At 38.2% G+C, this 72,089-nt stretch overlaps 4 protein-coding genes across 4 annotated transcripts; 1 reads left to right on the forward strand and 3 right to left on the reverse strand.

Moving 5' to 3' along the window:
• Positions 1-4,734: 4,734 nt before the first annotated feature.
• Positions 4,735-5,682, reverse strand: LOC101826803 (olfactory receptor 2AG1-like). Its single transcript, XM_005075778.1, has one exon. It carries the CDS (start codon positions 5,680-5,682, stop codon positions 4,735-4,737), a length of 948 nt encoding a protein of 315 aa, XP_005075835.1.
• A 21,336-nt stretch (positions 5,683-27,018) lies between these two features.
• LOC101834026 (olfactory receptor 2AG1-like) lies at positions 27,019-34,842 on the reverse strand. The gene is made up of 2 exons (XM_005075739.2): positions 34,478-34,842; positions 27,019-27,604 (listed from the first exon to the last, which is right to left on the reverse strand). The coding sequence occupies exons 1-2, from the start codon at positions 34,840-34,842 to the stop codon at positions 27,019-27,021; spliced, it is 951 nt and encodes a 316-aa protein (XP_005075796.2).
• A 17,301-nt stretch (positions 34,843-52,143) lies between these two features.
• Positions 52,144-53,094, forward strand: LOC101834558 (olfactory receptor 2AG2-like). The gene has a single exon (XM_005075740.2). The coding sequence runs from the start codon at positions 52,144-52,146 to the stop codon at positions 53,092-53,094; it is 951 nt and encodes a 316-aa protein (XP_005075797.1).
• Positions 53,095-56,841: 3,747 nt separating this feature from the next.
• LOC101834820 (olfactory receptor 2D3-like) lies at positions 56,842-57,804 on the reverse strand. The gene has a single exon (XM_005075741.2). It carries the CDS (start codon positions 57,802-57,804, stop codon positions 56,842-56,844), a length of 963 nt encoding a protein of 320 aa, XP_005075798.1.
• Between the last annotated feature and the right edge of the window lie 14,285 nt (positions 57,805-72,089).

Consider the following 72,089-nt stretch of genomic DNA (forward strand, 5'->3'; position numbering starts at 1 on the left):
CTGCCTGTCTGAATCCCTGCCTGGTCTGTAACTCATTATGCAGAGCAGGCTGACCCAGAACCCACCGAGATCCACCTGCCTCTTCCTTCCAAGTGCTGGGATATCAGGTATGTGCCACCACGCTGGGATGTTGTGCCTACCACAGGTGGCAGGTTTAAGGTAGGGGACAGCTTTTCCTTGCCCTCTACATCACATGGCAGACAAGGTGGTTGTAACCAGCAATCCCACTGTCAAACCCTCAGGGCTATTTCACCTGACCTTCTGCCAACAGGGTCAGCTCTACTGTGCTGCCTAGGAGAGGATCAAGTCCTGCTTTCCTGAGTGCTGCAGTTGGGGAGTGTTGCATCTGGTGCGGGGCCAGAGGGCCAGAGGCAGCTCTCCCACTCTTAGACCTCAGGATGAACTCTCCCATCTGCCACAGTCAATGTGGGGGAAAGGGCATCTCTCCCCCACTGATTCCATCTTATGTCTGATGAGGGGTGGGGCTAGGTCTACCTAGTTCATGTTCTCAGAGTTTGGCTCACCTGTGTCCTCATCAAAGGGTCATCTCTGCTGTGCTGCCCAGACAATGTGCAGAGCCCATTTTCCTGAATGTTACAGCTAGTAATGGAATCAGTTCCCTTTCCAGGTGGATGTGGTAGGAGAGACAGGGGAGGGCATCTTTCCCTTGCTCCTACCAGCATTCATAGGTGAGGGAAGAAGTACCAGCTATGTCTCTATCATGCCTTCAGGACTAGTTCACAAATGACCCTGTCTGCAGGGTCAACTCTACTGAGGCACATTCTCCTTAGTGTTGCAGCTGTGCAGGGGTTGGGTCAGGTGGGGCGTGGGTCAGGTCCTCAACCAGTGCAGGTGGCTAGGGTTGACGGGAGAAGAGAATCTTTCCCTTACTCATGCCACCACATGGCATATGAGAGAGCAGTGACCTACTCCCCCATTCTCAGGCCCTCAAGGCTGGTTTGCCCATGTAACTAACCTTAGCCAATTCCTCATCTCCTTCACCTCTTCAGATATGCCTCTGTCCACAGGGCATGAACCATTCTCTCTCTCTCTCTCTCTCTCTCTCTCTCTCTCTCTCTCTCTCTCTCTCTCTCTCTCTCTCTCATACAACACCTTACATTTGCTCACCAAATTATGGTCTGATGCCACAAGAGCCTGTTTGGTCAGCATTTTCTCCTACCAGCCCATAGAAGACCATCCAGGACCACCCTGGGTCTCCTTGTTCTGTTTAGACCATCTTGGTGCTAGGTAGGACCGTGCTCCACCATTGCTTCTGGTTACTACTGAGGTGTTGCTGGAGTCCTCTTGTAGCCTGGGCTAGAAAGCCTTGGTTGCCATCCCTGGAGTTCCACATACCCTGGCTGCATGGTGTGGGGTGGGTGTGTTGCTGGGGTCCTCTCTGGAGACTGGGCTCAGGAATTAAGTCGTGATGGTTGCTTTGGAGACTCCCATTACAGAGACAATGAGGTAGAGACAAACTAACATGGACTTTGTACTTATATTTCAACCCAAGTATTTGTAATAGTGTGACCACAGACAAGCAATTGAATTCAATTGCGATCCAATTTTTAATTTCAAAACTGAAGTTTATTGTGCCTATCATAGATTTGTATGAAGTAAAATATTTTTGTGCCACAGTGCCTAGCATTTGCCTGGCAAATAAAAAGTACTTGGTGCCTGGTACTTCCTTCTATTAATCTTATGGGGCATCACACTGATTCTTACTCATCTTCAGCTGAAACTATCATGGAAAAAAGTCTTTCTAATCTCAGAACTCAGATTAAGAAAGTCAAATAATGTTCTTATAGCTGATTTCAAAGGCTACCCATGAGATGTCTATTCAAAGACTCTGGACTGTGCACATTCTATTGATGGAGAAGCATTTGTGTATTTTTCCACTGATAAAGGTTTACATGTATCTGATGAAAGACAGAAACTAAGAGTATAGTGTAAATAAAACAAACACAGGTCCTACTGTCCTGGAGTTTACCCAATATAAAATAAACATTGATGTTACTTAAGATAGTGACAAAGGCTTTGAGGACTATAAAGTGAGTGAAAAATATGCAGTTGATTTTAACATTAATTTCTGTAAATATATTCATAAGAAATTTCCCAAGGAAAATATTAGTTACATTCTTAAGAGATTGACATATTTTATTAATATGAGCACATAAACACACATGAAACATCATTACATATTTAATACAATAATAGAACCAGTTGCATTACAAAACATTTGAGTGATGCCATATAGTACAATATCCATGGCAATTTTGTCTTACAACTGTTTAAATTGATGATGAATCATTACATTACAGATGTTTCACTGAAAACATTTATGCCTGTTGTCTTAGTCCTTACAACAATGGCTTGAAATAGGTTTATTTTTTAAACTGGGGAATTTATAGCTTTCAGACCTTGATTCAGAAAGGCTACATTCACATTCAGGGTTAAAGAGGAAATTGATATGCACTGAATTCCAACGCTTGTGTTCTGTCATCAGACCTGAGTCTTTTCACCATTTCTCTGTAAGGCCACCCTACATACATTAGGGAAGAACATATTACTGTACACCAACAAATGAAGCAAACTTCTACAATGAACACATCAACTAAATACAATGAGTGCCTATGACAAAACAGAAGAATATCTACTCAACATACATAGTTATCTCTGGGATTTTACAGGAATTTTATTATTTCTAGTACATTTACTTCTATTGACTTTAGAAAGAAAATTTTACTTATTTTATCTACTACATAAAATGCATAATAGTGTATGAGTTAATGTCATCCTGTGTTATCCTTTACATAGGTATTCTTTTGATTAAAATCAGATTAAATATATATCATCTCAATTATTTATAGTGATTTATGGTGAAAACTTTCAAAATCTTGTCTTTTGTGTTTTAGAAAACACTTTGCATTGTTTTGTAAATCACAACTCATGTGGAAAATCACATTGCTTCTACCTAACTATAACTGTATATGAATCAATATTCAACTTTTCCCTGTTCCTACTGACAACCATCAACGTTCCTCAGCCTCTGGTGAGCATTGTTCTATTTTTAAGAATGCAACTGAAAATAACTTCATTTACTGTTATAAAGTACCTATAAGACTACCTTTGAGTTAAAAATAAGCATGAAACAATTGCCCAATTTTCACACATACAACACAACTTTTCATAGTATGAATATTAAATTAGCAAAAAGCAAGTTATACTCTTCCTTTCTGCCATTCTTCAAATTTCAACTTATTTTTTCATTCAAAATCTTTTATAAATTATGTTTTTAATTGAATTACAAGATATTATGTTTCCATGTGGTTCTTTTCATATACCTTAATCTTCCCTACCTGCCCCCATTTCACCATCCTGTCTCTACTTAATCCTTCCTCCTTCCAATATTCTATCTCTCTTCTTTCATATCACCATGTTTTGCAACACCCATCCTCAAAGCATGTTTTCCAATGTCTCCTTTTTAGTTTTCTGGATCTAGCTTAAATATATGACCTAAGGATTTAGAACTAGGATTCACATATAAGAAAGATCATACAGTCTTTGTCTTTCTGTGTCTGAGTTATGTCACTTGCTTTAATTTCATTTCACAATCCATCAATTTAACTGAAATTTTCATTATCTTTTTCTTTATAGTTGAACAAAATTCTGTGGTGTATATGTACCAAAATTCCATTATCTATTAATCCATTAATGGATATCTACAGTGATTCCATTTTCTAGTTATTGTTAATAAAGCATCAATGAACACAAAATTACAAGAGTCTTTGTGGTAGGATATAGAGTTCATTATGTTTGAGCCTAGAGGTGTCATAACTGTGTCATATGTTAGTTTTATGCTTAGTTTTTGAAGAAGCACCTAGATTGATTTCCATAGAGGGTACATCCATTAACGATTTCTATCTCACTGTGTAAATGTTCCTCACCCTACATGTATGGCAGTATTTTTGTCATTTATTTTTCAAAGACGGTAATCCTAATTATGGGTTTAACTGATACAAAAATTACAGAAGTCATGCCTTATTTATGAGCAAGCAGGTGATGCTTACACACATAAACATTGTGTAAGTTTAAGACAGATACATATACCAAGCATCTGGACCCTAAACGGTTGTTGAGATATTTCAAGATACATTAGTAAAAACTGGGAAAGCACTGGTTTACTTATCTTATGATATTGTATTATTCACAGGATAGAAGTGAAAATGTTCAGTTTAGTTTCCATCACTGGAAATAAAATGTATAAATGAAAAAATGTAGCATGCGCTCACACACACACACACACACACACAACTATAAGCCATAGATGCCATCTGCTTTGTCAAATTATGCAGAAGACTGATGCAAATTGAACACTCAACAAACTCTGACTTTTTACTGAAAATTTATGCAAAATTCAAAAATCTTCTCCCAGTGATACTCACTTATTATAATTGCTATTCAGTGTCTTTAGACGTGAATTCCAATTTTTGTATGTAAATTTATTTTAGAGCCTCCAAATGGCATTACCACCATGAGATGAACCTGGTCTTTGTGTCCAGATTCTCTAATAGCCCCTGAAAAGAAGATTCACAGGTCCTTTGCAAGAATCCCATTCTTCCTCCCCATCCATACTTCTCTGTCAAGTAACACACCTTTTACTCTAGAATTTGCAAGGGATATTTCATTCACACCAAAATTCTGACTTTGTGTAGAGGTTACTATTAGAACTACCTAGAGATTGGCTTGTGTTGATGGCCGTTTTCCCAGGACTCTTTTCAAAGCCCCAGTGACTTCCTTATTCCTCAGACTGTAGATGAGAGGGTTCAAAGCTGGAGTGACAATAGTGTAGAAAACTGAGCTGATAATGTCCTGTTTGGGGCTGTGGAAGGGGCTGGGCAGGACATACATGAAGGAAGCACCCCCATACCACATCCCAACTACAGTCAGGTGGGAAGAGCAGGTGACAAGGGCTTTCTTCCTACCCTCATTTGAGGGCATATTGAGTACAGTGAACAGAATTAGTGAGTATGAGGCCAGGATAGCAGCAAGAGGGAGAATTAGCACCATCACACCCATCAAATAAACCATGAGTTCATATCTGGAGGTGCCTGCACAGGCTAGCTTCAGTAAGGGAGGGATCTCACAGAACAAGTGATTGACCTGCCGAGATTTACAAAAGGAATACTGCATGGTGTAGATGCTATATCCCAGAGCACTGAAGGAAGCCAGGCTCCATGATGTGGCTATCATGAGCCAGCAGACTTTGTGACTCATTAAGATTGTGTAGTTCAGAGGTTGACAAATGGCCACATACCTGTCATAGGCCATGAAGGCCAGAAGGAGGTCCTCTGCACTGCCCAGTACCAGTTCTAGGAACATCTGAAGGGCACATCCCCCAAAGGAAATGGTGTTGTCTTTGAGTAGAAAATCAATTACTGCCTTGAGAGTGATAACTGATGTGAGGAGAAGGTCCATGAGAGACAGTTGTCCAAGTAAGAGATACATGGGCACATGGAGCCGGGTATCCATGGTTATGACGAGGAGCAGCAGTCCATTGCTTGTCAGAGCCAAAAAGTACAGGGCTGTGATTGCAGCACAGAGCAGTTCAGGAAATCCACTGTCATCCAGAATCCCCACCAAGATGAAGCCACTTTCCGTGGTGGAGTTCCAGAATTCCATTTTGTGTGATCTCCTTAGCTGCTTAGAAACAGATGGCTCAGTGAACGTGTGCTAATATGTGCCCAAATTTGTGACATTTGAAGCCTCTTAGGATGCCAAACATGACTTCATAATACAATATCTTTTACACTAGTTTATAGATTTGCTTCTTGATTTTCAAATTTCTCATTCTATTTTAATCTATATCCTTTGAAAATTTCATGTGTGAGACTTGTATTTACTTCTACTACGTGCCTCTTTTCCAACTCCTCCTATGCCCCCTTCTCCCTTTCAATCTCATGACCTGTTACTGTTTAATTGTTATTGTTACATATGTATTTGTGTTTGTGTATGTATATGTGCATGCCAATGTTCAAACATGTGTATACTCAGTCTACTTAGTGTTTGTCATATGTACAATCTCAGTTTCTACATTTCACTATTACAAATTCATTTGTAATTGGAAATTACAATTTTCCACATTAGTTATCTCTCTTCAGTCCCCACAATTCTCCCACAATCCTCAAAAATAAGTACCAACTCTCTAAAATTATGCAGTATTGTGTTTAAGAAAGTGTTTCTATTAGAGTTAAAACTTGGGAATTATTTCAACATCTTTGTTCTTATCAAATGATGTGTCAGACTTTTATGACCCCTCATTGGAGGCCTCATCCTCCCTGGGGAGTTGCTGGGGGGCATGGGAGGATGGAGAAAGAGGGAACTAGGGTTGGTATGTAAAATTAAATAGTTTTTAATTTAAATAAAAATTACTTTAAAAATTTAGATTATAATACTTATGAAGCATTAACATTTGAAAATGTCTATATTTTTAAGATGCTCTTGTAGAGAATATCAATAGAGAATAACTTCATATATTGTAATCAAACTCTGTATCTTTCAGTTATGTCCACTCTGTACTTTCTTAATTGGATTATGGCATGTTACAATGAGAATTTCATAACAAAATATCAATTCCCTCATTGCAAATAAAAATAGTTTTAATTAAAGTGAGTCCATAATGAAGATATAAGACAAACAGGACATTTTTACTAGAAATTGAAGAATGTGTTAGCATTTAACAATTGTCAGAAAAGAAATTATAACACTAATATATTTATTTAATTAAACAACAACTTATTTATTTGCACATACTTAATGTATACAACATTATATTTTTGATAAACATAGTGAAATAAATACTACATTCCAGCAGGGAAAGATATCAGTCACTCAATAGTTATATGTTAAAATAAGTTTACTTATAATGTTTCATTAACAAATGAATCATTTACATTTATATAGTATCATGTGTTTATCAATCACATATTATGAGTCTACTAAAATACCTTTACATGTCTATAACCTTATAGACATGCTTGTTTTATGAAGAGCATATTTGAAATCTATTCTTTTGACTAATTATAAAACACAATACAGTATTATATACTTCTTGTAATTTCATAATAACCCGTTCATAATGACCAGTATCAAGAAACAAATGACCAATTTGATGAAGAATTGATCAATACTGGTAAGAACGCAAACTGATGAAGCTATTATGGAAAACAGTGTGTGGGTTTCTTAAACTTGAAGTACATCTACTTCACGATCTAATGAAATCACTGTTGGGCACTACCAAAGACACTGTATTCTCCTACAGAGACTCTTGTTGATCCATGTCTATGGTTGCTTTGAGTAAGGTAACCCAGAGCCAGGAAGTTTAAATTCTCTATCATGTAAATATGTGTAATGTTATTTCACTCCTCGATGCTTTACTATCTAATCATATTTCATTTTTATTATTAAAAGTGGTTTATTTTTCTCATATAATATATCCTGACCACAGTTTTCCCTTCCTCAAAAGCTCCAGGTACCCCTCCAGTTGCCCTCTCCCCCAGATATATTTTCCCTCCATTTTCCTTCAGAAAAGAGCAGGCCTTCAGACAACAACCTAGCATTACAAAACAAGATGCAATAAGACAAGGCAAAAGCCCTTAGTTTGATGCTGGGCAAGGCAATTCAACAGGAGTAAAAGAGTAGAATAGTTGGATCTTGAGGTGGGTATATTTCCAATTTTCTAAGGAGCTGCTATATTGATTTCCATAGTGGCTGTACAAGTTTGTACTCCCACCAGCAATGAAGGAGTGGTCCCCTTGCTCCATATCCTCAACAACATGAGCTGTCCTTATATTACTGATCTTAGCCATTCTGACAGGTGTAAGAGGCAATTGCAAAGGCATTTAGATTTGCATTTCCCTGATGACTAAGGTCTTTGAATATTTCTTTGTTTCTTAGCCATTTGAGATTCCTCTAATAAGAATTCTCTTTTTGGATTTGTACCCCATTTTTTGGATTGGATTATTTGTTGTTTTTTTAATATTCATTTTCTTGAGTTATTTGTATATTTTAGATATTAGTCCTCTGCCAGATGTAGAGTTGGTGAGAGTCTTTTCTCATTCTATAGGATAACACTTTGTCTGACTGGCAGTGTCCTTTGACTTACAGCAGCTTCTCAGTTTCTTGAAGTCCCATTTATTAATTGTTGTTCTTATTGCCTGTACTATATGTACTCTATTCAGAAGCTTGTCTCCTGTGCCTATGCATTCAAGGCTATTTCCCACTTTTTCCATATAGTGAGTTCAGTGTGCCATGATGTATTTTGAGGTTTTTGATCCACTCAGACTTAAGTTTTATGCTGGGTGATAATGATGGGATACATTTTCATTCTTCCATGTGCAGATATCCAGTTAGACCAGCACCATTTATTGAAGATGCTTTCTTTTTCCATTTAGTATTTCTGGTTATTTATAAAGATTTAGGTGCTCATAGGTGTGTGGATTAATGCTTGGGTATTCAATTTTAGTTTATTGATCAATGTGTCTGTTTTTATGTCACTACCAGGTAGTGTTTATTGCTATAGTTGTGTAGTACAAACTGAAATTAGAGATGGTGATAACCTCCAGAGGTTCTTTTATTGTACAGGATTGTTTTAGCTATCTGGTTTTTTGGTTTTGTTTTTGTTTTTCCAAATGAAGTTGAGAATTCTCCTTTAAATGTCTGTAAATAAAACTGTTTTGGCATTTTAATGGGGACTGAGTTGAATCTGTAGATTTCTTTTGGTAGGATGCCCAATTTTTACTATGTTAATTTTACTGATCTATGAACATAGGAGATCTTTCCATCTTCCAGTATCTTTCTCAATTTCTTTCCTGAAATATTTGAAAATGTTATCATATATGTCTTTCACTTCATTGGTTAGTTAACTAAAGATATTTTATATTATTTGAGGGTGTTGTTTCCAGATTTCTTCCTCTGTCAGTTTGTTATTGGAGGGCTACTAACATTTGTGAGTTAATTTTGTATTCAGGTACTTTACTGAAAGTGTTTATCAGCTGTAGGAGTTTTCCAGTGGCAAAGTTAGGGTTATTTATGCATAGTGTCATATCATTTGCAAATAAAGATCCTTTATCTTCTTCAGAATTGATTTGTATTCTCTTGGTATCTTTCAGTTGTCTAGATAAAACTTCAAGGATAATATTGAACAGATAGAGAGATAGTTAACGACATTGTATTGTGCCTGATTTTAGTGGAATTGCTTTGAGTTTCTCTCCATTTTATTTTGTGTTGGATATAGACTTGCTGTAAATTGCTTTTATTTTTTGATATGTCCCTTATCTCTCTAAGACTTTTGTGATGAAAGGGTATTGGATTTTGTCAAAACCATTTTTTGCATCTAAGTTTGTTTATATAGTTACATTTTTTATATGTTGTACCATCTCTAATCTTAGGATGAATCCTCCTTGATCATGGTGGATGATCTTTTTGATGTGTTCTTGTATTTGGTTTGCAACTATTTTATTAAATGTTTTGCATCTATGTCAAAAGAAAAATTGGTTTTTAATTTCCTTTCTTTGTTGGGTCTTTGTGTTTTTTGGGTATCAATGTAACTGTAGCCTCATAAAATGAATTGGACAATATTCATTCTGTTTCTATTTTGTGAAATAATTTGAGGAGTATTGGCATTAGCTCTTCTTTGATATCTGGTAGAATACTGCATTAAAACCATCTTGACCTGGGCTCTTTTTGGTTGGGGGAATTTTAAGGATGGCTTCTATTTCTTTAGGCATCATAGATCTATTTAAATTGTTTATCTGATTTTGATTTAATTTTGGAAAGAGGTACCTTTTGAGAAAACTATTCATTTCTTTTAGATTTTCCAATTGTGAAATACAGGTTTTTAAAATATATCCTTATGACTCTGAATTTCCTCAGTGTCTATTGTTATGTACCAAATATCATTTCTTGCTTTGTTAATTAGGATAATCTCTCTCAGCGCTTTAATTGTTTGGATAGGAGTTTGTCTCTCTTGTTGGTTTTCTCAAAGAATCAACTCTTTGTTTCATTGATTCTTTGTATTATATTCTTTGTTTTCATTCCATCACTTCATGTTTGCTTCTTGAGTCATTTGCTTGGAATATCTTTTTCAAAGCCTTTGCCATGAGGTAATTAATGTCTTATCTTTGAAGTTGAGGTGTGTTTCTTATTGCAGCAGAAGAATGGATCAAGTTTCACATCTATTCTGGTAGTGTGTCTTTTATTGGACAATCGAGTGCTATGGGATTATCCTATACACTATGAAAATGTGTTGTTCTCATTATTAATAAAATGCTGATTGACCAGTAACAAGACAGGAAATATAGGTGGGACACCCAAACTAAGGATGCTGGAATAAAGAAGGGCAGAGTCAGAGGAGATGCCAGGAGATGCCTAGGAAGCGATATGGAAAAAATAAGGTAACAAACCATGAGCACATAACAAAGCATAGATAAATATGTATTCACTTAAGTAGCTGGTAACAGGTCTGAGCTATTGGTCAAGTATTTATAATTGATAGTGTTTCTGAGTGGTTATTTGTGAAGCAGCTGTTAGAACAGAAAAACTATACCTCCAATTGAGACCATTGATATTGACAGATTTTGATAACCAATAATCGATAATTTCTTTTATTTTGTTGTTGTTGCTTTTGGTAGTGGTGGTGGTGGTGATATGTGTGTTTACCTTCTTTTTTCTGTTTTGAGATAATTTGCTTCCTGTATTTTCATAGGTATGGTTAATCTCCTTGCTCTTCAGTTTTGTTTCTAGCACCTCTGTAAAATTGGATTTATAGATATATATTGTTTAAACTTGACTTTCTCATGGAATATCTTGTTTTCTCTATCTATGGTAATAGAAAGTTTAACTGAGTATAGGAGAGTTGGTTACATCTGTGGTCTCTTATACTCTAAGCACATCTACCCAGATCATTCTGCCTTTTAGAGTCTCCATTGAGAATTTGGGTATAATTCTTTTTTTATTTTTTTATTTTAATTTTAAATAGCTTGTTTTACATGTCAATCCCAGTTCCCTCTCCCTCCCCTCCAGCCTCCCACCCTATTGCCAATTCCTTCCACATAGGGGATGTCTAGAGTCTGTCATTTCATTCAGGGTAGGGTCCAGGCTGAGAGAGCATCCCTCTTTGTGCTATGGGCACACGATGGCTGTTTGTATTCCAAGGATAGACACTGATCCATTGCTCAGGACCCAATAGGTTGCCCAGGCCTTCTCACTGACACTCACATTTGGTGGGGGTCCGGATCATTCCCATACCGGCCTCCCCGCTATCGGTCTGTGGTCAAAGAGCTCTCCCCTGTTCAGATCAGCTGTCTCTGCTGGTTTTGCTAGCCCATTCTTTGCCAGTGTGCTCATCACTCCTCTCTGTCACTGGGTTCCCTGGGTTCTGTTCAGTGCTTAATTGTGGGTGTTTGCTTCTGCTTCCATCATTCACTGGATGAAGGCTCCCGGATGGTTATAGACATCAAGCTCATTATCAGGAATGGGCATTCAAGGTGGTCTCTCCACTATTGCTTAGCTTGCCAATTGTTGTCATCCCTTTAGATCACTAGAGATCACTCTGCTGCCTGATCTGTCTTCTAACCTATGATTCCCTCTTCCCCCTATTCTATCCCCCCACTCGACCTTCCCCTTCTCCCCCCTCTCTTCTTCCCAGCTCCCACTCCCTTCCACCCCTCGCTGTGTGCCCCATCCATGCAGAGGATCTTGTTTCAATCCTCTTTGCTTGGGTACTATGCATATATGCATATCTTTTAGGGTCTTTCCTGTTTCCCAGACTCTATCAGTGGAAGTGCAGACTGGCACTCTCCTGATCCATGTCTAAAATCGACATATGAGTGAGTACATACCATGTTTGTCTTTTTGAAACTGGGTTACCTCACTCAGGATGGTTTCTTCCAGTGCTATCCATTTCCCTGTGAATTTCAAGATTCCATTGTTTTTTTTTCTGCTGAGTAATACTCCATTGTGTAAATGTACCACATTTTCTCTACCCACTCTTCAGTTGAGGGGCATCTAGGTTGCTTCCAGGTTCTGGCTATTACAAATAATGCTGCTATGAACATAGTGGAGCAGATGCCCATGTATGAATTTGCCTCATTTGCATATATGCCTAAGAGTGGAATTGCTGGGTCTTGTGGTAGATTAATTCCCATTTTCCTGAGGAATCTCCATACTGATTTCCAAAGTGGCTGTACGAGTTGGCACTCCCACCAGCTGTGGAGGAGTATTCCCCTCTCTCCACATCCTCTCCAGCATAAATTGTCTTCGGTGTTTTTGATTCTAGCCATTCTGACAGGAGTAAGATGGTATCTCAGAGTTGTTTTGATTTGCATTTCCCTGATGGCTAAGGATGTTGAGCACTTTCTTAAGTGTCTCTTGGCCATTTTAGCCTCCTCTACTGAGAATTCTCTATTTAGCTCTGTACCCCACCTTTCAAGTGGATCCTTTGGTGTTTTGGAGACTTGCTTCTTGAGTTCTTTGTAAATTTTGGAGATTAGCCCTCTGTCAGATGTAGGGTTAGTGAATATCTTTTCCCATTCTGTGGCCTGCCTTTTTGTCTTTTTGACTGTGTCCTTTGCCTTACAGAAGCTTTTTAGTTTCAGAAGGTCCCATTTGTTAATTGTCAATCTCAGTGCCTGTGCCACTGGTGTTATGTTTAGGAAGTGGTCTCCTGTACCAACTCGTTGAAGAGTATCTCCCACTTTCTCTTCTAAAAGTTTCAGTGTGGCTGGATGTATGTTGAGATCATTGATCCATTTGGACTTAAGTTTTGTACAAGGCGATAAACCTGGATCTATCTGCAGTCTTCTGCATACCAGTACCCAGTTATGCCAGCACCATTTGTTGAAGATGCTTTCTTTTTTCCACTGTACAGTTTTAGCTTCTTTGTCAAAAATCAGGTGTTCATAGGTGTGTGGGTTAAAATTAGGGCTTTCGATTCGGTTCCATTGGTCTACCTGCCTATTTTTGTGCCAATACCAAGCTGTTTTCAGGACTATAGCTCTATAATAGAGCTTGAAGTCAGGGATGGTGATGCCTCCTGAAGTTCCTCTATTGTATAGGGATGTTTTGGCTATCCTGGGCCTTTTGTTTTTCCATATAAAGCTGATTAATGTTCTTTCCAGGTCCTTGAAGAATTGTGATGGAATTTTGATAGGGATTGCATTGAATCTATAGACTGCTTTTGGCAAGATTGCCATTTTTATTATGTTGATCCTACCAATCCAAGAGCATGGGAGATCTTTCCATTTTCTGGTATCTTCTTTGATTTCTTTCTTTAAAGACACAAAGTTCTTGATATACAGGTCTTTCACTTCCTTGGTTAACATTATCCCCAGATATTTGATGCTGTTTTTGGCTATTGTAAAAGGTGATGTTTCTCTGATTTCTTTCTCAGTCACTTCATCATCTGTATATAATAGGGCCACTGATTTTTTTGAGTTTACCTTGTATCATGCCACGTTGCTGAAGGTGTTTATCAGCTCTAGGAGTAACCTTGCGGAGTTTTTTGGGTCACTTATGTAAACTATCATCTGCAAATAGTGAAAGTTTGACTTCTTCTTTTCCTATTTGTATCCCCTTTATCTCCTTTTGTTGTCTTATTGCTGTAGCTAGAACTTCAAGTACAATATTGAAGAGATATGGAGAGAGTGGACAGCCTTCTCTTGTTCCTGATTTTAGAGGAATTGCTTTGAGTTTCTCTCCATTTAGTTTGATGTTAGCTGTTGGATTACTGTATATTGCTTTTATTATATTCAGGTACGTTCCTGTTATCCCTGATCTCTCTAGGACCTTTATCATGAAGGGGTGCTGGATTTTGTCAAAGGCTTTTTCAGCATCTAGTGAGATGATCATGTGGTTTTTCTTTCGCAGATTGTTAATATGGTGGATTACATTGATAGATTTTCTAACGTTGAACCATCCCTGCATTCCTGGGATGAAGCCTATTTGATCATGGTGGATGATTTTTCTGATGTGTTCTTGAATCCGGTTTGCGAGTATTTTATTGAGTATTTTTGCATCGATGTTCATGAGGGAAATTGGTCTATAGCTCTCTTTCTTAGTTGTGTCTTTGTGTGGCTTGGGTATCAAGGTAATGGTAGCCTCGTAAAAAGAGTTTGGCAGTGAGCCTCCTGCTTCTATTGTGTGGAATACTTTGAGGAGTATTGGAATTAGATCTTCTTTGAATTTCTGGTAGAATTCTGCACTGAAGCCATCTGGGCCTGGGCTTTTTTTGTTTGGGAGACTTTTGATGATTGCTTCTATTTCATTAGGGGTTATAGGTCTTTTTAGATTGTTTATCTGCTCTTGATTTAGTTTTGACAAGTGATATCTGTCCAGGAAATTGTCCATTTCCTTTAAATTTTCGAATTTTGTAGACTACAGATTTTCAAAGTATGCCCTGATGATTCTCTGGATTTCCTCAGAGTCCATTGTTATGTCCCCCTTTCCATTTCTGATTTAGTTAATTAGCATGCTCTCTCTCTGTCTTTTGGTTAGTTTGGACAGAGGTTTGTCTATTTGGTTGATTTTCTCAAAGAACCAACTCTTTGTTTCATTGATTCTTCTCAGTGTTTTCCTAGTTTCTACTTGATTGATTTCAGCCCTCAATTTGATTATTTCCTGGCATCTGCTCCTCCTGGGTGAGTTTGCTTCTGTTTGTTCTAGAATGTTCAGCTGTGCTATTAATTCTCTAGTATGACAGGTCTCCAGTTTCTTCATGTGGGCACTTAGTGCTATGAACTCTCAGCACTGCTTTCAATGTGTCCCATAAGTTTGTGTATGTTGTGTTTTCATTCTCATTGAATTCCAGGAAGTCTTTAATTTCTTTTTTTATTACTTCCTTTACCCAGGGATGGTGCAATTGTGCATTGTTCAATTTCCATGAGTTTGTAGGGTTTCTGCGATTTGTGTTATTGTTGAATTCTAATTTTAATGCATGGTGGTCTGAGAGGATACAGGGGGTTATTCCAATTTTTTTGTATCTGTGGATATTTGCTATGTTTCCTGTTATGCGGTCAATTTTAGAGAAGGTTCCATGTGGTGCCGAGAAGAAGGTATATCCCTTTGTATTTGGGTGGAATGGTCTATAGATGTCTGTTAAACCCAGTTGGGTCATAACTTCTATTAATTCTTTTGTTTCTTTGTTAAGTTTCTGTCTGGAGGTCCTGTCTAGCGGTGAGAGCGGAGTGTTGAAGTCTCCTACTATTAATGTGTGAGATTTTATGTGCAATTTGAGCTTTAGTAATGTTTCTTTCACGAATGTAGGTGCCTTTGTATTTGGGGTGTAGATGTTTAAAATTGAGACTTCGTCTTGATGTATTTTTCCTTTGATGAATATGAAGTGCCCTTCTTCATCTCTTTTGATTGATTTTAATTTGAAGTCTAATTTGTTAGATATTAGGATTGCTACGCCCGCTTGTTTCTTGGGGCCCCTTGGATTCTATTGGTGATACTTACATCTGTAGTTCCTGATTGCCTACCCAGCTTTTCTATTTCCAGCATCCTCTCGTTCTGTGTTTTCTTTATCATTTCTATTTCAGCTTTCAATCCTTCAACTGTTTTAGTTCTTTACTTAATTTTTTGGTTGTTTTTTCTTGGTGTTCTTTAGATTCTTTGAGAAATTTGTTTATTTCTTGAATTTTTCCCCATTTCATGGATTTTTTGTTTGTTTTTTCTTCTATTTCTTTAAGGGATTTCCTCGTTTCTTCTTTGAGGGTCTCTATCATCTTCATGAAATAATTTTTAAGGTCTGTCTCCTCTGCTTTGTCTATGTAGTGCTTTTCGGGTCTTGCTGGTGTTGGTTCCCTAGATTCTGGTGGTGTCATGTTGGTCTTTCTATTGCTGAGTGAGCTCTTATTCTGTCTTCTTCCCATCTCTTCTTCCAGTGAGTGCTGGTGGGGTCTTTCCGTCTCCACTGGTCTCCTTCCTTCCTGAAGCTGAAGCTGAAGCTGGGCTCTCTGGGGTTTGGGGCCTGGAAGGGCTGATCAAATTTGGGTATAGTTCTAATGGTTTTGCCTTTATATTTTACGTGACGTTTCCCATTGCAGTTTTTAATTTCTTGTTTCTTTGTTCAATATGTTTAGTGCTTTTTATGTGGCAAGGGTATTTGGTGGTCTTTATTCTTCTTGTACCATGTATTCACCATCTTCTTTAGGTTAGAAATTTTTTTTCTAACATTTGATTAAAAATATTTTCTGGGCCTTTAAGGTGGGTTTTTCTCCTTCCTCCATTCCTATTATTCTTAGGTTGGGTCTTTTCATAGTGTCCCAGATTTCCTGGATATTTTGGGCCAGGAATTTTTTATGATTTAACATTTTGACTGATGCTTCTATTTCTTATATCCTATTTCCAGAACCTGAGATTCTGTCTTCCATTATTTGTATTCTGTTGGTAAGCTTTGCCTGTGTAATTCCTGCTCTCATTCCTAGATATTTTCATTTTCAGAATTGCCTCATTTTGTGTGTGTGTGTGTGTGTGTGTGTGTGTGTGTGTGTGTGTGTGTGTGTGTGTGTGTTTAATTGCTTTGATTTCTGTTTTCAGGTCTTGAACAGTTGTTTTTTTTCCATTTACTCAACTGTTTGTTTTGTCTTGGCTCTTCTTTAATAGATTTATTCATTTATTCTGGTTGTCTGTGTTTTCTTGGCTTTCTTTGATGTCTTTTTAATTTATTCCAGTTGTCTATGATTTTCTGGATTTACTCAAGGAATATATTCATTTTTAAGGACTTCTATCTTCTTCATATGGTTGGTTTTTAGGCCTTTTGCTTGTACTTCAACTATGTTGCAATATTCAGGACCTCCTGTGGTAGAAGAGCTGGGTTCTGGTGGAAATATACTGCCTGGCTGTTATTGGTTGTGTTCTCAAAATGTCATCTAGGCATCTGGGTTTGGGTTTATTATAGGTCTTGATGCTGATTTCTGGATTTGTCTTTGTTTGGTGGATCTTTTAGTCCATGGTTCCTATTTCTTGTCTGGATTTTCAGAGAGTGTATTTTCTGTGTGTTGCCTGTTTTACTGGTGTGTTCAGAGGGAATGCTTATTTGTGTTGGAGATTGAGAGGAAAGGACACAGGATTAGAATGCTCTGTGAAATCCACAGGGGACATGGACAAGGGGAAGGAGGCCTGGAGCTGGTATTCTGTTAAAGCACTAGGGTTCCCTGATAATTGGATCTGGGGTACCTGGAGTGTAGAGAAGGTGCTTGGGCAGACTACATGGTTTTCTGGCAGGAATAGCCTATGGTTAAGTAGAAAGTATCTGCTGGGACACAACAATGAGGGTTTGAATACAAGTAGGGTGTGGTATGATCTGTGGGCTTCACAGAGGGGATGGATGGGACTGAGCAGAGGCTGTCACTGGTGTTTTTTTTGCAGTGCCATGGATGGCTCTGAGAATTAAGAGTGTGGGGAAGCTAATTGGACAGCCTACATGGTCTTCTGGCTTCAAGATAGTTTTAATTTGCATTTTTCTGATAACTAAAAATGTTGAAAATTTTAGGAATTATTTGTTAGTCATTTGCACTTATTTGTTTGAGAGCTCTGTATTTATTTCCATGCCTTAACTATAATTAAATTGTTTGCTTTCTTAGTGTTATTTTTCTATTTTCTATTTTTTGCATTCTTTGCATTTACTAGATATTAACCCTCTGTCAGAGGTGCAGCTAGTAAAGATGTTTTCTGATTTTGTAGGCTGCTGCTTCACTCTAATGATGCTGTGTCTTTAGTCACACAGGTTTGTAGTTTCATGAGGTCCCATTTATTAATTGTTCACCTTAATAAAATTCCTGTTCAAAAAGGCCTTTCTGCGTTTATAAATTGATATCTACAAAGTGAGTTCCAGGACAGCCTCCAAAACAATACAGAGAAACCCTGTCTCAAAAACCAAAAATAAATAAATAAATACATAAATAAAAAATAAATTGATGTGTATTTCTAAATTTCCTAAGATGCAGGGAATTGTTTTAATTTGAAGTCCTTCATCCATTTGGAGTTGACTTTTACATAGGATGAGAAAAACATCTAATTTCACTCTTCCATATGACACTAACTAGTTTGATCAGGATCATTTGATGAAGACACTGTAATATAGCTAAAGCATGTAGTTGGCCTCTTTGTCATAATTAGTTCACTGTAGGTGTATGGGTTTATATGTGGATCTTCACCTCTGCTCCTCTCATAATTGTGTTTTTATGCCAGTATGATGCTTTTTTTTATTACTGTAGCTTTATTTCATGTAATTGGAAGCCAGGAATGGTGATACCTTTTACACTATGTTTATTATTAGGGATGTTTGTATTATCATAATATTTTTGTTTCCATATCAATTTTAAGATTATTTTTCAATCTTCATGAATAATTCCATTAGAATTACTGTGGAGATTGTGTTGACTCTGAATAATGTTTTTGTGGGATTATATATTTTTATTTTAAGATGGTATCTATCCTTGATGGTAAAGTGTGTTTCTTGGAGACAGTGGAATGATTAATCTTATTTTCTAATCTAATCCACTAGTCTGTGTCTTTTTTATTGGGGAATTAAGACCATTAATAGTGAGCTATTATTGAATAGTGTTTATAAGTTCCTATTATTTGATGATTTTTTTCATATCTCTTTTTCTTAACTGTCCTGTTATTTATTCATTGTGTTCCTTGGGTATGGCTAACCTCTTTAGACCGGAATATTCCTTCTATTCTCTGTATAGCTAGCTGTCTTGGTGAACATAAATTTCTTAAATTTCCTATTATTATGAATTTTTTCTTTCTCTTTCTATTGGAATTGATAGTTTTACTGCATATAGCAATCAGGCTACACTATATAGCCTTTCAGAGATTTTAGAACATCATTCTAGGCCCTTTCAGAGTCTACACTGAAATCTCAGGTCTTATTCTTATGGGCCTGCCTTAGTGTGTGACTTGCTCATTTTTTTCTTGCTGTTTTTAAGATTCATTTTCTTGTTGTTTTGTATATTTAGTGTCTTGACTATGTGTTGCAAGGAGTTTTTTACCTACCGAAATACAGGTACAACTATAGCAGACAACTTTATGTGGCTATATTCTCAGTTCTGGTATCTCTATCTTCTTTATTGTTTATGAAGTTATTAATCTTTATTTCCTACATCATAAAAAACCCATTGTACACATGATCATGAGTATATTCAAGGCACAAGTTATTTTGTAATTCAGGCATTTTTACCGTGCTCAGCCTATAGCACAGAGTATACTGTCATGTTTCCCAAATACACTCTTGTTTCCTTTATATTAGATGTTTGACACCTTTGGTCTCAGTCAATATCCTTGTTCCATACTTCATTTAGAACAGAGTATTCAGCCAGTTTCCCTTCTCTTTTCTTCTTCAAATCTCCCATCCACCTGCATCTATACTTAGACAGTTTATACTGGTGTTCCTCAATATAATTCTGTCTCAACTGATGACTTTTGTCCAAATTCACCGGCCTCTCCAAATTTTGTTACTGAACAAGATTTTTAAAAACCTGTTTTCCGCATCTTCAACAAATGGGGCTAGCATAACTGGATGCTGGCATGTAGAAGACTGCAGATATATCCATGTCTATTGCCATGCACAAAACTTAAGTCCAAATGAATCAAAGACCTCAACATAAATCCAGCCACACTGAACCTGTTAGAAGAGAAAGTGGGAGGCACCCTTGAATGAATTGGTACAGGAGTCTGCTTCCTGAACATAACTCCAGTAGCACAGATGCTAAGATCAAAAATTAATAAGTGGAACCTCTTGAAACTGAGAAACTTCTGTAAGGCAAAAGACATAGTCAGCAAGACAAAAGGCACCCCACAGATTGGGAAAAGATATTCACTAACCCCACATCTGACAGAGGGCTGACCTCCAAAATTTACAAAGAACTCAAGAAGCAAGTCTCCAAAACACCAAAGGATACAATCAAAAAGGGGTACAGAACTAAATAGAGAAATCACAATAGAGGAAACTAAAATGGCTGAGAGATACTTGAGAAAGTGCTCAACATCCCTAGCCATCCAGAAAATGCAAATCAAAACAACTCTGAGATACCATCTCACTCCTGTCAGAATGGCTAAAATCAAAAACTCCAAGGACAGTTTATGCTGGAGAGGAGAATGGGGAACACTCCTACACTGCTGGTAGGAGTGCAAACTAGTACAGCCACTTTGGCAATCATTATGGAGACTCCTCAGGAAAATGGGAATTAGTCTACCACAAGATCCAGCAATTCCACTCTTAGGCATTTACCCAAAGATGCACATTCATACAACAAGGATGTCTGTTCCACTGTGTTCATAGCAACATTATTTGTAATAGCCAAAACCTGGAAGCAACCTAGATGCCCCTCAACTGAAGAGTGGATAGAGAAAATGTGGTACATTTACACAATGGAGTACTATTCAGCGGGAAAAAACAATGGAATCTTGAAATTTGCAGGCAAATGGAAGGCACTAAAAGAAACCATACTGAGTGAGGTAACCCAGGCACAAAAATAGAAACATGGTATGTACTCACACATTTATGGATTTTAGACATGAATCAGGGGGAGTGCCAGCCCACAATCCCATGGCCAGAGATTCTGGGTAACAGAACCTTCATCCAGTGACTGATGAAAGTATAGGCAGATATCCACAGACAAACACTGAACTGAACTCCTGGAATCCAGTGTCAGAAAGAGAGAACTGATGGGTAAAGGAGTTAAGAGTGGGCTGGTTTAACCCACAGAAACAGCTGACCTCAAAAAAGGGGGAGCTCTTCGACTCCAGATTGATGGCTGTGTGGAAAGCATGGGACTGACCCAGACCCCCTAAATGTGGGTGTCAGTGAGGAGGCCTAGGTAATCTATGGGGCCTTGGGTATTATTTATCCCTAGCATACAAACAGACTTTGAGTGCCCATGCCACAATATGGGAGGCTCTCTCAGCCAGGACTCTTGGGGGACCTAGGCCCTGCCCTGGATGAAATAACAGTTACTCCACCATGGAGTGCCTCACCCTCCTTGGGGATTGGACTGGAGATTGTGCGGGGGACTGGGAGACCTGGTGGGGAGGGTGGGGGGAGTAGGGGAGGGAGAAGGAGCTGGGATTGACATGTGAAACAAGATTGTTTCTAACCTAAATAAAAATAAAAATAAAAAAACCTGTTTTCCTCCACTGTACTGATAGGCAACCAAAAAATACAAATGATTCTGATTATCCCTTCATAGACACTGTCCCCCACAACGCCATTCCTTTAAATGATCACTTCATTCCTTCAGCTTCTCTACATAAAGAAAAAAACAAAAGGAATTTCCATATCCATTTTATCCTCTGATGGTGACCTGTTCATAGCAATTCAATCCAAATTAAGTTATTTTCTCATTTCATTTGCCCATTATTGCTAACTCATCATTATGTGCTACATAGAACCCTTCCTTTTCTTCCTCTCCCACCTTTTCAGACACAATTTCCTATTCTCCTTTCCGTTGAAAGCTCTTCTTCTTTCAGCTTCCAGACATACAGAAACACTGGCTTACCTCTTCCTTTTCTCCACTCTCTTACCTTAACCCCTATCTCTTTCTAGTTATGCAACTTTCTCAAGCTTTTTTTCCAGGAAGGGGAAATTAATGCATTGACTCAAATGTGGCAAGAGTACTGAGCGTAAGTTACTGTGAGTGCTTAGCCTTATATGGAATAATTTTATCAAGCCCATTCTCAATACCACCAAGGCTGACAGAACATGGCAGAAAAGGAAGCAGAAGTAATGTAAGAGTCAAGAATAAGGAGAAGGGCAGTGAAATGTCATTCTAAGTGTATGCACTGAGGGAGGGAACGGTAGAATGCAGGTAAAATGAAAGTGGGAGAGCTTGAACATGGGGGGGGACAGAAGGCTCGAGCATGTAGTAGAATGACGAGGATGGGGAAATGAGGTAACCAGGTAAAGGCTAAATGAAGGAAAGTGTGTATGAGGATAGTGTACTGGGACCCATAATGTTGCAACTCAAATAAGAAATATAGTAAGTGTGGATATTATAGCACAGAGATGTGAAAGAACACTGTGTGAAGGGGAGTACTGGGAGCCAAAGGTTTAAGAAGGTATGTGGGCAAGGGTGGGCATGTAAGATAGAAGTTTAGTTAAAAACTAGGATGTATGAATACGTTTTTATAACCGCCCCAACTAGTTTCTGAGCCAATTAAAACATTTTTTTAAAACGGAGACTAAACAGAGGTACTCCACATGGGTGAACACTACTGATTGCAGGAGATAGGGGTTATTAAATGAAAAATATAAATTCAACAATCTAGAGTCATGGAGGCATCCAGGCACTGGCTACTGCCTATGGCCATTTCTGGGTATGCAGCTCTGCAGATGTTGTGCTCTGGTGTGGTATCTGTAGCCCCCAAGAATTCTGTGAATTCCTGAGGTCTGTTTAGCTACCTGGGGCCCTGTTGGTGTCTGGGGGCCATGCTGCCACAGGGAGCCTGATGATCTGAGTGGTCTGTGGCTGTGGTGGTATCCAGGCCTCGTTGCTGCTGAGAGCCAGGTCTTGTTTTATAGTCCTGTTACAGGTGGGTTCTGTGATGAAGTTCATGGCCTGTGTTAGCATGGGGACCATTCAAACTATGTTATGCTATGAGCTGGACCCTATGATGGCTGATCCTATCCCTCACTGGATATTGAAGCAGGGAAGCTAGCCCTACCTCTCAGGGGAGAACTCACTCTCATATGCTGGAAAGATGATCCCTCCACTCACCATAGAGGGGCACCTCTCCTGGAGAGCATACTAGTGCAGATTCTGTGGTCATGGATGAAGGTGAGCTGACCCTGAGGGCATGAGAGCAGGAGAGCTGACACAGCCACCCCCTTTTTGGCCATGTGCTGGCATGGGCAAGAGTTCGATTCCCGATTCCCTTCACCCATACTACCTGTGGAAGGTGAGAGAGCTGATCTGAGGGCCATGTGAGTGAGAGAACTAGCCCTGCCGTCAACCAGCTGCAGCACACAGAAGAGCAGGCCCTGTAGCCCACCTGGGCATCACATTAGCGATGACCCTGTTGTTGGGGTTGCAGGTGAACCAGCCCAGAGCACATAAGAGCAGAAGAGCTGACCCTACCCTACCCCTGTATGCCCCCCACAGCAATTGGGAGAGAGGGCTCTACACTTTGCCTGGGAAAAATAATAGAGTTGGCCCCAGTGATATGAGTGAGGAGGATCCTGATCAGAGGGTCAGAGAGAGGAGATCTGGCCCCACTCTTGCTGTAGATTGCATTGGGTGATCTAGCCAAGGTACTAGAGAGCTCATCTAGGAAGTGATGATGAGGGTAAACTATCAAACTGACCAACCCAGCTACCACCTGGGCCAAGAACAAAGGCTATGAGTTGATCCTCCCCAATAGCCACTGAATCTATGAACTGCTAGCACATGTGAAAGGGATGACACTACAGATTCAAAAAAGGACACAGGATAACAACAGAATATCCAACAGGAGTCCCAGTGAGACCCCATTATTGATGGTGTAGCAGAAAACAGGTCTCAAGCCAGACCAATGATTCGAGGCAATGAACACTTGCAAGTAAAGATGAATGGATTAAAGGGTAAACTATGTGTCTCCGTGGGCCACTACAGCTTCCATGAAAAGATTTTTCTTTTTGTTTTTGTTTTGTTTCTTTATTTTTATTTGCCTTGGATTTTTCCTTTAAATTTGGTTTTGATTTTGGGGGTAGGTTGCAAGGGCAGAGGGCAGATGCTAGGAAATGGGGAGATAATTGGGATCAGAAAGCATAATGTAAAATATACAAAGAACGAATAAAAGTTAAAAAAAAGAGAAAGAGAAAGAAAAATCTAAGTTCCAGCTGTAAGTTACATCCTGGTGCGTTATTGGTCAGGAAGAACCCAAGGCATGCAATACAAGATAAACGATTGTTACAGCTCTTGTTTGCAAATGATAACTAAGTATAAGTTTCTACTGCTGCAGACAGAGTACACTTTGGTTGTATAGTTCTACTTTCAACTTCTGTGGCATCAATGTAAAAGAAGAAGAAAAGAGAAATCATTTCATTTTTATAAATTAAGCAGTTCTAACACTATTTACTTCAGATTTAAAACAAAACTAAGGATTAAAACATTTCTCAAAAAGTAATATACCATTATAGTTCAACATATTTAAAATGGCTAGAAAATCAGTCACATTATCTCTTTCTTATAATTTTCCAAATTTCAATTTATTTATTTTCAAACAAATTTTAAATTTATTCTTAATCAAGTTACAAGATAGTAGGTTTCCATGTGGCTTTTCCATACAGATTTTATTTTTATCAGCCCTTCCCCAAAATACATCTTCTGACTTTTCATCCCTCTGCTTTTAAACTTTTCCACCACCAATATTCCCAGCTCTGCTTTTATATCCCTTATGTTCTACTACCATCTCTTTTAAGTTCCCCCAGTATAGTCTCCCCTGTAAATTTACATTGCTTCTGCAGATATATTAGGCTACAGAAAACAAAACTAAATACTCAAAGTTACGATCTACATGTGAGCGAGTACATGTGGTACTTGTATTTGAGTTAATCAGTCAATATTACTTTATCAGTTGCATTAATTTACCTACCAATTTCATAACTTCATTTTTAATTTTACCTGAGTAATATTTATTGTGATTCTATTCCTAGCTATTGTGAACAGACCAGAAATGGAGTTAGACAAGCAAGTATCTCTGTAGCATTATATAGATTCTTTTCAGCACATTCCTACGAGAGGTATAGATGGGACATATGGTAGTTTGAGTTTAGCTTTTTGAAAAATCTCCTGCTTATGGTATACATGTAAACTTACCCATATCCATGCCAGAATATGCTGTCATTTACATTTTTAATAGTAATTATGACTAGGGTTTTAACTGATTTTAAAAAGCCATTAAAAATTAGGCATATACATGAGGTGCCATTGGCTATTCTGACACATATTCATTCAGATGGTGAGTTGTTTAAAATAAACATACCAAACATTGTTAAGATATTTAAAAACATTACTAGGAAAAATATAAACCACTATTGTATTCTTCTTGATTTAATATATTATTCACAAGTTAGAAGTAAAACTTATTATTTAAGTTCTAATAACTTCAAGAAGGAAAAAAGCAGAGGAGTGAGAAGAGAAGAAAGGATAAGGAAGATGAGACAAAAGAAAAGGTGAAGAAAAGAGGGAGAGGAAAAGAAGGAGGATGAGAAAGGTAGACTATTCTACAAACATACAGAGGGAGAAGGAGAGAGAGGGAGAGAGACAGAGGGAGACAGAGAGAGACAGACAGACAGACAGAGATACAGAGACAGAGAGAGAGAGGGAGAGAGATAGAGAGAGACAGACAGAGACAGACAGACAGACAGAAAGAGAGAGAGAGACTAAGCAAAAGTATTATCGAGGTCTTTTGGGTACTAGACCCTTAGACCTCTTCAGGGTCCAGCCAAGATGCTACAGTAAGCAGGAGAACTAGCTAAGGGAATCTGAGTATGAAGGAAATGAATCAGCTCATACACATCTCTTTCTCGTCATGTGTCTTTATTCTTCCGATCTTGCTATCCCACACGGTTTCCAGTTTATATAGGCACACCATTCACAATTCTCAGGCAAGGCAAAATTATAGAAATTTCATTTCTCAAGGTCACACAGAGCAGTAACTTATCAGTTTCCTTTATGGCTCAGGGAAGGCATGGCGGAGAGACTCCCCAGCAGATACTGGGAGGATCAATTAAGGAGGGAGGTTTAAATCAGTATAGAATTCTAAAAAGAGAAAAAGGGGGTTTTCCGTGTGGCATTTGTTCCATGTTAGTACATTTGCCAAATATTAGAGACCTCTCAGCTCTAGAGATTACATCTAAAGTGGCTAGATCAAAGGAAAAACTATGGCTATGTAGTGTGAAATTCAGAGTCTGACACTTTCAGCCTCTGGGCCAAGCAGCAGGGCTGGTCAAGTGATCAATAGCCTTTTCCTGTATCTCTCAGAGTTAAGACACACTCAGTTAATTTCCTAGACTAAGACCTTGTATCAATAAAACCATGGTGAAGGTAAGTATAGAATATTGATGGTTTGTTCAGTTTGAGCAAGAATAAACCGAGCTTGCTCTCTCATGTTGGTTGTGGTAGAATTCAAGGCACCCAGTATTTATTCTATATAGCAAAATTACACAAACAAATGAAAAGTAATCTTCCTGACTACACATAGATATATGTACCCAGTAGATGGAATATCTTCATGAGATAAACACACAAGCAGTATGGGAATAACCCAAAGTTATTCTTAGGGAAGAAATGAAGTGACTCATGAGAGAAATTACAGACAGGAGCAACTGATTTCCACAGTCAGTAATTCCTTGGCCTTGCCAGATGGGGCTCCCTAACAAAGTATCACTCATTTGGTAGGTTAGCCTGTTGAACACTAGTTATCTTGCTGTATCTCTCATGACCCTCGATAAGTCATCTTTCAAACCATCCATAGAAGCCAATCCTTCCAGGGAGATAAAAGTAAACCTGATGCATACCTCTGTAAATTGGACATCAGACTAAACTATCTGTACTGATTTATATCTTACCAAGAGTAGTTGATTGAAAATTTGCTCAAGCCTCAAAAATATTCTCCCCTTGGTCTCTGAAAAACCCATGTAAGATTACCTTCTCTGTTTTGTAGGTTTGATATGTATATAGGATCTGAGTGCTCTTGCCTGAGTAATGTCCTTTTCACTCTCATAAGCAGCTTCACTGGTGAACAGACATTAACTTTTAGAGATAAAGCATAATTTTAAACAGTGTAACCCTCTTCTTGTAAAAAGTCACATGAAGACTCAAAGAACTTTTACCAAGGGCATTTATAGTCACTTCTTCTCTAGCAAAATAAACAGTATTTACTACCTTGGTTTCACTGGGAGAATTTCATTTATAGCAGAAATCTGCTGATGTTGTACAATGATTAAGCATAGAAAATACCTATCAGAAGCCCCTAAAAAGTAGACTGTGTGGACAGCAACCACTTCCCCAGGACTCTCCTCAAGGCCCCAGTGACCTCCTTATTTCTCAGGCTGTAGATTAAAGGGTTCAAAGTTGGGGTGACAACAGTGTAGAAAACAGAGAGGATGTTTTCTTGTTTGGGACTTAGACAGGAACTGGGTAGGATATACATGACTGTGAGAGCCCCATAGTACAGCCCAACCACAGTCAAGTGGGAAGAGCAGGTGACAAGGGCTTTCTTCCTTCCTTCATTTGAGGGCTTGCTGAGCACTGTGAAAAGAATTAATGTGTAGGAAGCCAGGATGGCAGCAAGAGGGGGTAATAGGAAGGCCACACCCATCACATAAACCATGAGCTCATATGTGGAGGTGTCTGCACAGGCCAGTTTCAGCAGTGGAGGGATCTCACAAAATAGGTGTCTGATCTTCCGGGATTTGCAGAAGGGATACTGCATGGTGTGGATGGTATATCCTAGAGCACTCAGGAATCCCAGAATCCATGATGTCGCTACTCCAAGCCAGCAGATGCTTGGCCTCATGAAGATCATGTAGTTTAGAGGATGACAAATGGCTACATACCTGTCATAGGCCATGAAGGCCAGAAGGAGGTCCTCTGCACCACCCAGTGTCAGTGCCAGGAACATCTGAAGGGCACAGCCCCCTAAAGAAATAGTGTTGTCTTTGAGCAGAAAATCCATGACAGCCTTGGGAATGATAATCGATGTGAGAAAGAAGTCTATGAGAGAGAGCTGCCCAAGCAAAATGTACATGGGTACATGGAGCTGTGCATCCATGGTGATGACCAGGAGCAGCAGTCCATTGCTGGTCAGAGCCAATGTGTACAGGGCTGTGATCATGGCACAGAGCAGTTCAGGATAGCCACTGTCATCCAGAATCCCCACCAAAATGAAGGCACCTCCCAGAGTGGAGTTCCAGGGTTCCATTTTGTGTCATTTCTTTAGCTGCCAAAATAAGTTGGTTCAGTTCAGTTTTGCTAATATACATCTTGGTTTTGTAAACTCAGAATTCACTCAAGATGCTCAGCATGACTCCAGTAAGATGACATTTTTCCTACTAGTATATAGTTTTGTTTTTTGGTTTCCAAATTTCTAATTGGTAATTGTATCTTGAAGAAAGGTTGAAGAAAGATTCATCTAAGTGGAAATCACATATCATAGCAATAATTTAAAAATAGGTTGTAATCTGATGAAAATATTATACAAGATAGTAAACCTGAAGAAATATCTTTCTAGGAGGACCAAACTTTGTCTTTTTAAGATTAACAAAATACCCCAGTAAATTTGCTTAGTGCTTTTAGTATTCCAGTTTGCTTTCTGCCTAGACATATGAATTTAAATTAATTTAAATATGAAATTCTCAGCTGATATAGAGATGCGATTTTAATAAATGATTTCTGTTGTTTGTCCTCTTTTCTGTTTTTTTTTTGTTGTTGTTGCTTTGTTTTGTTTTGTTTGCAAGATAGGGTTTCTCTGTGTAGCCCTAGCTATCCTGGAACTCACTCTGTGAGACCAAGCTGGCTTCTAACTCACAGAGATATGCCTACCTCTGTCTCCTGAGTGCTGTGACTAAAGGCATGAGCCACCACCACCCAGCTTGCATGTTCTTACGAAAGGTCTTTCTATGTAGTCCAACAAGAACCTTTTTGCTTCAACCTTTGCTTTTGTTTGTGATTTAATAAAGCTTGTCTGAAGGATCAGAATGCAAACCTAGCCACAGTCATAGAAGCTGGATAGTGATGGCATAGTCCTTTAATACCAGGACTCAGGAGACAGATACAGATGTATCTCTGTGAGTTCAAGGCCATCCTGGGCTACATGGGAATGAATCAATCTAAAAGAGTAGCAGAATTCATGCCTTTAATCCCAGAACTAGGGAGAGGTATATAAGGAAGAAACAAAGGGTCTCACGTAAGATTTAGCTCCCAGTCACAGGGAAGACAAGATCTCCATTTCAGACTTGGTAGAGATAAGAGTTACAGTTGTTTTACTTCTCTGACCTTCAGCTTGAATCCCAATATCTGCCTGTATTTTTTTCATTATTCATGCTACACTTTGCAGTGCTGGCATTTTAAATATGCACCAAACTGTTCATATCATTTTCTACATTTTGTAAGTCCATATTTGTAAGACATCTCATTTCAAGAATACAAGGTTTTCCACATTAATTACCTATTACAGATCCCCACATTCTCCATGAACCTGAAAGAAGAGCCTATATAAAACTAGGGGAAATTAAGTGTGAAAAGGTATTGGGGATTTATAGTTAAACCTTTAGGATCAGTGTGAAGATTTTTTATTTTAACATTATTACACAATGTGTATCTGCAAAAACATGGAAAGTTCTGTTTATGCTTAAGGGATATGACAGAATTTCACAAAGGAACAAGTACTTTGTGATATAATCTGCCCAAATAATCCTATCCTAAGATAGCCATTGATTCCAATGCCGATACTCTCTCCTATAAGTACACATCATTTTCACTAGATAGAAAGGGAACAGGAATGGGGGACCTTCCTATCTGGGAAGCTGCTATTGGAGCTGGGTGCCAACAGCCATGAAGAAGCCAACAGGAGGAGTGGTCTAAGATTGACAACAATATTGCTATACATCACAGAACTGGGCAGATGAAGCCAACTCAGAGCATGAAGTTAAAATGAATGTGAAAGTGAAACTTTTTTGAAAGCCAAGTAGCCTCATCTTGATATGTTTACATTAACATTTCATTAGTCTATATTGGATTCTCTGGGGGCCAATACTATGTCGAGAATTAAAAGATATGAGAATGTGAAACAAGCATCTCATTTTCAAGAGGTCCTTTGAAGGCATTCATCTATCTGCTAGATATTATCAGAAGCCTGGGACATCTATGGGGTCTGAAGGTCTGTTCTGAGATTCCTACCAGGAAGGAGTTACTCAGGTTGTAACAATTACATGGAGTATATCATAATGATACTTTCTTATTCAAAAAAATCAAATAGATATACCAAAAAAACATGTATTCAATTCACTAGAAAACAACAGATGTCAGGTTATGTCTTTAGGTTTGCTTGAGACTCTAATTCTTGACTCAAAATGTCTAAAAGCTACATATGTCTTTAAAAGAAATAGACAGGCATTGGTGGCACATGCCTTTAATCCCAGCACTTGGGAGACAGAGGCAGGCAGGTCTCTGTGAGTGCAAGGCCAGCCTGGTCTAAAGAGCAAGTTACAGGACAACCTCCAAAACAATGCAGAGAAACCTTTCTCAAAAAAACAAAAAATAAAAAATAATAAAACAGATGAAAATTCCTTACCTTAGGAGGTGAGAATCCTAGCTGCCTGCTCTTGGATTCACATTGGACTCTTTGGCAATTGAGGGTGTTTCATTACAAACAGGGAGGTCAGGTGTGATTTCCTTCAGCAGTTTTCAATTTGTTTAAAGTTTGCTAAGTAGGTGCAGTAAATTAGGAATCAAACTAATTTCAGGTGTCAGGGATGTGCTATTAGTTTCTTTCATCTGTAGACATCACTGGAAATAGCTATAGGGACAACCAAGTAGCTAATAGGTTTTGGCCAGTGTACCATGCAGCAAAAAAATCTACCTGAACAGAATTACTAGAAACTGTAGGCTCAGCAGCTTGCATGGAGGAAGCTCTAGCTTCTGGTCAGTCTGTTCTCGGGTGTCATGTTGTGGTTACCATGTTTCTGCTGCTGTCAGGAGCCAATATCAGAGTTGTAGGAAGGAAATAGAAAACTTGATCTGATACTCAAGGGGCCCTGTCTTCTGCCATTAAACATCTCTGGGACTAAGAGTATATCAGAGTCTTGTCTTCTATTCCCAAGACCACCTCGCTTCATTTCTTGTGTATATCTTTAGATGGACTTATATATTTTCACAAATGACCTCCTTGAAAATGGTTATCTTGGAAACAAGAAAGTTAATGAGTTCTCTTGGGAGTGTTTTCTGGATAGCTTTTCCTGAAGACTTTTACACAAGTAAGTAGAAGGAAATCCATCCAGTACTAGAGATACAGAGAGTCAATATTAGTTAAAATCATTTAAATTCTTTCAGATATAAAATTCCCACTATATAAAAACACTAAGATAACAATGGCCTACCAGTGGCAGTAATAGGACAGTAGAGATTTGTCTTCAAATATGCTTAGAGATAGTCTGGGTTACTGAAGTCATCCACAGTCCCTGCTGGTGCCACTGGGCCCTATTTGGTTAAAGACACCCACTGGCCAGTCTGTGGTACCCACATTCCTGGTAGGCTAAAGGCATACACAGAACACACCAGTGCTGGGAGGCCCCATAAGATATATGGTAGAGAAATAGGAGAGTAAGTGACAAAACAGTTCCTCTGCTGTGGATATGGGATAACTGAAGAGATGAAGGCAGTGAAAAATGGGCTGATGTGGGTGACCTGCTTGCCACTTAGGGCCAGGGTGACATTTGGGCCTGGGCCACTACCAAGGTTTCTGGGTTTGTGGTCCTACTGAAGCCAGGGTCTGTGTTGACATCCATGACCTATATTGCTACCAAGGCTACTAGGATGCCTGGGTTCTGGGCCACAACCTGTGGCTACATTAGTGTCCAAATGATTTGCAGATGCAAGTGTCCTTCTCTATCACCTGGGTCCATAATGTCATCCACATATAGGGCCATGTCTGGGTCCATGGCTCTATAGCAGTCAGGCTCTGAGTTGATGTCCATGCTTTATGGTATCACTGAGGGTTGTGCATATGTCCAGGGTCACCTGACACCATGTTGGTGTCTGGGGCCATGCTGTCACTGGAGCCATACTGATCTGGGTAGCTTGTACTGCCACAAGGACCATGGTGATGTCTGGGCGTGAGCTGCTACTAAGGGCATGTCTGAGTCCATGTTCCTGCTGCATCTACAGTCTGTGTCCATGTCAGTGGTCAGTGTTACCAGAGGCAGTCATAGGAAGCATGCATGTTGAAATCTGAGGACCATGCTGTGCCAGGCCCAACCTTCAGCAGCCCTGGGATGGCTAGCCTTGGCCCTGGCCCTCCTGGACACTGCAGTTGGAAAGTCAGCCTTGCCCCCCATGGGAGAGCTGGCCTCCCATCTTCAGTGCGGGCATGGGAGAGTTGACTCTAGCCCCTCACCTTTCTTCCCACTCTCCACAATGATCCCTGAACTCTAGGACAGATTGTGTGATATAAATGTGCCCTTTAGGGATGATCTTTCTGCAGCCTCTTATTCTCTGTACCTTGACCAGTTGTAGGTCTGTTAAACATTTACTGCAAATAGAAGAGCCTTAGTGTGTGTTGAGAGATTCATTGATTAATGGGTAAAATGACATAGTTGAGTCTGTTTAATGTCATTTAGCAGTATTATAGTAGTAGGTTCTCTCTTAGTGCCCATGATCTGTCTAGCCATAGGTTCTTGGCCTACTAATGATATAGGTTTTATCTTTTGCATTTCTTCTTTCGATAATTTCCTGTTCAGTTCTTTAGCTCATTTTAAAATAGTTTTATTTATGCTTTGAGAACTTCATGCAGTCAAACAGTGTCAAAAATCTATCCACAGTTCCTCCCTTCTAATAAATTCCCAGATCTACACATCAAAGCTCCCTTGTGGCTTCATGAACTCTTTATTTTAATCACTGAGTTCAATTAGCACTCTGGTACTGGCATGGATGTGAAGACATCCACTGAAACATTTTCTTTATATCCAAATAAAATACCATTATGTATATGTGACAGAGTTTCATTATCCATCTATCCATTGAAATGTCTGGGCTGCTCCCATTTCCTAGCTATTGTGAAGACATCATCAATGACCTTGAAAGAGCAAGGACCTCTGCAGAATAAAATAACATTCTTTCAGTATAGGCCCAGGAGTGGCACGAGCATACGAGTAGTAGTTCTGTTTCTAGTTTTGTGAGAAACTTTCAGACTACGTTTTAAAGTAGCTACAAAAAATATATACTCACTAAAAGTATGTAAGTGTTCTCTTTCCCCATATCAATGCCAGTGTTTGTTGTCATTTGTATTTTTGATGATGTCTATTCCAACTCTGATCTTAACTGATACAAATTCCATAAAATTATGCATATGTATGGAGTTTCTTAGGACATTTTGACACATGTACATTACATAATGTTCACATATCACACACACGCACAAGAATATAGTAAGCCCTTTGAAATTATTAATGTATCTCAAGATGTTCTTGGGGAAAAATAGAAAAGCACAACTTTGTTATACCTGTTTGATTTTATTAGTCACAGTTTAGAAGCATAAATTTTCACTTAAACTCCCATTACTGCCACAGATGGAGGAGGAATAATGGAGGAGGAGAACAGAAAGAAACGGGCAAAGGGGGCACCCATGCACAGAGAAAAGATACAGGACATCCATTAAAGTTGATCCTTAGAAATAGAGTAAGACTTAAACATAGTTAACTTTTATCAAGAGGGAATTAGATGAAACTGTCACTATCAACACTAATTTTACCAAGACTAGTTGCTTTAAATTTCATGCAAAGGTCAAGAACCTTCTCCTACTGATAGCTAAGAAACTCATATATAGATATTTTCTCTGGTCTTGATCTAATATTAACTTAAAAAACCACAGGTCATGTCTAGGGGGTGATACATTTGGAAACTTTAAGCAGGTACTTTGGAAAATGAAGGTTAGCTTTTAAACCTATAAAAAGTCATTGTAAGCAGGGTAAATCATATTCTATAAATATCTCATGAAGAGAAGTGTCAAGAACCAAATCTCTAAGAAAAAGATATATATTTTTAGTGTTTTTTACAGAGAAAATTTCATTTGTAGAAGAAATCATCTTATTTTGAGGAGAAATGGTTAGAAGGGAGCCATTAGAAATACTTAGAATGTAGAGTATGCTGGCAAAACTCATTTTCCCAGGACTCTCCTCAAAGCCCCAGTCACTTCCTTATTCCTCAGGCTATAGATGAGGGGGTTTAGAGCTGGAGTGACAATTGTATAGAAAACAGAGAAGATATTGTCTTGTTTGGGGCTGTGGAAGGAGCTGGGCAGAACATACATGAAAGAAGCACCCCCATACCACATCCCAACCACAGTCAGATGTGAAGAGCAGGTGACAAGGGCTTTCTTCCTGCCCTCACGTGAAGGCATGTAAAGTACAGTGAAAAGAATTAGTGTATAAGAGGCAAGAATGGCAGTAAGAGGGAGAAGTAGGAAGATCACACCCATCACATAAACCATGAGCTCATATTTGGAGGTGTCCGCACAGGCCAGCTTCAGTAATGGAGGAATCTCACAGAACAGGTGTCTGATCTTCCTAGATTTGCAGAAAGGATATTGCATTGTGTAGAGGGTATATCCTACTGCACTCAGAGATGCCAGGATCCACAATATGGCCACCCCTAGCCAGCAGATCCCAGGCCTCATGAAGAGTGTATAGTTCAGAGGATGACAAATGGCCACATACCTGTCATAGGCCATAAATGCCAGAAGGAGGTCCTCTGCACCACCCAGTGTAAGTTCTAGGAACATCTGAAGGGCACAACCCCCAAAAGAGATGGTATTGTCTTTAAGCAAAAAATCTAAAACAGCCTTGGGAGTGATAACTGATGTGAGAAGGAGATCCATGAGAGACAGCTGCCAGAGCAGAAGATACATGGGAACATGGAGCCGGGTATCCACGGTGATGACCAGGAGAAGCAGTCCATTGCTGGTCAGAGCCAACATATAAAGAGCTGTGAATGTGGCACAGAGCATTTCAGGGGAGCCACTCTCATCCAGAATTCCCACCAAGATGAAATCACTTCCCATGGTGGAGTTCCAGACTTCCATTTTGTGCAGCCTTCTTGTCTTCCTAGGAATAGATAGCCCATTGAAATCTTGCTAATATGAACCTTGTAATATCAAATAACCACTGTGATTCCAATAATATGATATTCTTTCCTATAGGTAAATATATTTGCTTCTCAATATACAAACATGTAGACCTCAATTCTAGTCGACCTACCTACTCTGAGCATATGCTAACAATATCTAGTAGCTAAACATTATTAGACCACCTCTCAGAAGTAATGCCCATGAAATTCTACCTGAAGAAGAATACTTTAAGAAGATTGACTGTAGCACAAATAATAAAAACTCAGAGACAGATATTGGGATCAAGCTGAAGACAAGAAAAGCAAAGCAACCAGCCAGTATCTCTTACCTCTCCTAGGGCTGAAATGGAGATACTTATTCCTTGTGACTGGAAGTTGAATCTCTCATGAGACACTTTGCTTCTTCCTTCTATATCTCTCTAGTGCTGGGATTAGAGGCATGAGCTCTGTTACTCTTTTAGCCTGAGTTACTCTCATGTAGCTCAGGGTGGTCTTGAACTCACAGAGATTCATTTGCCTCTGACACCTGAGTCCTCAGATTAAAGGCGTGTGTCACCACTGCCCAACTTCTCTGGCTAACTATTGTGGCTACCTCTGCATTCTGATCTTCAGTGGCTTTATTAGATCATAAACAATATATCTCCACAATCGACTACTTCTCTGTTAAGAGTAAAGAAATACTCTGTCATGCATGCACTTTAGTGTAACTATTTGGTTAATGAGTTAGATATTCTAGTAAGTTTCCTGCATAGACATTATTCAAGTGTGAATTTCCACCTCCAGTTCTTTTTCTTTCTCCATATTTCTTTGTTGTTATTGCTTTGTACATTTTGACAAGATCTTTCTATATAGGATACCTTCAAATTATGAACCTCTTGACTCAACCTATCAGATGCTGGAATTTTAGACAGAAAATCACCCAGCTTATTTCCCATATTCATAATTCCATATTAATTTGAAGCAAATACCACTGGAATATCACAATTTTTTCATATTAATGACCTCTGTTGCCCAGTCATACATTCTCTGATAGCAAACAGTATTGTATTTGAGAAAGTATTGATCTTAGACTTAAATTTTGACAGTGATGTGAACATATCTATTTTAATAGATTGTTATATAGAGTGTACTTGAGAATAAACAGCAACATAACATTTAAAAAATGAGTCTGTGTCTTGGAGAAAAAATGAAAAAGGAACTAATGAACAGATATTCTGTGTTGTAATTAACCCCATTACTCCTACTCTGGATATAACCATTGGCCCTGATGTTTGCTTACCCTGCTACGAGTGCAGAGCATTTGCACTAGGAAGAAGGAGCACAAGGACATGAAGAGCTTCCTTTCCTGTAAGTTACTATTGGTACATAGTGCCAAAAGTCATGGAGAAGCCAATGGGAGCAAGAGTCTAAAATTGACAGAAGCCTGTGTTGTATATCATCAAACTGGACAGATAAAGCCAATTCAACATGTATTGAATCCTTGTACAAATCATTTAGGCATATCATATATATTTACATTTCATTAGTCCCCAATGGCTTCTCTTGGGGTCATTGGTACCCTAACAGTTGAAAGGTATGGGAATATGAGACAAATATCATCAGTTCAGTTGGCACTTTGAAGGTATTCATCATCAGATGATAGGCATAATCAGAATCCAGGGACATCTACAGGGTCTAATGATAGGTATTGTGATGCCAATGATGAAGAAGGTACATAGGCCCAGGCAATGCTTTTAATATTCAAAATATCAAAAACAGAGAGACTAAAATGGTAATGAATTCAAGGTACTAAGGAACCTGATTGATACAATAATTTAAATTCTTACAGTTTGCTCTACACTGATTTTTTTACTCAAAACACATAAAAGGGGGTTACATACTTCATTTATGTAGATACAAATTCCTTACCTTGTGTGTCAGAAGCCTAACTAACCACTCCAGTTTCCCTTGGGGCTTCTTAATGTTTGTGATGTTGCATTACAAATGAAGAAGACATGTAATATTTTCCCAGAAGTTTTCAATTGCATTTAGCTTTGACTAAGTATGTTAAGCATTCTTCCAATATCAGGTGTCAGGGCTAATTACTTCCTTCCTCTCATCTATAGATGTGCTCGGAAGATGGCCATAGGAGCAACCGGGTGGTTAACAAACTTCAGGTAGTGACCTATGGAGCAAGAAAATGGCTTTCCTGTTCTACACTTAAGAATTAGTAGAAACAACTACCATTTGATAGGCTGCATGGATGCAACCCCTCCAACTTCATGTACGTTTTCAAACTATTCTTGGATCCTGATGTTCAGGTTTCTCCTGTCTGGTTGCCATCCAGAAGCGGAGATCAAATCTTCACCAAGCAAGTAGAAATTCAAAAAGTTCTCAATGCTCAAAGGTTTGTGCTGTTCTACACCTAAATGTCCCTAAGGGTGGGAGAAAGCCAGGACTTTGTCCAGGAGCAAGCTACTTTGTCTTCTGATCCTATGACCTCCTGTCTGCTTTATCCCATCCATATATTCAAAGGGAATTATATCCCAACTGAAATGGTAATGTTGGTCTAGAAAACAGTAAATTAATGAATTCTCTTGGGTATGTTTCCTGGCTTGCTTCTCCTGAGATATTCTGTCAGTAATGAGCTATCGGGTCCTAAGTTTCTGTCTCCTTTGCTGTGAGCATTTCACACTTGCTTCTTGAGGATTATTCACCTTAGATTTCAAAAGGAAAAGGGACAGGAAAAATTAAGCCTGTGTTGGAAAATAACTGTGAAGAAGTGATAGCTGCAGCTCAAATTGAGAACTTGTCTAGAAACAGAAATATAGAGTGAAAAGTTTGCTCAAACGTTGTCAATCAGAGAGTTGCATAGTAAACTGATTCCATCTGATGGTCACTGCATGCGATCTACATGTAAGCCTGCCTGAATTTGGCTTTTAATTCTGTGATAAAACAAAAACAATAACCACAAAACCAAAAAACATGACCAAGGCAACTTACAAAAGAAAGTATTTTATTTGGGGCTTGTGATTTCAAGGGGTAAGAGTCTATGACTATCATAGTAAAGGGTATGACAGCAAAGAAAATCCAAATTGAGAACCCACATCTAGAGACAAAGAAATCATGAAAATAAAGAAAGAGAAAAGTATATAGAGACAGAGCTAGACAGGCAGAAACAGACAATGGTGAAAGTCATTTGAAACCCCAATGCATGCCCCAAGGACACATCTCCTCCAACAATTCCACACCGCTTAACCAAAGCTGTTCTACCAACAAGAGAACAAGCATTCAAAATGAGTCTATAATGGTAATTCTCTTTCAAACAAAACAGGGTTCTTCCTCCCAGATGACCCTGGCTTATGTCAAATATACAAAAACATGGCATGTACTCTCTCATATATGGATTTTAGACATAGATCTGGGGAGTGCCAGCCTACAATCCTATGGCCAGAGAGTCTGGGAAACAAAAACAAAACAAAAACCCCACCAGTCATCCTATGAGAAATAAAGGTGCAATATCATTCATCCGCCAACCATAATACAAACATCTTTCTTTTCTTATAGTAGATTCATGTAATGTGTCATCCTGTTTTCCTAAACCATTTTGCCTGTGGTGTCCAGCTGGCTAGATAATTTTTGAGTATATTTTAATTTTTACATTCTTAGTCACTGGTAACTACCAGAATACAGTCCATTTGAATCTTGAAGCTATTTGGTTTCTAGCTTTAAATTTTTTTGGACTCTCTTGGAGACTCCTATAGAATCAATGTTGACATCTAAACATCCAGATACTGACTTTGTAACTTTGGGAATAGCTTTGCTAAGAGGTGGGTAATTAAAGGCCAGGGTAAAAGGTATGGCTAGTTGAGCCAGTGTATAGGTCCCACTTGACTGGAAGGCTTGAATAAATGTTTCCTTAAATGTTCCCTTTCCCACAGTGTCACCATATATCAGTTTGGGAGATATTGAGTGTAGGGAAATTGCTATTTTCCTTTTGCTTTAGTCACTCAAGCTATGGGTAAAAACCTCATGATTCCATATTGCAAGAAGAGAATCTACTCCCTGTTATATGAGGCATGAGTAGAGGTGAGGAGATTTGGATGGGCCTATCTATATAATCAGAAACAAGAGCTATAGCCCCTGGCTAATCTTACCTTCTTGCATGTCCTTATCCTGTAGTGAGACAAGTGTGCAGTTTATTTCTGTGGTCTCTGTGTTCTAAGAGAAAAGCATACTACTTGAGGCAATGAGTGTCCTGCCACAAAAACATAACAATAATTCTCATTGAAGTTGAGTACTATAAATTTAGTTCATTCTATCCAATTATTCAAATTTTCATATCTAGTTTTCATCAGCATGGGTATCAAAAGTTAAAAAAAAGGCCCATTAGGTAATAAAGTTCTGTTAGATTCTTTCTAGATTTAATTATAAAAGCTCCCTAGATGACCCATGGGGTAAGACTTACGACACATATGTTTGTCCTTCTAAGTTTCCACATTATACGATTATATATAAATTAAGCAAACAGTTAATGGAAAGGATATTTTAGTTACATTAATTGCCAAGTTTTCCATTGTCTTTGCCATAATAAACAGATTAGAGACTTTTTTCTCAATCTTCATTTCAAAAGGTGTCTTTGTGACAAGATAGTCCATTTTCCCTAGCTACTTTTACCAGTAGCTTATTGGTGTGGAATGTGTCCACCTCTTTCAGCTTTCTGAACTTCAATTTTTGTAATTAACAGCACCAGAAAGGAACATCCCAAGTTAGTTCCAAGATGTTCCTTTTCCAGATTTTTGTTAGTATTCAGTCTTCAAGCTGAAAAGCATGAGCTGGAAATTTTAAGAATCTGGTTCTCAGTTTGCATGATAGGAACATCTGTGGGCACACTAGGATATAGGGGGGCATATTTCTCCTTAGAGCTAAACAAAGCTTGAAGGGCTTCCAGCATCCTGTGGGCAACCAGCTGTGATCTGGGGACTGTACAGTGCACATCCCACCCCAACAGGAGTCAGACTGCCCAGAGACTGCCATCGTCCAAGCACCATTCTCTACCCACAGGATAGGAGGTAAGCATGGGCCTGGTTCTGGCCTGCCTTCTGCTGCCCTGAGCAGAACCACTGGAGACCTGGGGACTGCTCACTGCAAATCCCATTCCAACAGGGTCCAGCCTACCCAAAGACTGCCAAGGAACTGGTACTAGGACCGCCTCTATCCATGCAAGAGGAGAGCCAGGGAGTATTGGACCTGCTTCCACCCACCGGAAGGGAACCATGGTGACATACCCACCAGGGGAGGAAGAGACTCCTTCTGAACCCACTGGAATAATGATTGGAAGGAAACAATATAGAAACACACTCAGCAACAGAAAAATGGATATGACACTGCCAGAGTCTAGAGACTCTATACCAGCAAGAAAGACCTAAACACCCCAATGCAGATGAATCAGAAAAGAATGACTTTAAAAACAACTTCATGAAAATGATAGAGGCCATCAAAGAGGATATGAGAAAAATCCCTTAAAGAAATGGAAGAAAAAACAAACCAAAAAAAATCCAACAAATGCCAGGAAGGGTGGAAAACACAAAGCAAAAATTGCAAGAAGTAATTTAAACAGTGGAAGGGTTGAAAGCTGAAATAGAGACAATAAAAAAAACAAAGTCTGAAGGAATGCTGGAAATAGAGAAGCTTGGCAACTGTTCAGGTACTACAGATGCAAGCATATCCAACAAAATATAAGAGATAGAAGAGAAAATCTCAGTTGTTGAAGATACACTAGGGGAAACAGATTCATCGACCAAAGAAAATCTTAAATCCAACAAATCCCTAACAAAAAATATTCAGGAAATATGGGACACCGTGAAAAGACCAAACCTAAGAATAATAGGTATAGAAGAAGGTGAAGAAAACCACCTCAAAGGGACAGAAAACATAATCAACAAAATCATAGAAGAAAATTTCCCAACCTAAAGAAAGACATGTCAATGAAAGCACAAGAAGCCTATAGAACACCAAAATAGAGTAGACCACAAAGAAAACCCTCGTCACATAATAAGCAAGACCCCAAACATACAGAATAAAGAAAGAATATTAAAAGCAGCTAAGGAAAAAGGCCAAATAACATATAAAGGCAAACCTATCACCTGACTTCTCCATGGAAATTCTGAAAACCAGAAGGTCCTGGCTTTCAGTCACTATAGATGGATAAACAAGGTATTCCATGACAAAACCAGATTTAAACAATATGCATTCACTACTCCAGCCCTACAGAAAGTTCTGGAAGTAAAACTCCAACCCAAGGAAGTTAACTACAACCAGAAAAACATAGGCAATAGATAATTCCACTTTATCAACAGCCGAAAGAAAAACAGGGGTGAAAATAAACACACAATTCCACCACCACCACCAACTCCAAAGGAAACAAAAATTATCAATCAGTGGTGATTGATATTCCTCAATATTAATGGTCTTAATTTGCCCATAAAAAGACAGAGGCTAATAGAATAGATTTGAGGACAGACTCTGCCCCACCAGGACCCCAACCCCCCACCCACTTCCCACTGTGTTCCCCAGGGAGGGTGAAGCCCTCCATGGGAGATCTCAAGAGTCTGTCATTTCATTGAGGGCAGGGCCTAGGCCCTCCCCCAAGAGTCCAGGCTGAGAGGGCATCCCTCATTGTGGGATAGGCACTCAAAGTCTATTTGTATGCCAGGGATAAATACTACCTAAGGCCCCATAGAGTGCCTAGGCCTCCTAACTGATACCCACATTCAGGGGGTCTGGGTCAATCCCATGTTTTCCACATAGTCATCAATCTGGGGCCCAAGAGCTGTTGTTAAAAAAAAGTTTTAGTCAAACTTCCGGTGCCTTGAGCAGAACCACCGGACAACTGAGGACTGTGCACGGTGGAACCGGACCCAGGCCTGATGGGATTCAGCCTTCTCAGAGACTGCCAGCTTCCAAGTGCCATTCTCCGCCCATGGGACAGACGAGGTAAACGTGGGACTGTCTCCAGCCTGCATTCCTGTGCCCTGAGATGGTCTACCAGAGACTGTCCACCTGATCCCAGCTCCAAGGGATTCAGCCTGCACAGAGACTGTCAGCACCATAGTCCCTTTCTTCACCCATGGGGCTAGATAGGCCTGCGCCTGTTTACAGCCTGCCTTCCAGTGATCTGCACACAACTAGTCAATGACAGGGTACTGCACACTGCAGCCCCCCATCCCAGCAGGAGCCAGCCCACACAGACATTGCCACAGTCCAAGTCCCATCCTCCACCCACAGGACTGGCAAGGGTCCAGCCTACCCAGAGATTGCCAAGGTTCTGATACTGGGACGGCCTCCATCTATGCAAAAGGAAAGCCCTCAGGGGATTGGACCTGCTCCCACCCACTGGAAAGGAACCATGGTGACATACCCACCAGGGGAGGAAGAGACTCCTTCTGCACCCACAGTGATAAATAATGGGGGGGAGACAATATAAAAACACACCCACCAACAGAAAAACCAAATATGAAACTGCAAGAAACTAGAGAATCTACAACCGCAAGACCTGAAGAGCCCATTGCAGATGAAGCAGATGAGAAAGACCTTAAACATAACTTCATGAAAATGATAGAGGCCCTCAAAGAGGATATGAGAAAATTCCTTAAAGAAATGGAAGAAAAGACAAACCAAAAATGCAAAAACTGCAAGAAATGGAGGAAAAAACAATGCAAAACATGCAAAAAATGGTAGAAATGGAAGAAAAGACAAACCAAAAATCCAATAAATGCAAGAGAGGAAAAGACAAAGTAAAAATCTGAAGAAACACTGCAAGTGTTGAAAGCTGAAATAGAGACAATAAAAAACAAAGTCTGAAGGAATGCTAGAAACAGAAAAGCTTGGCAAACAGTCAGGCACTACAGATGCAAGCAAAACCAACAGAATACAAGAGATGGAAGAGAGAAACTCAGGTGTTGAAGATTCACTAGGAGAAATAGATTCATCGACCAAAGAAAACCTTAAGTCCAACAAATCCCTAACACAAAACATCCAGGAAATATGGGACACCCTGAAAAGACTAAACTTAAGGTATAGAAGAAGGTGAAGAAATCCAAATCAAAGGGGAATAAAACATATTCAACAAAATTATAGAAGAAAACTTTCCCAACTTAAAGAAAGACATGCCAATGAAAGTACAAGAAGCCTACAGAACACCAAATAGAGTGGAACACAAATGGAAGTCCCCTCGACACATAATACTAAAAACTCCAAACATACCAAATAAAGAAATAATATTAAGAGCAGCAAAGGAAAAAGGCCAAGTAACATACAAAGGCAAACCTATTAAAATGACACCTGACTTCCATGGAAACCCTAAAAGCCAGAAGGTCCTGGATAGATATTCTACCAACACTAAGCGACCACAGATGCCAGCAAGGACTACTATACACAGTAAAGCTTTAAATCACTATAGAGGGATATAGATATTCCATGACAAAACCAAATTTAAAAAATTTGTATCCACTAACCCAGCCCTACAGAAAGTTCTGGAAGGAAAACTACAATCCAAGGAACTTGACTACAACTGGAAAAACATAAGCAATAGATAATCCCACCTTACCAACAGCCAAAAGAAAAATGAGGTGGAAATCCACATATAATTCCACCACCATCCACCATTCCAAAACAAAGAAGAATGAGCAATCAATGCTCATTTATATACCTCAATATTAATGGCATTAACTTGCCCATAAAAAGACACAGACTAACAGAATGGATTTGAAGACAGAACGCATCCTTCTACACCATAGAAGAAATACACCTCAGCCTCAAAGACAGACATTATCTCAGAATTAAGGGTTTGGAAAAGATTTTCCAAACAAATGGACCCAAGAAACAAGTGAGGTAAGCAATCCTAATCTCTAACAAATTATATTTTAAAATAAAATCAGTCAAAAGAGACAAGGAGGGCATTTCCTACTTATCATAGGAGAAATCCACCAAGATGAAGTTTCAATTCTGAACAGCTATGCCCCAAATACAAAGGCATCCTTGTTCATAAAAGAAACATTGCTAAAACTCAAATCACATATAAAGCCCCACACACTTATAGTGGGAGACTTCAACACACAACTCTCACCACTAGACAGGACTACCAGACAGAAACTTAACAAAGAAGCAAAGGAGCTAATAGAAGTTACGACCCAATTGGGATTAACAGACATATATAGAACATTCCATGAAAATAAAAAAAGAATATATCTTCTTCTCAACGCCACATGGAACCTTCTCAAAAATAGACCACACACTTGGCAACATATCACACGTCAACAGGTACAAAAAATTGGAATAACTCCATGCATCTTATCAGACCACCATGCTCCAAAATTAGAATTCAACAGCAACATAAATTGTAGAAATCCTACAAACTCATAGAAACTGAATAATGCACAATTATACCATTCCTGGGTCAAAAAAGAAACACACACAAAAAAAAGAAATTAAAGACTTCCTAGAATTCAATGAGAATGAAAACAACATACCCAAACTTATGGCACACTTTGAAAGCAGTGCTACAAGGGAAGTTCATAGTACTAAGTGCCCACATGAAGAAACTGGAGAATAGTTACACTAGAGAATTAACAGCACAACTGAAAGCTCTAGAACACAAAGAAGTAAATTCACCCAGGAGGAGTAGACATCAGGAAATAATCAAATTGAGGGCTGAAATCAATAAAGTAGAAAATAGGAAAACATTGCAAAGAATCAATGAAACAAAGAGTTGGCTCTTTGAGAAAATCAGCAAGATAAACAAACCTTTATCCAAACATACCAAACGGCCGAGTGTGAACATGCAAATTAACAAAATCAGAAACGAAAAGGGGGACATAGAAATAGACACTGAAGAAATCCAAAGAATCATCAGGTCATACTTTGAAAACCTGTAATCCACAAAATCTAAATCTAAAGGAAATGGACGAATTTCTGGATAGATATCACTTGCCAAAATTAAATCAAGAACTGATAAGCAACTTAAATAGACCTATAACCCCTAAGGAAATAGAAGCAGTCATTAAAAGTCTCCCAACCAAAAAAAAAAAAAAAGCCCAGCACCAGATAGCCTCAGTGCAGAATTCTACCTGAAATTCAAAGAACAGCTTATACTAATTCTCCTCAAAGTATTCCATGCCATAGAAGCAGAAGGGTCTTTGCCAAACACTCTCTACGAGGCTTCAATAACCTTGATATGGAAGTCACACAAAGACACAACTAAGAAAGAGAACTTCAGACCAATATCCCTCTTGAACATTGACACAAAAATACTCAATAAAATACTGGCAAACCGGATCCAAGAACACATCAGTAAACTCATTCACCGTGACCAAGTAAGCTTCATCCCAGGGATGCAGGGATGGTTCAATATAGGGAAATCCATCAATGTAATCCACCATATAAACAAGCTGAGAAACAAAAATCACATGATCATCTCACTAGATGCAGAAACAGCCTTTGACAAAATCCAACACCCATTCATGATAAAGGTCTTGGAGATATCTGGGATAACAGGAACATACCTAAACATGATAAAAGCTATATACAGCAAACCAACAGCCAACATCAAACTAAATGGACAGAAACTCAACGAGCTTCCTCTAAAATCAGGAACAAGACAAGGCTGTTCACTCTCTCCATACTTCTTCAATATTGTACTTGAAGTTCTAGCTAGAGCAATACGACAACAAAAGGAGATCAAGAGGATACAAATTGAAAAGGAAGAGGTCAAACTTTCACTATTTGCAGATTATATGATAGTTTACATAAGTGACCCAAAAAACTCTACCAGGGAACTCCTACAGCTGATAAATACCTTCACTAAACTGGCAGGATACAAGATCAACTCCAGAAAATCAGTAGCCCTATGATATACAGACGATAAAAGGACTGAGAAAGAAATCAGAGAAATATCGCTCTTATAATAGCCACAAACAACATAAAATACCTTGGGGTAACGCTAACCAAACAAGTGAAAGACTTGTATCACTAGAACTTTTAGTCTTAAAAGAAAGAAATTAAAGGAGACACCAGAAAATGGAAAGATCTCCCATGGTCTTGGATAGATAGGATCAACATAGTAAAAATGGCGATCTTTCTGAAAGCAATATACAGATTTAACACAATCCCCATTAAAATCCCAGCACAATTCTTCACAGACCTTGAAAGAACAATTCTCAACTTTATATGGAAAAACAAAAGACACAGGATAGCCAAAACAACCCTGTTCAACAAAGCAATGTACAGAGTCATCACCATTCATGACTTCAAGCTCTATTACAGAGCTATAGTCCTGAAAACAGCTTGGTATTGGCACAAAAGTAGACAGGTAGACCAATGGAATCAAATTGAATGCCCCGATATTAACCCGTATACGTAGGAACACCTGATCTTTCACTAAGAAGCTAAACTATAAAATGGAAAAACGAAAGCATCTTCAACAAATGGTGCTGATATAACTGGATGCTGGCATGTAGAAGAATGCAGATAGATCCATGTCTATCACCATGCACTAAACTTAAGTTCAAATGAATCAAAGACCTCAACATAAATCCAGCCACACTGAACCTCTTAGAAGAAAATGTGGGAGGTACCCTTGAACGAATTGGTACAGGAGACCACTTCCTGAACAAAACTCCAGTAGCACAGACACTAAGATCGACTATTAATAAGTGGGACCACCTGAAACTGAGAAGCTTCTGTAAGGAAAAGGACACAGTCAGCAAGACAAAAAGGCAACCCATAGATTGAGAAAAGATATCCACTAACCCTACATCTGACAGAGGGCTGATCTCCAAAATTTACAAAGAACTCAAGAAGCAAGTCTCCAAAACAGCAAAAAGAAATCCAATTAAAAAGTGGGGTACAGAACTTAGTAGAGAATTTTCAATAGAGGAGTCTAAAATGGCTGAGAGACACTTAAGAAATTGCTCAACATCCCTAGCTGTCAGGGAAATGCAAATCAAAACAACTCTGAGATACTGACTCCTGTCAGAGTGGCTAAAATCAAAAACTCCCAATGACAGTTTATGCTGGAGAGGATGTGGAGAAAGGTGAACACTCCTTCGCTGATGGTGGGTGTGATGACTTGTACAGTCACTTTGGAAATCAGTATGGAGATTCCTCAGGAAAATGGAAATCAGTCTACCACAAGATCCAGCAATTCTACTCTTAGGCATATACCCAAAAGATGCACATACATACAGCAAGTATGCCCATTCCACTATGTTCATAGCAGCATTTATTTGTAATAGCCAGAACCTGGAAACAACCTAGATGCCCCTCAACTGAAGAGTGGATAGAGAAATTGTGGTACATTTATACAATGGAGTACAACTCAGTGGAAAACACCAATGGAATCTTGAAATTTGCAGGCAAATAGAAGGCACTAGATGAAACCATCCTGACTGAGGTAACCCACTCACAAAAAGAGAAAAATAGTATGTACTCACACATATATGGATTTTTAGACATGAATCAGAGGAGTGCCAGCATACAATCCCATTGCCAGAGAGTCTAGGAAATAGAACTTACATCCAGTGACTGATGAAAGCAGAGGCAAATACTCACAGGTAAACACTGAACTGAACTCCTGGAATCCAGTGTCAGAAAGGGAGAACTGATGGGCAAAGGACCAAAGAGTGGGCTGGTTTAACCCACAGAAACAGTTGACCTGAACCAGGGGGAGTTCTTGGACTCCAGATAGATGGCTTTGTGGCAAGCCTGGAACTGACCCAGACCCCCTAAATGTGGGTGTCAGTGAGGAGGCCTAGGTAATCTATGGGGCCTTGGTAGTACTTTTCCCTGGAGTTCAAATACTTTGGGTCCCCATCCCCTAAGGAGGGATGCTCTGTCAGCCTGGACTTTTTAAGGAGGGCTTAGACCCTACCCTGGATGAAATGACAGACTCTGGAGATCCACCATGGAGGGCCTCACCCTCCCTGGGGATCAGAGTGGAGATTGGGTGGGGGACTGGGGGTCTTGTGTGGAGGGATGGGCAGGAGGGGATGGAGAGGGAGCTGGGATTGACATGTGAAACAAGCTTGTTTCTAACTTAAATTTTAAAAAAGGAAGAAAAAATAAAAAATAAATAACTAAACAAACAAACAAACAAAAAACTTTAGTCATTTCTATAATGTCCACCTGGATACTTTGAAAGGGTATCAATTCAGGAAACCCTGACCCTAACTCTAACCCTAACCACTAACCCTAACCCATATTATTAATTTTTAACCACCTCATCTTCCCTTTTGGCAATCTGCATATCCCTCACATACCTGTTTATCAATGGTGAAGAGCCCCATACATTTATAACTTTTGTACTTCATTTCATTTAGCCTGTGTTCTCCAGCAACTTCCCTTCTTGTAACATATATGTTAGTTAGTGTCTAATATTTGGAGATACCAAGTCCACTCTGATGAGGAGGGAATACAATTTTTCAGAGGAAACTCACTGTTCTTGGGTCCTGGCTGATCTTAGAGAGCAGGACCCAAAATATGGGGTGTTCTTTTGTCTCTCTTACTCTCATTGATATAGACAGTTTTGTGTTGTCCTAGAGTTATGAGCAGTTGAGCCTCAATACCGCAGATTACTAGCCCAAGACCACCTGAGCACATGCATGAGTAGACAGAGAGGAAAAACATAGAATTGACCAAAGTAGTAAAGTCTCACAATTCAGTGTTGATGATGACTGTAGATCAATGGAGGAAGACATGATAACCACTAATATACTTGGCTCCCTCTTTTAGCTTAAGAAGCCTCAAAAGAGGCACCAGAGAAAAGTGGAGATTATAGCACTCACAGGTACCACAAGCTATCTTTTGTAACCTGAAAGAAGCCACACAGAGGACCTTTGCTCATTGGTTCAGGTCCTGGTACTATTTCTTAATCAGGGACTCTTGAGGAAGATAATGCTGGGCAAAAAACTCCAGACCCCACAGCTGATTTTAATAGAAGTTACAAACATGGGAGGCCAGATGATATGCCTGGAGAATTCATTAAATCCCAGTTTCCAGGAGAAGCATTTACTGGGGAGGCCATGTCGTCTGGGAGGGTAACACTGTCAAGCCTCCCTCAGGACAAAGCTTGGGATTCATAGGATTCATTGATGTCCCAGGGATGATGAAACTAGGCAGTCACTGGTCTTCTTTAAGCTATACTACCCATTTCTCTTCATTCAAATTCCTACAGTGCTTATCTTATACCAAAGACTCCTATAAGAGAAAATCTATGAGAATATGATGATGTGGCTTAAAACAATTCAGATCTGTGGTTTGATGTCTTGATGACAGCTGTTTTGAGTTGGAGTAAAAGGGAATCTCTACTTAACTTCTTATTTGCATTCCAATGCTAGGTAAGTGTGATGAACATTACTTCTGAATCAATGTCTGCTTGCAGATCTCAGAAGGAATTTCTAAGAGAGGACATGAAAAACATACAAAGGGATCTAGCCTCTCACTTTCCAAGATCTTGCCCTAGAACTCAGCTGATCACCTGTACCCATCTGCTTCCCAGAGAAGACTGACAGTAGTGGTGACAGCAGGACTATTTATCCCTGATCTTAGTGTCAGCCACACAAGCTCTGAAGATCACCCTATCAGAGGAAACACCTCTCTTGTCTTCAGCATCTTTGACCTCTCTGCCTTTTGGTGTTGGAGGTAAGGAATCTGTCTCTTATTTAGACATTGTGTGGGAACTGTACGTTATCAGAAGCAACACCTAAAGCCCCCATCCTTAGATTATCTTATTCTTCAGTCTTCAGACTGTAATCTTTCCATTTTTACCCTAGATACCTCATATAGGAACCCATTCTAAATGTTTGGGGACACTTGCAATCATTCTTCCCTTCTATCTAAACATATGGAATTCTTGCTGCTGGATGGCTGGTAAAGCTCAGTACTTGAATTTTCTGTATATCCTGGCATCTGTATCAGACCCCAGATAACTATTACCTTGAATGGAGCCTGTCTAATGTTAGTTTAAGTTCCTTCTGCATACATATCTGCTTGATAATAAAAATAATACAGAAAGTCATTAAAAACAATTTTTACAATTAAATACACTAAGCAATGATAGGGGAACAAGCTTAGATAACACATTTCCAAATCCTAGCTCCATCTCCTGAATCTCCTCTGGTTTGGGCCTCTGCTGGCAATTCTTGATATGAGGTCACCATGATACAAAGTCCTTTTACAGAAATGGATTCTCCCTCCGCTAGCTTCCTATGCATGTCCTGCTCTTTCTCTCTGGAATGAGGAGACAACGATGAGGATAGGAGGAAAACCATGACTCTTGATTCAGAAGGAAGTGGACTAGATCTGGGGATCTACTTATAGCACCTTAATATAGCCCCATTCCTCCTCTTTCCTTTGAAATATTGTTCATATCTTGGCACAGAAACCCGAAAGAATGTGCCAAGCAATTATCTTCTTCCCTTTGTTTCTCTTTCCATACATCGTCTATCAAATCTATACCACAGCATTTTTTCAAGTCTCACATGTGCCAGAAACACTACCCCAAAATGTTTTAATTTTTTTCTTATATAGGGAAGAGGCTTTCAAACAGGGTTTCTGTGGAAAGACCTTCCATTTTGATATCATGGATCAAGTGGACAATTAGGTGGCAGGGAACTGTAAGACATTATTTTTCAGAGGACATTTCTTCAGCTGGCATCTACCTACAGTTCAAGGCGTAAAGATATTGGAGGATATGCTGTATTGCTTTTCCATACACTGACCTTCATGGTGCTATCTTCCACTGTCTCTTCTTGCACTACTAGATTTTTTTACTTATCCAGATCCTATTCATATGTAATAGCAGCTCATATGCTACTTCCTCAGGAAATATGTACCTGAAACCTCTCTTTTATGACTCCATATGCAATGCTTTAATCAGTCATCAGGATTACATGATACAGATTTTTGTGTGACATGTTTTCATATTTTCTGAAGTCATTCTAGAATGAAATACAAGTTCTTAGGAAATTTTGACTGACCGAATGAAAACAATTGGATAATGTGTCACTTACAATTGTGATCATATCACTCACTTAAAGGTCATGAGGTAATTGGTGTGGATGGAAACACATAACATAGGAGGAAAAAGTACATGTAGTGGGAAAATAGAGATACAGTCAATGGTGAATTTTCCATTTCTCATTTAAGGCTTCCTTTTTCTTTTGCCCAACTGTGAAACACATGCACTCCTAAAATAATGTAGCCTGTACTTTTCTCTCTCTCTCTCTCTCTCTCTCTCTCTCTCTCTCTCTCTCACACACACACACACACACACACACCACATACTTCATTTCCTTTACTTTTCAACTTCTTCAAGTGGAACTATCATATGAATGTAGTATGTGGCAGGAGTGCAGGAGTCCATCCTTCCTCCTGGTAATATCTGTGAATACTGTAAACTATTATTTGCATCCAGAATCTTTCTCTAAATCCTACATAATGGTTTGGCTTGGTGCCTTGCCTGACACGTCTTATTTTTGTAACTCATACTATTTATCATGTGTTGTAAATACAAACATCTGCCATGTCTCTGTGAAGCCCACGTGATATTTTGTCCGCCCCTAAATGAACATCTCATCATTGCTTTCAGCGAGGCATATACTTCTGTACTCTTCTTACCAAATTACTTTTCATTTTCAAAGAATAACAAGTAGTAAATAAAGGAGAGGAGGGTGTTTGAAAAGTACAAGAGATCATGTGGTTCAAGGACCAAGGATTCCACTTTTGAGAAAGCTATTGATTAGATCAGTAAGAATAGGCAGAATAATCAAAGGAAGAAAATGAAACTGTATTATGAATTAATCTTCAAAATCTGAAGTCTAATCAAAAGCAGACTTCAGCTAGGAAAATGACCAGTATATTTTTAATATGAAGACAAACATGATTAAATCTGCCTATCAAGGTATTTTCTTATGTACAAACATTCAAATGTTTTATAATGTAACTGATTCCATTATTGTAGTACATATGTAATGATGTTTAAAAAAAGAAAAAGATTCTCAGTGTCTTGGGGTTTTCAAAGTGGTGTTTCCTATTTAAGTGAGGATGTACCAAAATTCAGTGAAAACATTCAGAAACTAGAGATTATACTTAGCTAAGAAAAGGAAAGGCTGCTGCCTGATATCCTTAACACATCCACAGTATCCAGATTGGGTTTAATTCCCTTAGAAAGGTTTCCATTGAGAATGCATCTTTTTCTAGGCATCAGAAAAGACCATTCAGAATGGAGCTCGGGAACTTCACCTCGGAAAGTGGCTTTATATTGGTGGGTATTCTGGATGGCAGTGGTTCTCCTGAACTACTCTGTGTCATGATAACTGTCCTGTACATGTTGGCACTGACCAGCAATGGACTGCTGCTCCTGGTCATCACAGTGGATGCCCGGCTTCACGTGCCCATGTACCTCCTACTGAGGCAACTGTCTCTCATTGATCTCCTCTTCACATCAGTTGTCACTCCCAAGGCTGTTGTGGATTTTCTTCTCAGAGACAACACCATATCCTTTGAGGGTTGTGCACTTCAATTGTTTTCAGCAATGACATTGGGTGGTTCAGAAGACCTCCTTCTGGCCTTTATGGCCTATGACAGGTATGTGGCCATTTGTCATCCTCTAAACTACATGATCTTGATGAGTTCAAAGGTCTGTTGGCTCATGGTGGCCACATCATGGATCCTGTCATCCCTTAGTGCACTTGGGCACACTGTGTACACGATGCACTTCCCTTTCTGCATGTCTCAGGAAATCAGACACCTGCTCTGTGAGGTTCCTCCATTGTTGAAGTTGGCTTGTGTTGATACCTCTCAATATGAGCTCATGGTTTATGTAACAGGAGTGGTATTTCTATTGCTTCCTCTTTCTGCCATTTCTACTTCCTACTCACTAATTCTGTCCACTGTCCTGCACATGCCCTCAAATGAAGGCAGGAAAAAAGCCCTAGTCACCTGCTCCTCCCACTTGACTGTTGTTGGGATGTTCTATGGGGGTGCCACCTTTATGTATGTCCTGCCTAGTTCCTTTCACAGCCCTAAGCAAGACAATATCATCTCTGTGTTCTACACAATTGTCACACCAGCTCTGAACCCCCTCATCTACAGCCTGAGGAATAAGGAAGTCATTGGGGCTTTTAGGAGGGTCTTGGGGAGACATATACTGCCAGTACACTCCAGCCTTTAAGAAGGGTTTACAGTTGGATCTCGCTATTCCTTCTTCAAACATAGAGTCAGTCATTCTTTGATGTTATTCTCTGACTTAGATGATATATACACTATTATGTTCTTATGTTATTTTCAATTGTGTATTTGGTGTGAATAGAGGCCTTAATTTGAATCATCAGACATATATCGCCCTGGTCTTGAGAGCCCCTTCATTTTTAAATATTTACAACAGACTAGAAGTAGAAGTTCCAATTGGATGTTTTAGGCACATTATATGGTTGATGTCATCCTGGCACAGCACCAGATAGACTTAGTTAGGGATTTCTTTTCCATTTCAACATCATGTAGTATCAGGAACACTGACAATTTTAAAACCAGTAATTTCCAGCTCCGAGCATCAGAGGATTGCTCCTTTTGGTCCAGATTCTCTTTTTTATTTTTTATTTATTTATTTTTATTTAACTTTTTATGCATGTTACTCTCAGCTCCCTCTCCCCTCCTCCCCCAACCCCGCATTCCTCGCAACACCCCATTCCACTCCATCTCCCCTCCTTTCCCCAGGGAGGGTAAAGCCTTCCATGAGGGATTTTCAGAGTCTGTCATATAATACTGGGCAGATACTTAATGATCAGTAAAGAGAAATACTCAAGAAGATATTTTGAAATTCCTACTTGTTAACAAATTAGAAATTAATGGTGAAGAATAATTGACATGCATTCCAGATTTGAGAAACATTATCATAGACTCTGTAAATAAAGACATAGATATGTTGATAGCTAAAGATTTGAAAATGGACTTGACATTTCTATTTGGGATCTTTCTATTTACAATGCCTACAATTAATTTTTAGAAGTGAGATCAATAAATATAGTAGAAAGAATCTGTATGTAAATGAAATAGAAGATCTCTAATTAGCAGCAGGAAAATGGTTATGTATGTTTTTAAATTATTTTAAGTACACATACATAACCATGTTTAGAAGCATCTTTAAAAAGTATAAGAAATACAGATTATTGAGGCAAATGTATGCATATGTCTATATCCCCAGGAAAGAAAGCATAAATTATTCTTATATGTTCTCTGTTTTACCAAATCCCTTAGTGGTATGGCAATTCCATAATAAAAGGATAAGTCCAATTTGCTAACAAGAGAAACCTATTATTGTGGATCATACTGCTGTATGAGCACTCAGAATATTTTTAACTTATTGAAATAATCTTAAAACTAAGTCATACTAAAAAAACTAAAACTATAAAACTGCAAAGTTTTTAAAGAAACTAAAATCACCTATAGTGTTTTATTGTCATTTTGTTATACAAGTATGTTTGAGCTGAACTTACATATGAGTGATATGTAAACTCCTTTTGTTATTTAAAGTTTGGTCAATCTTGTTCCTTATTTGAAGGATATTTTACAATGTGAGTGGAGAGGGAGGGACCATACTCTCTGAGCTTAAATCTGCTCATCTTTGGATATAATCATACTTTTTCCATTTCAATTTGTTCATCTCCCAGTGATTCTGGGAGGAGCCTGATCTCATGCAATTTTATGTAGATTAAATGAGGTAATAAATATCAGTGTGCTTCATTTGTGCCTAAACTACATATGTTGACTATTGTGTTAATGAATAGTAAAGATCTTTGGAAAACAATCTTATACTTTGTTATCCATGGTGCACAGTGTGATGGGTTGTATACATACAACATGAAGCTAATTGTTGCAACTATTATCTTATACTCTCACAGCAGTATATTCTTAGTGTATCTACCATCATCATGATATTGCAATAGACCTTGTGAACTGTCTTCTTGTCTAAGATAAATTTTATGCTATTTGACCAACATCTCATCAGCATTTTGCCTAGTAACCCACCATCTTATCCTGTTCTGTGAGATAAACTTTAGATTCTACAGACAAATGAATTTACATAGTAATTTTCTATTGGTGCCTGATATTTCCTTTAATATTCTATGAAATGATTTCTGTTGCAGTAACAAGCAAAATTTCTTTCTTATGCAAGGTTGAAGAAGAGTTCACAAATCAAGGTGTAAGCATTTCACTTTGCATGTTGTTTGGAATTTTCATGCCTTAATCATCCTACCTCTGCTGTCTCAATTTGTCTGAGATGTAATTTGTTATCTAGTTCTATATAATCCTTTTCTCAATCATGTTGTCATTAGACTATCACAGGCACCATCTAGTTGAATTAATGAGTACTTGACTTGTTTCCTAACAAATAATTTAGCTTTGTTCTTTGTTTAATTGTGATTGTAATTTTTAGTACCTTATTCATTACATGTCTTCTCTGTAATCTTTTTCTAAGACAAGTTGTAAGTACCTAAACTTATAAAGTATAATAATTTTAACACTAATAAATTATAGACTTGTCAGATACTATAATAAAATGTTCTCAGTAATTAAGCATTAACAGAAAATTACAGGGATATAAGCATTTGAGTCCTATATAGAAAGATCTAGAAGAGTCTTTGCAAATGCAAAACTAGTGGAAAAGATTAAAATTATGCTCAGATACTGAATATCACAGATCTGATAGCTGAGACAGAATGTTTGGAATGTAAATTATTTGAAAATTGTGGTGTTGTGATCATACAAATATTCAATTATTCAATTACTGTCTTTCAAAATGAAGCTCCAATGGAAATGTTACAGCCAGGTCATTTCTATAGATTAAGACTGCCTACAGGGAAGACTGATCAATATCATACACAGGAACTAGTTACTTTTGTGACCACATTACTCATAACTTTCTTAAGCTATGCTTCTTGGCAATATTCCTTTCCTCTCTGTGTTTTTCCTGAATATCTCTGTGAATTTTCTCCTAGCCAAGGCTTTTTTAGGTTTGTTTGCTTGTGGTGATATCTTGTTTGTACAAATAAATCCTGTCTGAAGGTCAGAGAATGGAGCTTGCCTCTAACTAACCATATAGGTCTGGAGATCTATACAGACAGACAGGAAGTGAGATGACTGGACTGAAACAGGAAGTGAGATGGCTCAGCAGAGAGAGGATATAAGTGGCTAGCTCAATCAATAGAGCATGAGACTCTTAATCTCAGGGTCTTGGGTTCATGTCCCATGTTGTCACCAAAATGTAAATGGAGTTCTTAATTGGTCTAAATAATAAAAACCCAGAGTCAGATATAAAGGAAAATGCTGAATGATCAGTGAGAAGAAGAAGCCAAAGCCCACACTTTACCTCCTTAGTTTCTCAGCACACAATAGCTTGAGTTTCTGTTTCTGCCCACTTCTATCCTCTCTCTGCCAATCCATCTCACTTCTAGTTCTGCCCAGTCATCTCACTTCCTGTCTGTCTGTACAGACTTCCAGACCAGTTGCTAGTGGCAAGCTCCATTCTCTGACCTTCAGACAGGCTTTATTTCTACAAGCAAGATACCACCACAAATTTTAGCCCATTGATAGTGGCTGAAATTAAGCATCCTTATAATCAAAAAAATTTTAGGGCAATAAATTTCATAAAATGTTCCTGGTCTTTAAATAAGCCACGGCCTGTACTTTTGATCCTCCCAGTAATTTGCTACCATATTTTCACATATTCTTTTTCTATTGAATGTCTAAAATTGTTATCCCTATATTTGTGATAACTTGCTCATAGATTCTGAAGTCATTCAATGGAGGCAAAGGGAAGGAATGTGATTTTCTCATGTTGTGAACTGTGAAAAAAGAAAGCAGGAAAAGAATGATGCAGATGATAGAACCCCTTTGTCAGTTGCAAGGTTCCAAATACCCTTTAAATGTCTGCATCTCCAGCTTTGGTTATGTACAGTCTTCCAACCAGTTTTCCTAGAGCCCCTTTCACATCTTTGTTTCGAAGGCTGTATATGATTGGATTCAACATGGAAGTCATAACTGAATAGAACACGGAGATAACCTTATCCTTTTCACTCATTGTCTTGGAGTTGGGTCTCATGTAGGCAAATATTCCAGAGCCATAATAGAGGATTACAACAGTGAGGTGGGAACCACAAGTAGAAAAGACCTTGAGCCTTCCCTCTCCAGACTGCATCCGGATCACAGTGGAGATGATATTCCAGTATGAGACAAGGATGAGTGAGACAGGAACTAATAGGATAATAACTCCCACTAAAAACAGAGCCATTTCAGCATTGTAGGTGTCAACTGAAGCCAGTTTTAAGAGGGCAGGTGGCTCACAGAAGTAGTGATTAATTACATTCTGTCCCTGATACGGGATGCACAGTGTAAATGCACTGTCCACCGAACATGCAAATGGCCCACTTAACCAGGAAATGACAGCCAACTGGACACAAACCCTCTGAGTCATGATGGTGGAGTAGTGCAGAGGCTTGCAGACAGCTATATACCTGTCATAGGACATCACTGCCAGCAGAGCACACTCTGTACACCCTGCTAGGAGAAATACCACTATCTGTATTGAACATCCAATAAAAGAAATGGTTTTCATTTTTGAAAGGAAGTGGACCAACATCTGGGGTACGATGCTGGTAGAGAAGCAGAGGTCAGCAAAGGATAAGTTTTGGAGGAAAAAGTACATGGGAGTCTGAAGTCGAGAGTCAATTTGGATGAGGATTATGATCAGCAGGTTTCCAAATACAGAAAGGAGGTAGATGATCAGGAAAACACAGAATAACAAGATTTGGATTTTAGGATTCTCTGAGAGTCCCAGCAGAATAAATTCAGCTACATAAGTTTGGTTTCCTCCTCCCATTGACATTTACTCCTGTTAACCTATCATCAGAAGAGAAACAGTATTTTCAGTCCTTTATAAAGGAAGCATATAGTTGGCCAGCAAGTTCGCCCTCTTGATTCTTGATTTCCATCTGTTTCCCACCAGGTCCCAGATTCTGTCAAAATGTACACTGGTGTGTCTATATCCAGTAAAGCCTATTTTGTTTTGTTTTATTCTTTTTGAAAAACGAAGTCACTGTGTAACTCAGGCTGATCATGAACTCAATACTCTCTTGCTCTGGCTCCTAAGTGCTATAATTGCAGGTGTTCTTCACCATATCTATTTTGAACATAGATTTTTAGGCACATTTTTCCATGATTATTCTACTTGATCATGAACATCATGTGCTGTATGGGTTTTTGTTTCTAATCCTAATATACATTTAAGCATGGGTAAGCAAATTACCATGTAGTTATAGTAAGAAAATACCTTTGTTTCAGTTTCATTTAAAAATTACACTTTCAATTTCAAAATTATCTTTTGTTTAGTTCTACTTACCTGTATTAGCTGTCTGGAAATATAGCAAATTTGTTTCATCAGTAAAAGAAATATTTTGGCTTTTAGATTTCAACACACCTTGCAGCTCATCAAAAAATATGTGTCAATAAGATGTTTGTTACAACAGGAAGAAATAGTTGTTTGAGGCCTAAACAGAGAAACTGTACCTATTACTTACTACTTTTCCTAAATAGGTATTAGAAAGTGTAAAACAACTACTGAAATGGTGATTTGAGGTAAAAGAAGAGAAAATTTTACATCCAGTGACTGTGTAACCCTGGTCTGTAGACAATGTTTTATGTGGAAAACAGGAAAAACAACATGAAAAATTATGTTACATTTAAAAATGCAATGTACATAAAACCTGTATAATGAGACTTCAGTATCCTGAACCTAAATGTGAGTGAACAAAGCCAGGAGTGAGCAGGGAACATGGTCCTCTGAATAGCATCTCATAGTCTCATGACAGCAAATCTCAGAGAACCTTGACTTTAACTGTGGTAACCAGTTGTTATAATCTTGATTTCCCTATCAGTTTGGGGTTCAAGGAAGAGTTTTGGGCTAGTTTTGACAACATAGTGAGACTTTGTCCAGAGAAATGCATAAAAATATAGAGACTTTTCCTCTAAAATATATAGTGGTATGGATAAGATGTGTGTGTGTGTGCGTGTGTGTGTGTGTGTGTGTGAGAGAGAGAGAGAGAGACAGAGACAGAGACAGAGACAGAGAGAGACAGAGAGAGAGAGAGAGAGAGAGAGAGAGAGAGAGAGAGAGAGAGAGAGAGAGAGAGAGAGAGAAAGAGAGAAAGAGAGAGAGAGATTCTGGAATGATGATAATTTGCCATTTCTTATATTTTTGGTTGTGAGCCTAGCCTTTAACGGCTGAGCCATCTCTCCAGCCCAATTTGCCATTTCTTAAAATAGTACATGAATATGGCTAAATTAAGATTAAATTCATAATTTAAAGTTTCATTCCAGCTTGTACCTAAAACATCTGTACTTTTTGAAATTATGTTATGCTTTAATGAAGTTTATTTTATAAACTTCTAATATTTTAGTGTGCGTGTGTGTGTGTGTGTGTGTGTGTGTGTGTGTGTGCACGTGTGCTTGTATATTTAGGTTTACATGGAGACTGGAAAAGGTCATTAGATGCCCAGGGTCTGTACTTACAGGTGGTTGTTAGCCACCTGACTTGTGGGTTTGGAACCAACTTCAGTGCTCTACAAGAGCACCAAGTATTTATTGTTCACCACCAAGACATCTCAGCAGACCTGAGAAGTATATTAAAAAAAGATAAAAACATGCCATTTGGCATCTAAAATTATATTGTTTCAGAATAGAGTACTTTTTAAACAACTATAATAGATGATTGTCTAAATAAGCTAACTGGTTTATTTGACATGTTATATTATTTCATTTCCAAACTTTCTGGATGAGACAGCATTGAGAATATCACAGGAAAACACCTAGAAGAATGGAGCAAACAAGAGGGTGAGGTAATACATGTGACATGAACGCATAAGGGACATATTTGGAAGCGAGGAAGAAGCCCAGTGAGAGGGGATCCAGGAGGATAAGCGAAGACAGAGAGGAGGGGATGAATAAGAACAACAAATAATCTTATACACACAAAATAGTGAAGCTTATTGTGTTATATGTTAACTTAGAAAATTAATAGTAAAATATAAACTAAATGGGAATTTAGAGATGTACATTACCTAAGGGCGACAGTAGGAATAATTTCAACAACTTTCTATTCAAGCACTCGACATGTTTCTGTACATCCTGCCACATGGTCTTCAACTGTCAGCTTCATCCTTGGAACCAATAGTTACATGCTTCTTTGCTTATGTCAAACAACCAGAATAAAGTGTCTTTGCAATAACATCTAATAGCACAAAGATAAAGTCCAAAGTAGGGAATCAGATTCTCTGAGGAGCATACATGTATTCACAAATGAAACAAAAAAAACTGTTGAACAAAGGAAAGTAATTATTAGAATGGTAATTGGCAAAAACTTATTTTTTATTTTATTTTTTATTATTTTTGTCTATGTTTATCTATTTATTTATCTATTTATTTATTATTGATTTCAGTTTGGTTTGTAATATATGCCAAATTTAAATGCTAAGCACATACTGTGGCAAACTTTCACTTTTTTTTCTTTTTTGTTTTTGGTTTTTCGAGACAGGATTTCTCTGTATTGTTTTGGAGGCAGTCCTGCAATTCGCTCTGTAGACCAGGCTGGCCTGGAACACACAGATATCTGCCTGCCTCTGCGTCTGTGTCCCGAGTGCTGGGATTAAATGCGGGTGCCACCTACACTGGGCTCACTATCACTTTTGACTGAAAATATGCAAACAGCGTAAACAATATAACAGCATGTCATATACTAGATACATTTTAAATGAATTCATGATCACTAAGTAATATTTTATCAAATAATATATCTGTGTTTACACTTTAAAGATATATGATGACATCGACACAAAAATACAAGCACACAGTACACAATCCAATTACAATTATACAGTGAATTGTGGTCAGCCCACCTCTATAGTGAAAGCAATTCTGAGACCAGAAAGGCCTTGGAGACAAGATCCTAGAAGGAATCAATTTACAGTGTGGCAGCCCATTGATACTATTTCTTTTTTCCTATAAGGAATTTGTGGGTTGTTAAGAAGCAACTGTTGCAGTGATATCTTGCTTGTACAAATAAAGTCTATCTAAAGGTCAGAAGAAGGAGCGAGCCACAGCACACCTTACCCTCTTATGTTTCAGCAGACAAGAGAGCAAGTTCCTGTTTCTCCCTGCTTATATGCTGTTTCTGCTCAGCTATCTCACTTCCTGTCTGTACAGACCTCCAGGTTAGCTAGCGGCAAGATCCATTCTCTGACCTTCAGACAGGCTTTATTTGTACAAGAAAGATACCACCACATATGCCCCTTTTTGTCTAAAAGTTTTAAGAAGTTTATAACTAATATAAGATAAACCATATACACTAAGTATAATAACTATATACAGAGAGCCTTATGAATTCTGCAGGAAGTAAGCATCCAGGAAGTGAAAAGCTAAGGAAGCCTTCAGTAGTCTTATAACAATAGGAAGCAAAAGATAAAAACTGGAGCATAAGCCTTGCTAAATTTGAGTGACACTAATCTAATACTTAAGGTCTTACTTGTGATCTCTGAATATCTTGGAGTAAGGAATGATTGGAATATTTAAACTGTCCAGTATAAAATCTGTTTTACAGAAGACAATGCACTCTGACCTCATTGATAGGAAAAAAAATTGGCCCAGGAGGGTAATATTGGGAACTCTAAACTAGTTTTAAAATATCCCATATACAATGCCTTGTGTCCAACAAATATAATTACAAAGCATAATATAAAATATGAACAACAACTAAGAAGCAGAGATAATAAAACTAACAAGAAATATCTCTGGAAGCATGATATTGCAGTTATTAGACATCATGTTTAAACATTACGAATATATATATTACTAAAATTACTAAATTACTAAAAATAAGAAACTGATTTTATTTCACATCTTAAAAATTGAATTATTAAAGCTTGGATGTAAAAGATGTTTAGCTACATTAGACAAAGGAAAGAGGAAAAACAAGGAGTTAAGAGGACACTATGAAAAACGATGGTTAGGAACACAAAAAATAGGAAATGAGAAATATAAATATGTCACAAATGTAATTAAATTCCCACAGGAAGAGAAAAGAGTAGACACAGTAAAAGGGACATTTGAATAGATAATGGTTAAGAATTTACAAATTTGATGAAAATATTCACATAGACAAGTGTAGTTAAATGCAAAGATTACTATGTAAATTAGAATCTCACCATACTTCTAACTCAAAGGAAAACAATGGAAACTCTAAGCATATTATAATTAAAATACAGAACATGCCAAATATTGTTAGCTGAATGAAAGAAAGAAAACATTCCAGGAAACTGCCCCTTATGCATGGGATATGAATTTTCTCTGTCCCACAAAATGTTGAAGGACAAAAGGGAAGAAGCTAGAGTAAGGCTTCAGATCACCAGGAACAGAACTCCCTCCATGTGCATGAAATCACTAAAAGGGACCTGTGGGATCAGAGATGTCTGAGAAGGGAAGGAATTAAATGTATGATTCATACTAACAGTTTTGACAGAACTTAATTTTTTTACACCTAGGATGTTTAAAAATGCAAACGAATAAGAGGGGTGGGTAAAGTTAGGATCGTTGCAAGAAAAAAAAAAAAGGAGCCAAAACTAAGGCTCAAAGTGTATTTAAGGTTGCAAACCACTCTTCCTTAGGAAACAAAGCCACCTGCTATCTTTATTTTTCTTTTATACTTGTCATTTATTCTAATAAAGAAATACCAGAAAAGAGGAAAAAGCAAGAGTCTTTAGCTTACCCTTCACACTAAGCTTTCTAAGGATTATGTTGTCCATATCTCCAACAAGCTCCAAGTGATATTTAAAAGGCTGACTATACTGCCCTTTGCATTTGTTTTCTTTGATTTATCTCAGTCACATTTAAAGTTGTGGCACTGTATTCACTTCACTTGGACATATTTCTCTCCTGATGATGTATCCTTTTCTTTCTCTCCCTTTTCTTTCTGCTAATTTCCCCCCTTTTGTCACTTTCTAAGTCTACACATCACTGTGTGGTAACCTCTTCTGTCCCTTCAACTTCAATTGTCATATAATAATTGGAGGTTCTTAAATCTCTAAAAGCAATTGGGACATTTTTTGCCATCAGAATTCTAGTTCACAAATGAAATTTTGTATTGAACTTCATTGAAAATTAATTTAAATAGGATTGAGAATTCTCCATACCTGATAGAAAAATACATATATACTTCAAAGGAAAAGAAGATGATATCAATACTGATCTATGTCTTAGAGAGATACAACATTGTTTGAATCCGAGCTCTCTGAAGTAATTCAAACTCATTAATAAAATATTTCAGTCTAGTTCCAATATTTAAAAAAATGAAGATACTTACATCATTTACCTAACTAGTAAGAAAACACATTAATTTATATAAACATCAAATGGGAATATACCTTATAACTTTTGGCTCTCTAGAATACCAGTAATAAGAAATTTATTATTACACATGAAAATACATATTTTACATGCATTTCATCTCCTATGAAGACAACCCAAGAGAAGCTATTGAACTCATTCTCTGGTTTTTTTCTTATAAACATACACAACTACTAAGAGTTTCCTCCATTTAAAATAGCAGGGTTTTGCTTTCTTCCTTTATTGGCTTTGTATTTCTCTAGCAGTTTAAACAGTTATCACATGTTACTTGCATCTCTACATATTCTCCTAGTGTATCCATAGCTAAGTTTCCAAATGCTGTAGATTCTGGTTATTTTACCTCTATCATGTTTCTACTTCCCATGTTGCCCAACCTAATGCATTCACATATAATAGAATATTGTTTTTAAATTCTGATCTTACAATTTAAAATTCCCCCCATTTAAACCAATTCAATAACTCCTTCTGTGTAAGCTTTAATCGAACACATACTTAAGCCACACGGCATCTCTGACAGGCTGTAGAGGTCTGCGAGGTCACTTCTCCTATCTCCTGACTCTCATTAAGTATCCTTGTCAGACTCATACATGAATCTGAAGTTCACTTCTTGCTTTATCAACTAGATAAATCCCTAGTATCAGTACTTTTCTCTACTGTCCCCCCTTTTAGCCAAGTATTCACTGACTCCATTAAGCTGAGTTATTTTCTATTTTTCAGCTTCTGATGGATTTATACCTGCACTAATAAATTTATATTATACATGTTTAATTTCAAGTCACTGCTTTTCCATGTTATATACCGAAATATGGGTGAAGTATAAATGACACAACATTTACTGGACAATAGGATGCTTTCTAGTATGACCAGCAAGAAAAATGAGACATGCTTGTTTGGGTATGCTCACCTATTCTGAATGAAAAACAAAGAAGTGTGAGCAGTGTAAAGAACAGTGTAAAATATGTTTATTGTGTCAAGGATGGCAGAGCATGATACTGGATCTGATAGTAAAAAACCTCTCAATTGGCTATTGTCTCCATGCTCTTTATGACAACCCATTTTCTAGACATGTGGATTTACATAACCATAAATCCACATTTGGCTGTTGCTTCTTGTATACCAGAGATTGGAAAATAGAGGAATACACTAATGAAGGTCCAGAGAATGTCTAGTAGGGAACAGTTGTAACACTATAAAGTCAGTATGAGATGCTGTTAACCTAAAAAATTATGGCAGCATTTTGTAGGATATGATCCTTGTGGATGTCTAGAGGAAGACTCCTGTATGGTTGTGTGCAAGGAGGGAAGAGAGGAGAAAGGAGATAAGGGGAGAGGAAGAAGGGAGGAAAGAAAATGATGCTGGAAGAGAATGGCTAATTCCTCCAAGCCTGGCAGAATATCTTGATGAGATGAACACATGAATTTTTGATGACGTGACAAAACTCTGCTATCAGCTAGTGGACTAACCTGAAGAGTGTTCCAAGAGGCTAGGCCACTGGCAAGGGGACTGTGGACTCAATAAGTATGAAGGACAGAATCTCACCAGGCATTTCGCACTACATTTTTATTCCGAGGCACTCAGAGTGTTTCTCCATACTGAACGGTGTCCAAGCACCTGTCTCAAAGACATATACCCAAATTCTCCCAGGAACTGAACAGAGGAATTTCCTAAGAGGAATTTATTTAAAATGAGGTCCTAAGGGTTGATGTAAACAACATGTTCCCTTGAGCTTTCTTTACATAATGGAAGATTTTTGTGTTATGCTCATAAGCACAGGCTAAAATCTTGAAATCTCTCCTGATTTCAAACTCTATTTAAAAGTGAAAGCTTAAATGAGTACATAGAAGCTAAACAAACTAATCCACCAGGAATATGTTCATTTTTCATATAATGAGACATGGCTCTATACCTGCCTGCTGGTGACCAGCTCCAGCAGAAGTCAGGACTTGAGAAGGGAGGATATAGCAGGTGATATAAAGAAGTTACACCAGAAAGCAATTTGAATCTTTTCTGAACATCTAGGAATATATTACTTGTAACTGTGCTCAGGAGTCTACAGGAGAGATTATCTGTATATCGCTCTCTTCCAGGACCACAGAATTTATTTTTATCTCTTACAACAATGGTTACATTAGTCTATATTTGCATTTCAAAAATACCTAATATGTGACTATTTTCCCAACATGAATCAAGATATCCTTGAAAAGTCATAATCATAAAATTCAAGAATCACAGGTCTGGGAGCAAGCAGACAAATTTTAACTTCGCAGAGGAGGAGAGGCCTCTAATATTTCCTCATGGTTGCTGTTGCCAGACAATTTAGAATCCAATAGGCTAATTCTTAACTTTTAATGAGCAAAGCAAAAACTCTTATCAAATTATGCTGTAATCTACTTTTAACCTTTATACATATCCTTCTTTATATATCAAATATAATTTCTGCAATATTTCCATCTTTCTTGTTTTTATAATATTCTAATGATTAACTTACAATATAAAATCATATCCTTCATCTTAATTCTTAGCTTTCAAATTTGCATTTTATATCTATAAAAGTATTAATACCTTTACTATAAACTAAGCAGAAAATGTTCCCAAATGCATTTGTGGGGATTTTTTTGGTACTTTTCCAAACTCCAGAAACAAGTTAGAATATCCTGTTCAGCATTTTTATCAATATTAATAATTTTAAGTGTATAGTTTCCCATTACTTTTTCCACTAAGTTTATTCATCTTATTTCCTCTCCCAAACCATCTCAGATCATCAATATTTTGAGGACAAAAGGGAACAACTCAGTGAATCCAAAGATCGCTATAAAAATGATTTTATTTTAAGTAATAAAACTAATGGAGGAAGTGGGACCGTATCTACTCAACTAGAAATTGGAACTTTGTCACAATTTCTTTAGCAAAACAGCAGTCACACGGTCTCTTTAGCTAAGTTGTAAGGACTGGAGCTTTGTCATACAGTATCCTTAGCCAAGCAACAATTATGCCATGCAGTCTCTTTAGCTGAATGGTGAGTGGTGCCACCAACTTCTCCATTGTTAATTCAATAATCAAAGAGAAATTCTAGCTGTTTGCTAAGGAATTAGTATTTTCCCTTATGCTGATCAATATGTGAGACTTAACAGAAAAATCCCAAAATTTATTTTTAAGATTTTGTTTTAACTGAAATAGAACAGTTATCAAGTAAGAACATAGTTACAATATTTTGTCCATTAACATTTAGTAAGATTTTAAAAATATTATTTATCCTATCTTTGTGACTTTAAAGTCTTATATGTAGCTTATCTTTTATCATAACTAAGGAATATTATAACTACAACTATCTGTCTTCAATGCCATCAAAGACCACAGAAGGATAATATATAAACACTAGAATTGACAGAGACATCTTGCTGCTTGGACAGTCACCCAAAGTTCCTCTGTAATGTTGGGGCATCCATCTACAGCCCATAGGCCACAATGTGTCTGGAAATCTTCTCAGCAAAGCAGGAAATTTCAAACTGTCCATCTGCATTGGCAATCTGTCACTCATTTTTCTGTGTCCTGCAGAAAGTATAGTAGACTCTTTCATGAATCAGGAACCCTGAAGGACTGTTTGAGTTCAGCAATCACTTTCCTGTGGGTCCTGCATGTCCAGTTTATACAGCAACAGTCAAGCCATGTTGAAAGCAAACTCCCTAGTGAGTTTCTTTGATGCCCATCTTCCTCTCAGATGTAACTGATGTGCCAGGAGCAGACATTTCTCATTGTCAAGAAAACCCCTAAATGCCATTTTCTGAAGGTCTTTGAAAGGTTTGAAGACTATCTATCATAAATATATCTCTGTATATCTAGAAAACTTAACTTACCTAACTATAAATTCTGACTCATATAAGTAATTATCTATAGTCTGTATTTAATTATCCATATGTTTTAAAAGATCAGTATAAGCACAATACTTAATCAAGAGGAGAAATATACATATCACAAAATTGACCTTGAATTTGTATTAATAAATGAAAAATCATACCAATACAAAATATGCATTTCCATACCATAATTACCCTTTTACCTTTAAAAAGAGATTGGCTGTGATCATTAACCAATTATAAGCAACCCCATTTAAATGAAAACAAAAATTTATAAACAATATGGGAATGTGGATGTCGCTCATTCCAAACTGCTTCCTGCTGGATGGGGGTGCTGTTCATACCATGGGGATCATGACAAATTTCAGAAACCTGTATAAGTCCTCATTTTTGGGGTCTGTAAGGCTGTGTCATCTTAGCTGTTAGATGTTGAATCACTTGGGCCACTGCTTCCGGGGGTCTTGGTTCATCAAGCCACAGAAGCCTGGAAGGAATCCACAGCTTTCCATTTTCTGTGGAAACATAAACAAAAAATTTTTTCCTTATATTTAAAGTTAGAGGTCAAAGAATTTTTGAAATAAATAAGTTGGATTAATTCAGCAGTATTTATAATCAAGTATACTTCAGCAGTTTTTCCTTCTTTAGCAATCAAAAAACTGAAAAACACAATAGCATAAAGTATCCAGACTCTATGTATTTTCCATCTTCACATGGCTTATTTATTTATCTATCATTATTACTCTACTTCTTTTACATTTATTTATTTATTTATTTATTTATTTATTTATTTATTTATTGTTCTGAGACATGGTTTCTCTGGAAATCTGCCTGCCTCTACCTCTGGAGCAAATCCTACCGGCATGAACCACCACAACTGACTTCTCTATTTATTTACCACTTTGACTTTTCTTTTTCTTTCTCAATCCTATGTATATTTTTAAACACATTGTAAACCTTTAGAGGTTTTTATTCATTTGAATTTGACTTTACTGTACATCTTTATGTTTTTCTGGCCATGTGTCTTATCTGCTAAAAAACCATGGCTGTTTACACTGCAGTTTTTCCAAGATGGCGGACATAAGTTTGACTGCTCACTGTCTCAGTCTATGCTGACATCCAACAAAAGCTGTTGGCTTGAAGATGTTGTCACTGCCACTTCCAGCTGTATGTACACACCTTCCAATTGTTAGCAGAGCCTCTTAAAAGAACCTTGTTGGGTTTTTTGTTTGTTTTATTTTTATTGTATTTTTTTGCTAATGCTGAGTCAGGAAGACTACCTTAAGTGAGCCAAGTGCATCTCTGCTTGTCTCTGGCAAAACAGAGCCCACCTGAGAAAAATGCTGCTAACAAGAAGCTGTGCTTCTCTCCATTCTTTTTTTTCTAAAATTCCTTTTAAGCTCTTGTCATTTTACGTGGAAATTCAATCCCACATGCTGACACCATATGTAGAGTACAGCCTCCTGCCAGCCTGGTACCAGAGCCGCATCAGTCCCAAATGAACACACAGGAGGCTATATTAATTATGAAGCTGTTGGCCTTTTGCTTGTCTTCTTACTGGCTATCTCTGACTTAAGTATTTGCCCCATAATTGTAAATCTAAGTATTTCTCTTACTGGAGAAAGGATCTAGACCTCTTATCCCTATGGCAGCTACATCATGGCTGCCTGTGTTTCTCTTTCCCAGAATCCTCCTCAACTCCTAGTCCCACCTATCTTGCTTCTCTATTGGCCAACAGTGCTTTATTGACATATACATAGGACTTCCCCATCACCACCCAACTGAGAACATCACTAAAATATGCTAAGTAAATAGCTTTCAAATAACTCTGGATCCCAGACAGACAAGACAAAAGCACTTTTCTGAGACTTGAGCAAATTTTAAATACATGAGTAGCATTCACTTTGATAAGTTTCTAAATTTGAGTATACCTTTGTCATGTATCACTAATAGAGTAGAATCACAAAAATTAAACATACTAAAAATATCTTATGTAAATAGTTCATGGGACATTTCAAACATTCATACATTAACACTGGGGATGCCAAATTTATGCAATAGCTCTGAAAATCGCTTTGGTAGCATGCTACGAGGTTAAATATATATTTAGCATTCAGCTCAGTAAATCTACTGATAGGTAGTAAAGAAATGAAAATCTCTGTCAATACAAAGACTTGTAAGACAATTATTGAAATCGATTTCATTATCTTATTTTTTTATTTAAATTAGAAACAAGCTTGCTTCACAAGTCAACCACAGTTCCCTCTCTCCACTTCCTCCTCTGCCCCCCCCATCAGGAACCTTGCCCCCCCACCCAATCCCCACTCCTTTACCCAGGAAGGATGAGGCCCTACATAGTGGATTTTCATACTCTGTCATTTCATTCAGGGCAGGGCCTAGGCTCTCCCACAAGAGTCCAGGTTGAGAGAGCATCCCTCAATGTGGAGTGGGCACCAAAGGTCCATTTGTATGCCAGGGATAAATATTGATCTACTATCCAAGACCCGATAGATTGCCTAGGCCTCCTCACTGACACCCACATTCAGGGGGTCTAGGTCAGTCCCATGCTTGCCACACAGGCATCAATTTGGGGTCCAAGTACTCTCTCTTGTTCAGATCAACTGTTTCTGAGAGTTAAACTAGCCCTGTCTTAACTCCTTTGCCCATCAGTTCTCCCTTTCTGACACTGGATTCCAGGAGTTCAGTTCAGTGTTTGTGTGTGGGTATCTGCCACTGCTTTCATCAGTCGTTGGATGAAGGTTCTGTTTCCTAGAATCTCTGGCAATAGGATTGTATGCTGACACTCCCTGATTCATGGCTAAAATCAATAAATGAGTGAGTACATACCATGTTTCTCTTTTTGTGACTGTGTTACCTCACTCAGGATTGTTTCTTCTAGTGCCTTCCATTTGCCTGCAAATTTCAAGATTCTATTTTTTTCCACTGAATAGTACTCCATTGTATAAATGTACCACATTTCTCTATCAACTCTTCAGTTGAGGGGCATCTAGGTTGCTTTCAGGTTTTGGCTACTACAAGTAATGCTGCTATGAATATAGTGGAACAGACATCCTTGTTGCATGAACGTGCATCTTTTGGGTATATGCCTAAGAGTGGAATTGCTGGATATTGTGGTAGACTGATTCCCATTTTTCTGAAGAATCTCCATACTGATTTCCAAAATGGCTGTATGAATTGGCACTCCCACCAGCAGTGGAGGAGTATTCCCCTTTCTCCACATCCTCTCCAACATAAACTATCATTGGTGTTTTTAATATTAGCCATTCTGACAGGAGTAAGATGGTATCTCAGAAATGTTTTGATTTGCATTTCCCAGATGGCTAGGGATGTTGAGCACCTTCTTAATTGTCTCTCAGCCATTTTAGACTCCTCTATTGAGAATTCTCTATTTAGTTCTGCAGCCCACTTTTTAACTAGATCTTTGGTGTTTTGAAGACTTGCTTCTTGAGTTCATTGTAAATTATGGAGATCAGCCCTCTGTCAGATGTGGGGTTAGTGAATATCTTTTCCTATTCTGTTGGCTGCGTTTATAACTTCATTACTGTGCCCTTTGCCTTACAGAAGCTTCTGAATTTCAGGAAGTTCCATTTATTAATTGTCCATCTCAGTGTCTGTGCTGCTGGTGTTATATTCAGGACGTGGTCTCCTATACCAATTAGTTCAAGGGTACCTCCCACTTTCTCTTCTAAGAGGTTCAGTGTGGCTGGATTTATGTTGAGGTCTTTGCTCTATTTAGACTTAAGTTTTGTGCATGGTGATATACATGGATCTATCTGAAGTCTTCTACATGCCAGCATCCAGGTATTCCAGCACCATTTGTTGAAGATATTTTATTTTCCATTGTAATTATATCTTCTTTGTCAAACATCAGGTGTTCATATGTGTATGGGTTAGTATCGGGGTGTTCAATTTGATTCCATTGGTCTACCTGTCTATTTTCGTGCCAATACCAAGCTGTTTTCAGGACTATAGCTCTATAATAGAGCTTGAAATTAGGGATAGTGATGCCACCAAATGTTGCTTTGTTGAACAGGGTTGTTTTGACTCTCCTGGGTCTTTTGTTTTTTTCACATAAGGTTGAGAATTGTTCTTACAAGGTCTGTGAAGAATTGTGCTGGGAATTTAATGGGGATTAAATTGAATCTGTAGGTTGCTTTTGGCAAGATTTCCATTTTTACTACATTGATCCTACCTATCTAAGAGCATGGGAGAGCTCTCCATTTTCTAGTGTCTTCTTTAATTTCTTTCTTTAAATACTCAAAGTTCTTGTGATACAGGTCTTTCACTTGTGTGGTTAGTGTTACTCCAAGGTATTTTATGTTGCTTGTGGCAATTGTAAAGGGTGATGTTTCTCTGATTTCTTTCTCAGCCCTTTTGTCATCTGTATATAGTACAGCTACTGATTTTCTTGAGTTGATCTTGTATCCTGCCAGTTTAGTGAAGGTATTTATCAGCTGTAGGAGTTCCCTGGTAGAGTTTTTTGGGTCACTTATGTAAACTATCATATCATCTTCAAATAGTGAAAGTTTGACCTCTTCCTTTCCAATTTGTATCCTCTTGATCTCCTTTTGTTGTCGTATTGCTCTAGCTAGAACTTCAAGTACAATATTGAAGAAGTATGGAAATAGTGAGGAGCCTTGTCTTGTTTCTGATTTTAGAGGAAGCTCTTTGAGCTTCTGTCTATTTGGTTTGATGTACAGCTTTTATTATGTTTAGAAATGTTCCTGTTATCCCAGATCTCTCCAAGACCTTTATCATGAAGGAGTGTTGGGTTTTGTCAAAGACTTTTTCATCATCTAGTGAGATGGCCATGTGATTTTTGTTTCTCAGCTTGTTTATATGGTGG

This window comes from Mesocricetus auratus, unplaced genomic scaffold (assembly GCF_017639785.1).
Source record: "Mesocricetus auratus isolate SY011 unplaced genomic scaffold, BCM_Maur_2.0 Super-Scaffold_4256, whole genome shotgun sequence".
Lineage (NCBI taxonomy): Eukaryota > Metazoa > Chordata > Mammalia > Rodentia > Cricetidae > Mesocricetus > Mesocricetus auratus.

Excerpts from the sequence above, each read along its gene's own strand:
- LOC101826803 (XM_005075778.1), bottom strand. The coding sequence starts at position 5,682 with ATGGAATTCTGGAACTCCACCACGGAAAGTGGCTTCATCTTGGTGGGG.
- LOC101834026 (XM_005075739.2), bottom strand. The coding sequence starts at position 34,842 with ATGGAAGTCTGGAACTCCACCATGGGAAGTGATTTCATCTTGGTGGGA. Across the intron at positions 27,605-34,477 it reads GCATTTATGGCCTATGACAG|GTATGTAGCCATTTGTCATC; the intron begins GTATGTGGCCAT and ends GGCCTATGACAG.
- LOC101834558 (XM_005075740.2), top strand. The coding sequence starts at position 52,144 with ATGGAGCTCGGGAACTTCACCTCGGAAAGTGGCTTTATATTGGTGGGT.
- LOC101834820 (XM_005075741.2), bottom strand. The coding sequence starts at position 57,804 with ATGTCAATGGGAGGAGGAAACCAAACTTATGTAGCTGAATTTATTCTG.